Source organism: Carlito syrichta, unplaced genomic scaffold, assembly GCF_000164805.1.
Source record: "Carlito syrichta isolate Samal-C Ts95f unplaced genomic scaffold, Tarsius_syrichta-2.0.1 Scaffold301618, whole genome shotgun sequence".
NCBI lineage: Eukaryota > Metazoa > Chordata > Mammalia > Primates > Tarsiidae > Carlito > Carlito syrichta.
Genome location: NW_007245714.1, coordinates 297,190 through 369,278, shown reverse-complemented (window position 1 = coordinate 369,278; position 72,089 = coordinate 297,190). Strand labels below are relative to the sequence as shown.

The 72,089-nt window shown below is 39.9% G+C and overlaps 1 protein-coding gene across 1 annotated transcript; it reads right to left on the bottom strand.

Annotated features, from left to right (window-relative positions):
• Positions 1-24,188: 24,188 nt before the first annotated feature.
• Positions 24,189-69,573, bottom strand: RALA (RAS like proto-oncogene A). The gene is made up of 5 exons (XM_008054937.2): positions 69,520-69,573; positions 43,860-44,013; positions 41,320-41,528; positions 34,848-35,022; positions 24,189-26,215 (listed from the first exon to the last, which is right to left on the bottom strand). Exons 2-5 carry the CDS (start codon positions 43,971-43,973, stop codon positions 26,093-26,095), a joined length of 621 nt encoding a protein of 206 aa, XP_008053128.1. The 5' UTR covers positions 43,974-44,013; positions 69,520-69,573; the 3' UTR covers positions 24,189-26,092.
• Positions 69,574-72,089: the final 2,516 nt, after the last annotated feature.

The window sequence follows — 72,089 nt, the reverse complement described above, 5'->3', positions numbered from 1 at the left end:
AGATTTGTTATTGGATCCGGTTTCCTAGAATCTTGTTGAGTATTTTTACGTCTATGTTCATCAGGGATATTGACCTGTAGCTCTCTTTTTTTGTTAGATCTTTACCCAATTTGGGTATCGGTGTGATGTTAGCTTCATAAAATGATTTGGGGAGAGTTCCATCTTTCTCAATTGCTTGGAATACTCTCAATAGGATTGGTATCAGCTCTTCCTTGAGCAGTGTTTTGTAGTTCTCATTTAAAAGTCTTTCACTTTTCTGGTTAGGAAGATGCCAAGGTTTCATAAGAAATAAGATAGACAAGTGGGACCTCATCAAACTGACGAGCTTCTGCAAAGCAACAAAAACCATCAAGAGAGCAGGGAGACAGCTCACAGAATGGGAAAAAAAATTTGCCAACAGTCTATCTGACAAAGGCCTAACATCTAGGATCTACAAGGAACTCAAATGTGCTTTGCAGAAGTTTTTCAGTTTAATGAGGTCTCACTTGTTTATCTTATCTCTTATGGTGTGGGCTTTTGGGGTCTTGATCAGAAACAGGTTGCCTACTCTGATTTCTATAAGGGTGTCTCCTGCATTTTCTAAGATTCTTAACATTTGAGGTTTTACGTTTAGGTTTCTGATTCATTTAGAGTTGATTTTTGTGGATGGTGATAGGTAGGGGTCTTGTTTCAATCTTCTGCATGTGGTCAGCCAGTTTTCTCAGCATCATTTTCTGAATAGGTTCTCCTCTCCCCAGTGGTTATTGGAGGAGGTTTTGTTGAAGATGAGTTGACTGAGAAATTAAAGTTTTGCTTCCAGATTTTCTGTCCAGTTTCATTGGTCCATATGTCTGTTCTTATACCAAAACCAGGCTGTTTTGATTATTGTAGCCTTATAGCAAAGCTTAAAGCCTGTCAATGGAAAACACAGCCTTTAAGAACCTTTCTCTCCAAAAGAGTTCTGTGTTCACTTAAGTTTGAGAAACAAGGTTGGGTGTGTTGGCTCATGGCTATAATCCCAGCACTTTGGGAGGCTGAGGTGGGAGGATTGCTTGAGCTCAGAAGTTCAAGGCCAGCCTAGGTAACATAGCGAGACCTTGTCTCTACACAAAATTAAAAAGTTAGCCAGGCATGATGGCACATGCCTATAGTCCTAGCTATTTGGGAAGCTAAGGAGGGAGGGTCACCTGAGCCCAGGAGGTCAAGGCTGTGATGAGTTGTGATCATGCCACTGCATTCCATCCTGGGCGACTGAGTGAGATACCAACACACACACACACAAAGTTTGAGAAACACTAAGAGCTTTTAATATGCTAATCTGCACTGTGAGATAGATACTATATTTCCTAAGTTTATTTTTCTCCCCAGATCTATTTACCAACAGATCAAGGCACACGACGTTCAATGTTCTAAGAAGTATTTCTGTGTAAGTACATATGGTGTATTGCTGCAGACATGGTGTCCAGGAGGGAACAGAAGATTTACAATTTATAGCCTTGGGGAGACAGGGTAGGAAGGATACTTTCTTTTCATTGTGTATCTTTTGGTATTTTGGCTTCTGTTTACTATGTGCATGTATTAAAATAGATAAAATAAATTTGTGGACGCTTCGATGAACCCAAAGCTAGATATCCAGTTGACACCATATTTAACTGAATCCTTATAAATGATAACTACCAGTTTTACTAAGGATCATCTTAAGAAATACCTTTCATTGGCAAGGAAAAAAGGAAACCCTGTACACCGTTGGTGGCATTGTAAATTAGTACAACCATTTGGAAAACCATATGGAGGTTTCTCAAAAAACTAAAAATAGAATTACCATATGATGCAACAGTCCCATTTCTGGGTGTATATCCAAAGGATTGAAATTAGTATGTTGAAGAGATATCTTTACTTCATGTTTACTGCAGCATAATTCACAATAGCCAGGATATAGAAACAACCAAAGTGTCCATCAGTGGATGAATGGATTTTAAAAATGGAGTCTATATATGACACACAATGGAATACTATTCAGCCTTTAGAAAGTAAAACATACTGACTGGGTGCAGTGGCTCATGTCTGTAATCCCAGCACTTTGAGAGGCCAAGGCAGGTGGATTGCTTGAGCTCAGGAGTTCGAGACCAGCCTGGGTAACATAGTGAAACCTTGTCTCTACAAAAAATCCAAAAAATTAACTGGGCATGGTGGTGTATTTGTAGTCCCAGCTACTCGGGATGCTGATATGGAAGGACCACCTAAGCCCAGAAAGTTAAGGCTGCTGTGAGCCATGATTGTTCTTGTCATGTCACAGCACAACAGCCTGGGTAACAGAGTGAGACCCATACTCAAAAAAAAAACAAAAAAAAAGAAAGAAAAAGACAGACATTCTTTTATTTGTGGCAGCATGGATGGATCTAGAGGATATTGTACTAAGGCAGGAAAATAAGCCAAGAAAGAGAGACAATTGCCTGGGCCCGTGGGTTCGAGACCCGCCTGGGCAGCAAGACCTCATCTCTACAATAAATAAAAAAATTAGCCGGGCGTGATAGCACATACCTGTAGTTCCAGCTACTTGGAAGGCTGAGGCGGAAGGATCGCCAGACCACAGCAGGTCGAGGCTGCGGTGGCCGGGAGCGGCCACTGCACTCCAGCCTAGATGACAGAGTGAGACTCCAACTCAAAAAATAAAAAATAAAAATAAATAAATAAATAAAGATGAAATAGAAAAGGAACTGTTTATTATGCACATGTCAGAGGAGATATGAATTAGTCAGGGCTGCTAGGACTAAAACTCAAACTGTTTCTCTTTTCCAACCTATTTAGATGGCAAAATATTCTCCAACTAAAAACAGATCACTTTAGCCGGGTGTGGTAGCACGCACCTGTAATTCCGGCTACTTGGAAGACTGAGTTGGAAGGATCACTGGAGCCCAGCAGGTCGAGGCTGTGGTGGCCGGAAGCCGCCACTGCACTCCAGTCTGGGCGACAGAGTGAGACTCCAACTAAAAAAAAAAAAATGTATATTTCAAAATAACTAAAAGAATGAATTTTAAATCTCCTCACCCCCCCCACACAAAAAATGAGTATTTGAGGTAATAGATGTGCTAATTAGCCTGATTTGATTATTCCACAATATATACATGTATCAAAACATCACATTGTACCCCAAACATATGTACAATTATTATTGTCAATTAAAAATAAAATAAAACTACCAGAGTCACGCAGTGGAAACGTGCTGAACCCATGCAAATAAAATACAACTAAAAAAAACCCAAAAAAAACAAATAAATATTCCTCAGAAACTCTTTATTGAACCTGACATAAGAATGACATTGAGGATGGTGTAAACATAGGATAGCAAGAAAAATAAAAACAAAAAAAAAGATTTAACTGGTCTTATGTAGAACTGTATTATTTGTTTTTTAAAGCAGGATTTATTGAGAAGACAGAAAAGCTCCCAGAGTGGGAGCGGACCCAAGAGGTTGCCCTCTCTTACCTTTTTTTAAGGGTTTCACTCTGTCACTGAGGCTAGAGTGCAGTGGCATGATCATAACTCACTGCAGCTTCAATATTCTGGGCTCAAGGGATCCTCCTTACTCAGCCTCCTGAGTAGCTGGGACTACAGGCACACGCCACAATGTTAGGCTAATTTATTTTTATTTTTGGTAGAAATGGGGTCTTGCTATTTTGCCCAGGCAGATCTGGAACTTCTGGCCTCAAGTGACCCTCCCACCTCTTCCTCCCAAAGTGCTGGGATTATAGGCATAAATCACTGTGCCCAGCCTCTACTGAATTTTTTAAAAAGCCGTAGCCAGGCTCGGTGGTTCAGCCTGTAATCCCGCGCCTTTGGGAGGTTGATGTGAGTGGATTGCCTGAGCCCGCGGGGTTCGAGACCCGCCTGGGCAGGCGAGACCTCATCTCTACAATAAATAAAAAAAATTACCCGGGCGTGGTAGCGTGCGCCTGTAGTTCCAGCTACTTGGATGGCTGAAGCGGAAGGATCGCCGGAGCCCAGCAGGTCGAGGCTGCGGTGGCCGGGAGTGGCCACCGCACTCCAGTCTGGGCGACAGTGAGACTCCAACTCAAAAAATAATAATAATAAAAGCTGTAAGGTCCAGCTGGGGTTGAGAGGTTCTCACTCAATAGTTATTTCCCTTGTATTAGACAAGGCACTAGACACAGGAAATTCTAAAGTGAGTAAGATTCAGTCTCTATCTTCAGAAGGCTCATGGAGCTGGAAGTTTCTCTGTTTCTTATCAAAGATGTGTCAGAAAGAGCCTTTTCCCCACCCATTGAGCCCAGCCTTATTGTGTACGTGCTAGGGCTAGGCTGGGTGATGAAGAGAGGTCAGGGCTGGGCTTGCCCAGAAAGCAGCTGAACAGAGCTTATCAAGACAGCCTTGGAAGATAAAGAGCTTTGAGTCACCTGGAACTGGGAGGGCAGCCTGGCCTTTCCAGGCCCTGCTGAGAGCTCAGCTTTTCAGATGACACTCGCAGGCGGAGGAAGTGCAGGAGGGTCAGCCAGCTTGCATAGCAGTGGGCCTTGGAGTTTGCTCTACAAAAGCTTCTCTACTTGCCAGCCCTCTAACTACATAGTTTTGTTGTTGTTGTTGTTGTTGTTGCTTTTGCAGCCCAGATACAGAATTATGCAGCCTCTATTTTAAACTCCAGCAAATGGAGAAATCACTATACCAGTTTTAGACTACTTTTATTTTATCTCAGATTTTTATTTGAAAATAATTATAGGCTCACAAGAAAATTGCAAACTTACTACAAAGAGTTCCTTCCTCTAATAGTGACATCTTACATGGGTATAGTACAATATCAAAGCCAGAAAACTGTCACTGACACATTACTGTTTTAGACAGCAGGTTTTACTTATTTCACTACTTAAAACCAAAAACAAAAACTCTGTATTCATGTGTGTATATGTATATTCCTCTATGCAGTTTTATTCCATATGGAAATTTGTGTAACCATCACCACAATTAAGATACAGAACTGTTGTGTCACTGCAAAAGAACTCCCTCCTGCTGTCTCTCTCTCTCTCTCTCTTTTTTTAGAGACAGGGTCTTGCTCTGTCACTCAGCCTGGAATGCAGTGGCATGATCATAGCTCACTGCAGCCTCAAACTCCTGGGCTCAAGGGATCCTGCTGCTGCACAGCTGGGACTGCAGGTGTGAATCACGCACCTGTCATCGTATACCTCTTTATATTCACACCCACCCATCCTTTCATTCCTCTCTCCTCCCCTGAAAACGACTTATTTTTTTCTCCATCTCCAGATAGAGAATGCTATTTAAGTGGAATCATACAGTACGCAATCTTTCAATATAACAACTTTATTGATATATACAGAATTGCACAGTAGCATACAAGTCAGCCATTAAACATTATGTAATGGTTTTAATCTATTAAAATAACTGCATCCCTCCTACAAAGGCATGTTTATAGTTCCTTTCCTTTGGACAGGTAAGAATTGGAGGCAGAAAAATGTGGATATGGAGACATCTAGGGCAATCTGTTCCCTACAGGTCCAAAATCAACCATCCCACATGGAAGCATAACAAAATAAATAGAATGGTATTTTGCTGTGGGAATATGTTGTTCTAGTTAAAGGTTTCAAGCACCTAAAAAAATAACTAATAAATAATTGTGCAACTCACACCACAATCAGCTTTAGAACTCTTCCATCACCACCAGAAGAAACCTTATACCCACTGGAAATTCCTCATTTCTTCCAAACCTTTAACCCTAGGCTATCACTAATCTGCTTTCTGCCTCTATAGATTTGCCTGTTCTGGACATTTCATATAAATGGGATCATATTGTACAATATGTGGGTTTTTTTGTGATAGACTTCTTTCACTTAACATGACGTTTTCAAAGCTCCTGTATGTTACAGCATGTACCTTGTTCCTTTTTATGGCTGAATAATATTCCATTGTATGTTTGCATCATATTTTGCTTATCTGTTATTCAGTTGTTGAACATTAGGATTGTTTCTATTTTTTGGTCATTACGGACTATGCCACTATGACCATTTGTATCCATGGTTTTGTGTGGACATATGCTTTCATTTCTCTTAGGTACATACATAGGAGTGGAGTGCTTGATCATATGATAACTCTGTTTAACTTTTTCAGGAGCTTCCAGACATCTCCTTAAGCAGCTGTACTATTTTGCATCCCATCAGCAGAGTATGAGGGTTGCAGTTTTTCTCCATCTTTATAGCCATCTTGGTCAGTGTGAAGCAGGATCTCACTGTGGTTTTGATTTGCAGTTTTTCTAATGACTAATGATGTTGGGCATCTTTTCATGTGTTTATTGGCCATTTGTTTATATTCTTTGGAAAAATGTCTATTCAAATCCTCTGTTAATTTTTTGGGGTTTTTTTTTGAGTTGGAGTCTCACTCTGTTGCCCAGGCTGGAGTGCTGTGGCCGCTCCTGGTCACTGCAGACTCGACCTGCTGGGCTCTGGTGATCCTTCCGCCTCAGCCTTCCGAGTAGCCAGAATTACAGGCACGTGCTACCATGCCCGGCTGATTTTTTTTTTTTATTTATTGTAGAGATGAGGTCTCTCCAAGTTGCCCAGGCGGGTCTCGAACCTGCGGGGTCAGGCAATCCACTCACCTCAGCCTCCCAAAGCACGGGATTACAGGCTGAGTCACCTTGCCCGGCTTCCTCTGTTCATTTTTAAATTGGATTATTTGTCTTTTTGTTATTGAGTTGTAAGAGTTTTAAAAAATGTATTCTAGACACAAGTCCCTTATCAGATATATGACTTGCAAATATTCTCTTTCATTTGTGGGTTTTAAAAATATTAATTTTTTAATTGTATTTTAGAGTTGTGGGTTACAAATGAAGATTTGCTACACAAGTAGGCTGCATGCAGGTGAAGTTTGGGATTCTAGCTGGCCCTCTCTCCCCTGGTAGTGGATCAGGTACTCATTGTGTTGTCACGTGCTTCTCTCCCTCCTCCCTCCCCTAGCAGTGCCCAGCGACTATTGATCTCCCTTGTGCTAATATGGCTAGTGTTCAGGGTCCACTTACAAGTGAGAATATGTAGAATTTAGTTGTTTCTGTGATAGTTAACTTAGTGTGGTGGTCTCCAACTGCATCCAAGTTGCTGTGAAGGCCATGATTTTGTTCTTTATGACTGCATAATATTCCATTGTGTATACTGCATTTTTAAAAATCCAGTCCACTTTCAATGGGCAACATGGTTGGGTCCATGTTTTTGCTATTGTGAATAGTGTGGCAATAAATATGCTCGTGCAGGTGTCTTTTTAATAGAGCGGTTTATGTTCTTCTGGTATATTCCCAGCAGAGGCATTGCTGAATTATATGAAACTGTGGGTTGTCTTTGTGCTTTCATGGTGGTATTCTTTGAAGCACATGTTTTTAATTTTGATGAATTCCAAATTATCTCTACTTTTAAAAAATTTTACTGTTTGTGCTTTTGTTGTTATTTCTTAGACGATTTCAAAAATCCAAGGTTGTGAAGATGTATTATTTTCTTCTTAGAGTTTTATAGTTTTAACTTTTATATTTAGGTCAGTGATTTTCATCTTGAGTTAATTTTTGTGTATAGTTTGAGCAAGGAGTTCAACTTTATTTTTTGCATATAGATCTTCAGTTGTTCCAGCACATTTTGTTGAAAAGACTTTCTTTCCCCAGAGAATTGTTTTGGCACTTCTGTTAAAAACCAACTGACTATAAATGTAAAGGTTTGTTTCTAGACTCTCAACTTTATTCCATTGATGTATTGGTCTGTTCTTTTTTTTCTTTTATTTTTGGAACTTCAGGGTTTATTTAAACAAGGAAGCTATCTATCTGAGCAGAAGGGAAAAAGACAGTTTTTAAAAATAACATCTACAGGGAATCAACCAGAAAGGCATCTAGTGCACACCCGCAGAAGGGCGGTTCAAGAGGCAGCATGGAGATCTTTGCATGCCGGGAGGCTCTGCACCTACTGGAAGTTCCTGAATTCTCAACTTCGTTGTACAAAATGCTATTTCAAACATATACAAACCCCAGCTAGAAGCAGCTTTCCAAATCTGAATGCTCACAGAGGTACATCAGATAGCTTCAAATCATGGAATGTGTGACTTGGGTCCTGTATGTCCTGGTGAGAGTACAGCAGCAGACACCAAGTGGCACCTCCACACTCAGGCCACAGACCACAGGAACCACCCTGCAAAGGCCCAAGAATGACCTGGGAACCAGAGGGGTATTGAGTGACATAAAAAAGGCACACGTCCTGCCAAGTCCATCACTGCTGTGATGGCTTAGTGTTTTTTACCTATGAAACTAAAGACGATCAACTGCACTTGCCTTGTAAGTGATGTTATGGGATGATCGTGAAAAGCACCTATTAGAGAACTGCTGTCTTCATGTTTGGTCATTTAAAAAAGTCACTGGCTTTTATAAAAATTCCTTCCAAAGGTCATTAGCATTTATGAAAGAGGAATCCCACCAGCAAGGCCGCATGGGACCCGGAGGTGCTCCTCATGGAGTCATGGAGAGGAGCAGCTCCCACTGCGGGTGGCCAAGGACATTGTTTCTGGTCATGACATTAGTATCTCATGATAAATGCGTTACTCTGGGTGGAAACGGCATGCTAAAGGCACGTTCACATAGAGTGGTGGTGACCTCAGGGTACACAGGGCTTCCAGCTGAGCGCAACCTAGCGGGCCTCAGGAGTCCTCCTCCTCGTCTTTGATTTCAGAAATTCTGTCTATAGATTTAAGGATTTCGGCAACAAGTTTCAGCATTTCAGCTCAGGAAACCAGGTGCTTGATGGACACCTGCCTGCTGTTCATGACAGCGCAGAGGTTTTGCAAGGCGGTGTTGGTGTGCTGCTTCACCACTGTCATGCTGGCACCCTGTCCCAAGCAGGGTCTCATTCTCCTGCTTGAAGTTGGAGACCTGTGCCTGGAGCAGGTTTTTTTCCCGTTTCAGTGTCATGAGGTGATTTCTGCTTTTATAGACCCTTTTGTCATCAGCTTGAGGTTCTGCTCCACCTGCTGCACCACGAATGCCAGGTCGTGGAATTCACTTTCTTCCTAATCATTTTGGCTTCCAACTTCCTTTTCAGCTCCCTCATCATTTCTGTTTGAGTTTCAGAGAAGCTCTGAACTTCATTCGGCTTTCTTCTTAGCTTAGAATTTTCATTTTTCAGAGCTTCATAACTGCAGCGTCGGAAGGTAGCCTATCTCCCAGGGACTCTCTGCAAGCTGCAAAGTCTGCTGGGCCTCCCCGCGGGAGACACGTGGGAGTCAGTGTTACTCAATGTCCATGGGGACAGAGACTCAGGCCCTGCCTGTTCCCATGGGGTGGAGAAAAGGGAAAAGTACCTGCCGCAGGGTGATGTGCTGTCAGTGACCCTGGCGGAAGTGTGTCTGCTCCATGGGAATGGTAGTTAGGCCCCCGGCCAGCCAGCATCGGGGTCCTAGTCCTCCTTGTCCAGGAGGTCGCCAGCTCCCTTAGGGTCTTCGAAAAACGGTATTCCAGGCCATAGCCCACGACTTGGGAGGTTGGGGGTGGGGGTGCTGTGGTCAAGTCCCAGGGAGTGCTGTGAGGCTGGTCGTGTTCTCGTTGGACAGGCAGAGACTCTTAGTTTCCAGAAACTCTTTAAAGGAGAATGGATTTGCCTCTTTAAGGCTGAGGTGAGTGGATTGCCTGAGCGCAAAGGTTCGAGACCCGCCTGGGCAACTTGGCAAGACCTCATCTCTGCAATAAATAAAAAATGAGCCGGGCGTGGTAGCACGTGCCTGTAGTTCCAGCTACTTGGAAGGCTAAGGCGGAAGGATCGCCGGAGCCCAGCAGGTCGAGGCCGCGGTGGCCAGGAGCGGCCACTGCACTCCAGTCTGGGCGACGGAGTGTGACTCCAACTCAAAAAAAAAAAAAAAAACAACTCCAAGCTTGTCATCTCCAAAGCGTGTCTCCTGGGCTCCTGATGGGCCTTGCTTAGGACATTTCCCCTTTCCATTGCCAAAATCGTTTGGAATGACGAGGCTCTGGGCTCAGGACAGCGGGAGTGGCACCTGGGTGGTGCAGACAGCCCGACATAGCCGCGGGTCTGGCGTGGACGGAGCGGCCCAGCCCGCCGGCTCCATGGCTGGGGTTCTGTCAGGCCGCGGCCCAGCTTGCCAGACGCCCTGCGGTTCTGAGCCAGCTGCTTCCGCTCTGAGCACCGGAAGCGCACATCCCAACGCCGCTGGCGGGGGCGGGGCACCGCTGGCGGAAGCGGAAGTGACTGACTGTTCTTATGCCAGTTCCACACAGTCTTGATTACTCTAGCTTTGCGATACGTTTTGAAGTCATGAAGTGTGAGTTCTCCAACTGTTCTTTTCCAAGATTGTTTTGTCTATTCTGGATCTCTTGAATTTTTTTTCTCTTTTTTTAAATTTTTGAGTCGAGTCTCACGCTGTCGCCCAGGCTGGAGTGCAGTGGCACTCTCATGGCCACTGCAGCCTCGACCTGCTGGGCTCAGGCAATCCTTCCACCTTAGCCTTCCAAGTAGCTGGAACTACAGACTCATGCCACCACACCCGGCTAGTTTTTGTGATTTATTGTAGAGACGAGGTCTCGCCAAGTTGCCCAGACTGGTCTTGAACCCCCTGGTTCAGGCAATCCTCTGGCCTCGGCCTCCCAAAGTGCTGAAATTACAGGAGTGAGCCACCACGCCTGGCTCGGGTCTCTTGAATTTCTACCTGTCAGTTTCTGTCAAAAATAATTAGCAGGGTTTTGGTAAGAATTATGTTAAACATGTAGGTCATTTTGGGGAGTATTGCCATCTTAGGAGTATTGTATTTAATCTTTCAGTCCATGAACACAGCATGTTTCTCCACTTTATTTAAGTCTTCTTTAATTTCTTTAAGTAAATGTTGGTAATTTTCAGACTGTAAGTTTTGCCATTCTTTTGTTAAATTTATTCCTAGGTATTTATTCGTTTGACACAATTGTAAATGGGGAATTATTTTTAAAAATCATTTTGGGGTTGTTCATAGCTAGTGTATAGAAATACTCTTGATTTTTGTATACTGATCTTGTATTCTGCAGTCTTGTTGATTAGTTCTAGTTTTCAGTGGATTCCTTAGGATTTTCCATATACAACATTATGTCACTGCAAGTAGAGATTTTGTTTTGGTTTTGTTTTGTTTTTCTTGAGTTGGAGTCTCACTCTGTCGCCCAGGCTGGAGTGCAGTGGCCACTCCTGGCCACCACAGCCTCGACCTGCTGGGCTCCAGCAATCCTTCTGCCTCAGCCTTCCTAGTAGCTGGAACTACAGGCGCGCTACCACGCCCGGTTAATTTTTTGATTTATTGTAGAGATGAGATCTTGCCAAGTTGGCCAGGCCGGTCCTGAACCCGCGGGCTCAGGAAATCCACTCAGCTCAGCCTCCCAAATTGCAGAATTACAGGCTGAGCCACCGAACCCGACTGGTTTGTTTTTTTTAAAGAGATGGAGTCTTGCTATGTTGCTCAGACTGATCTTGAACTCCCGTGCCACGTGATCCTTCTTCCTCAGCTTGCCAAAGTGCTGGGATTACAGTCATGAAAACCACTGAACTCAGCCATGCAAATAGAGTTTTACTTCTCTCTTTCTAATCTGGATGCCTTGTATTTCATTTTCTTGCCTAATTTCTCAGGCTATACTCTCTAGTACAACATTGAATAGAAGTGGCAAAAGTGGTGTTCCTTTACTGTGGTATGAAACTTTTTTTTTAGTTGGAGCCTCACTCTGTCGCCCAGTCTGGAGTGCAGTGGCACACTCATAGCCACCCTGGCATCCACCTGCTGGGCTCCAGCAATCCTTCCGCCTCAGCCTTCCAAGTAGCTGAAACTACAGGCATGTGCTACCATGCCCAGCTAATTTTTTTTATTTATTGTAGTGATGAGGTCTCACCAAGTTGCCTGGGCTGGTCTCAAACCACAAGCTCAGGCAATCCACTCGCTTCAGCCTCCCAAAGTGCTGGGATTACAGGTTGAGCCATCAAGCACGGCCGAAACTTTCTGAGAGTGACTTGAGGTCTGTGGTAGGCAAAATCGTGCCCCTCTAAAGATGTTTATGTATTAATACCCAAAACCCCTGGAACTATTAGGTTATATGCTCTCTTAGTCCATTTGTGTTGCCTATAAAGGAATACTGGAGACTGGGTAATTTGTAAAGTAAAAAGGTATATTTAGCTCACAATTATTTTAATTAATTAATTAATTTTAGCGACAGGGTTGTCACTCTGTCTCCCAGGCTGGACTGGAGTGCAGTAGTATGATTATGGCTTACTGCAGCCTCAACCTCCTGGGCTCTGGCAATCTTTCCATCTCGGCCTCCCCAGTAGCTAGGACTACAATAGGCACACACCTTCATGCCTGGCTAATTTTTTTATTTTTTATTTTTAGTAGAGATGGGTCTCGCTATGTTACCTTGACTTGTTTTGAGTTTTTGACTCACAATTTTGATGTCTGGAAAAGTTTGATATTACGCATATGCATCTGGTGAGGGCCTCAGGCTGCTTCCATTCATAGTGGAAGGTGAAGGGGAGCCAGCATATGCAGAGTTCTCATGGCAACAGAGAGGAAGCAAGAGAGAGAGAGAGAGAGAGGGGAGAGGTGTCAGATTCCTGTTTAGCAACTAGCCTTATTTATTTATTTATTTTTTTGAGTTGGAGTCTCACTCTGTCGCCCAGACTGGAGTGCAGTGGTTGCTCCTGGCCACCGCAGCCTCGACCTGCTGGGCTCCAGCGATCCTTCCGCCTCAGCCTTCCGAGTAGCCGGAATTACAGGCGCGCGCTACCATGCCTAGCTGATTTTTTGATTTTATTGTAGAGATGAGGTCTCGCTGCCCAGGCGGGTCTCGAACCCGCGGGCTCAGGCAATCCACTCACCTCAGCCTCCCAAAGGCGTGGGATTACAGGCTGAGCCACCGAGCCCGGCTAGCAACTAGCTTTAAAAGTAGAAAGGATAGCCAGGAGCTGTGGCTTACACTTGCAGTCTCAATGCTTTGGGAGGCCAAGGCAGGAAGGTTGCTTGAGACCTGGAGTTCAAGACCAGCCCGGGCAACATTGTGAAATGTCTCTACAAAAAATCAAAAAATTAGCCCAGTATGATGGTGTGTGCCTGTGGTCCCAGCTACTTACAAGGTTGAGGCAGGAGGATTGCTTAAGCCCAGGAGTTCGAGGCTGTGGTAAGCCATGATCATGCCACTGTACTTCAACCTGGGCAACAGAGAAAGACTCTGCTTTAAAAAAAATTAAGTTAAACTAAACTAAGTTAAATTAAATTAAATTAAATTAAATGATAATGGAAAGAGAGAGTCATAGAGAAGGCAGTGTGAGAAAGACTAGGCCCAATGTTGCTGGCTTTGAAGATGGAAGATGGCTGTGAGTTAAGGAATGCAGGCAGCCTCAAGAAACTGGAAAAGGTAAGGAAACTGGTTATCTTCCCTAGAACTTCCAGAGGGAATGCTGACAGACACCTTGATATTAGCTCAGTGAAACCCATTTCAGACTTTTGACCCTCAGAAATGGGAGATGATCAATTTGTGTTGGTTTTGGCTATTGAGTCTGTGGCAATTACAACAGCCACAGAAAATAAATACAAGGTCCATCCAAGGTTGTTCATGTTTAGTGCTGGGTAATATTCCATTTTACGAATGTCCCAGAGTTTGTTGGACCTTTCACTCATTGAATTCAACCTAACATTTGGGTTGCTTCTCATATTTTATTATAGAGAAAGCTTTCTTTAACATGTGTCTGCAAGCCGGGCTCAGTGGCTCAGCTTGTAATCCCGTGCCTTTGGGAGGCTGAGGTGAGTGGATTGCCTGAGCCCGCGGCTTCGAGACCTGCCTGGGCAGCGAGACCTCATCTCTACTATAAATAAAAAAATCAGCCGGGCGTGGTAGTGCATGCCTGTAATTCCGGCTACTTGGAAGGCTGAGGTGGAAGGATCACCGGAGCCCAGCAGGTCGAGGCTGCAGTGGCTGGGAGCGGCCACTGCACTCCAGTCTGGGTGACAGAGTGAGACTCCAACTCAAAAACAAACACAAACAAAAAACATGTGTCTGCAGCATTTCTGTGAATATAATTTTTGTTTCTCTGGAATTAATGTCTAAGAGTGTGATTATTGAGTCATGCACATTTAGTTTTGTGAGAAATTGCCAGAATATCTTCCAGAGTCATTATACCATATTACATTCCCTCCAGCATTGTATGAGAGATTCAGCTTCTCTGCATCATGGTCAGCACTGGGAATTATCATTACTTTTTTTTTTTTTAGCTGTTGTATGTGTAGCAATATCTAGTGGCTTTAATTTACATTTTCCTAATGTTGAATATCTTTCCAGGTGCTTATTTGCCATCCAGTGAAAAAAGATTTTTTATGTCTTTTGCCCATTTTCTTTTTTAAATTGTCATCTTCTTCTCCTTCTTCTTCTTCTTCCTCCTCCTCCTCCTCCTTTTTTTTTCTTTTAAGTAAGGAAAAGGCTGGTCTCAAACCCCTAGCCTAAAGTGATCCTCCCACCTCGGCCTCCTAAAGTACTGGGATTATGTACATGAACCACCGTTCCAGGCCTAGATATAAGACCTTTTTTTTTTTTTTTTGAGTTGGAGTCTCACTCTGTCGCCCAGACTGGAGTGCAGTGGCCGCTCCCGGCCACCGCAGCCTCGACCTGCTGGGCTCTGGCAATCCTTCCGCCTCAGCCTTCTGCGTAGCCGGAATTACAGGTGCGCGCTACCACGCCCGGCTGATTTTTTGATTTATTGAAGAGATGAAGTCTCGCTGCCCAGGCGGGTCTCGAACCCGCGGGCTCAGGCAATCCACTCACCTCAGCCTCCCAAAGGCGCGGGATTACAGGCTGAGCCACCAAGCCCGGCTGATATAAGACCTTTTGTCACATAATGTGGTAACTACATACTTGAAATTTTTAAAACATTATGTAAGTAGTACATGGATTTTTTTTCTTTTAAAAATGGTAATGTAAGATAGGTAAATTTAAACCTTTACAACTTCCCTTTTCCATCATTCTCCCACAGGTAGCCATTGTTATGTGTTTGAGGTATATTCAAAATACCTCAAAAAGTATTTCTAAAAAATACTTTTCCCAAGATATATATGATATCATAGAATATGTTCAGTTTTGTATATGTGTTTTACATAAAAGTTATATTGTTTTGTGTAAGATTGTATAAGATGAATTTTTGTCTCAAGAATATTTTAGAGATATAGTCATGCTCTTAAATAACTCATACTCATTTTTTTTTTTTTGAGTTGGAGTCTTACTCTGTCACCCAGGCTGGAGTGCAGCGGCGGCACGCTCACGGCCACCACAGCCTTGACCTTGCTGGGCTCAGGCGATCCTCCTGCCTCAGCCTTCCAAGGAGCTGGACCTACAGGTATGTGCTACCATGTCCGGCTAACGTTTTAATATTATTATTATTATTTATTGTAGAGATGAGTTCTTGCCAAGTTGTCCAGGCTGGTCTTGAATCCCTGGACTCCGGCAGTTCTCTTACCTCATCTCCCACAGTGCTAAGAATACAGGCATGAACCTTTGTGCCTGGTGTTTTTTGTTTATTTGTTTGTTTTTAATAGAGGCAAGATCTCACTGTGTTGCCCAGGCTGGTCCTGAACTTTTGGTCTCAAGTGATCTTCCCATCTTGGCATCTCAAAGAGCTAGGATTACAGACGTGAGCCACTGCACTGGTCCTGTCCACTGCTGAATGGTATTGTATTGGATGATTATATTATGTTTCATTTAGCCAATGCTTTGTTCCCATATATTTCAGTGGTTTCCAGTGTTTCTCTCTATAAATAATGCTACAGTGAATCATCTTTTACATGACTGTGGGCACACGTACAATTATTTCTCTAAAGGAGATGATGAAAAATGGAATTTTGCAATGAGAAAGTGTGTGCTTTTAATATTTTAACAGATCCTGAAAATTGCTGTCCAAGATGTGTTTCCCCACATCTTGGTCAACAGCCACAAACTTCTGAAGGTAAGACTCACAGTTCTGTCCCCCACCTGCCTACCAACTGCAAAGAGTGTGTAATGGGTTTTGAATAAGAGTGTGATTCGAACATGTGGTTGATGGGGGGAAAACAGGTGGCGGGGTGGGAGTTGAGGAAAGCTCACACTAAGTACCTTCACAGCCAGGCACTATGGCTCATGCCTATAATCTCAGCACTTTGGAAGGTGGAGGTGAGAGGATTGCCTGAGCTTAGGGGTTCAAGACCAGCCTGGGCATCTTGGCAAGACCTCCACTCTACAATAAATTTTTTAAAAAGTTAGCCAGGGATGGTGGCATGCACCTATAGTTCTAGCTACTGGAAGGCTGAAGTGGAAGGATTGCCTGAGCCCAGCAGGTTGAGGCTGCAGTGGTCATGAGCATGCCACTGTGCTCCAGCCTGGACAACGGAGGGAGATTCTGACTCAAAAAAGATAAACAAAAACAAAAAAAACAAGGAAACATGAAGACTAAGTTCAAGGTGGGATTGTGTACTGGACCCTGAAACAGAAAAGTAGAAAAACTGGTGAAATCTAGTAAACTCTGTAGTTTTGCTAATTGTATTTTACCAATGGCAATTTATTAGTTGTGATAAGTGTATACTGGTTGTGTTAACATTAGGGAAACTGGGAGAAGGATATACAGGAATTTTCTGTACAATCTTTGCAACTTTTCTGTCAATCTAAAATTATTCTGAACCAAAATTTGTAGAAGAAAAGATTTGAACATGGAGTTAAATTCACTGTGCAGACCATATTTAGATCTTGATTCAAACCAAACTATAAAAAGCCTTTTTTTCCTTTAAGAAGACAGCAGAAATTTGAAATACACTGGATATTAGTTAACAGTAAGAAATTATTGTTCATTTTGTTAGGTGTGATTATTATGTACAGAAATCATCTTCCCCTCTTGAAGGTGCATGTGGAAGTATTTATAGGCGAGATGTGATTTGTTTTAAGATATTCAGAAAGAAACAAATGACAGAAGTGTTTATGCATAAAATGGTATAATTTATTGGGGTTATTTAAAAATATTCCCCAAAAAGTTATGATTGGGGAAAATGGTGAGAAAAATTGGCAAAATATTGATACTAAAACTGGATGAAAGGTACATGGAGGGTCTATTGTGCTGTTCTCTCTACTCTTATGAATGATTCAAAATTTGCCATAATAAAAAGTTTAATAGTTAGCACTGACCCGTGAAATTAGTGCTTTAGTGACTCCCGGCTTCTTTCTTCTCATAGGACTTGCCCACTCCTTGATGGCACGTCCTGTGTTGTTTAACACTGTTCACAGAATCTATCTTTCCTCTGGCATGACAGCTCCTTGGGGGCAGGAGCTGTGTCCTGTTCACAGTGCTATCTCTGCACCAGCCCCATTTACTCCAACAAATACTCTTTGAGTGTCAGTTTGCACCAGGCCCTATTCTGCTCTGGGGACTTGATGTGAGAAGCAGACATGGTTGCTAACTCATTGAACTTACAGTTCAGGGGAGTTCTCGAACATTAATGAAATAATTGTGCCCATAAATGTACAGTTGCTGCTAAGTGTGTAGGAGGATACAGAGAGTTAATAGACAGGGCCCCGTTGGGGCACTGAAGGATGTCTTTCTGAGAACATAACCATCAGTCTGAAGGGTGACAAGCTTCAGTCTGAAGGATGACAAGGAATTAACCTCACTTATCAGTTAGGAGGCTTTTGGCTTTAAGTAATGAAAACCCCAACTAAGTTGGCTCAAACAATACGGAAAATGGATCATCCTATATAAAATGCCCAGAAATAAGGGAACTTCCACATTGGTCAACTTGGTAGTACAAGGTTATTAAGAACCCAGGTTCCCTTCACCCTCTTCGTGCTACTGTTGCTATTGGTTCACTTCTCCACCTGCTGCCAGGTGATTCTCACAGTTCCAGATGTTTTGTGCAGATACAACCATGGCCAACAGAAGAGGAGCCTGTGAACCTACTTTTATCTGAAAGCCTTTTTCTGAAGTCTTGAAGTTGCAGGTATGTCCTCAAGTCTTGGTGGCTAGAATCACTTGATACCTAATCCAGTTAATGGCAAGCTGAATAGAATCTTTCTGTTTGCTTAGACCAGCCAAGCATAATTCACCCCCAGAGCCAGGACTGAGCCTTGGACCTATCTCCATAGACAAAGAATGAATTCCTGAATGAAATTGGACTCTGCCAGAAACGAAGAGGGATGGCAAAGGAATAAATTGGGATGGGAAACCAATTTGAGACTAGCCAAAGAGGAATGAGGAAGAGCTTACCCGGCAGTGGGAATAGCATGTGCAAGGGCCCTCAATTGGGAAAGGCTACAAGAAACCAGCATGGCTGAAACAAAGAGTGCAAGCGGGAAGGAGAACAGTGTAAGATGGGAAGAGCTTGTGGGGTCAAGTTATCTGGACCTGGTGAGCCTTGTGCATTCGTTTTCTGTTGCTGCCGTAACAAACTGTCACAAATTTAGTGGCTTAGAATGGCACAAGCTTATCTTACGGTTCTGAAGGTCAGAATGATTTTTGGTTTTTGTTTCTTGTTTTTTGAGCCAGTCTCACTTGTCACCCAGGCTGGAGTGCAGTGGCATGATCACGGCTCCCTGCAGCCTCTAGCTCCTGAGCTCAGGTGATCCTTCTGCTTCAGCCTTCCAAGTAGCTGGGACTACAGGCACACACCACCACACCTGGCTAATTAAAAAAACTTTTTTTTTTAATACAGACAAGGTCTCATTATGTTGCCCAGGCTGGTCTTCAACTCCTGGCCTGAAGTGATTCTCCCACCCTGGCCTCCCAAAGTGCTGGGATTACAGTAGTGAGCCACCGTGCCCAGCCCAGAATGGGTTTTATGGGGGCTAAAATCAAGATGTCAGCAGAACTGCACGCTCTCCTTCTGGAGGCTCTGGTGGAGAATCTACTCTTTGCCGTTTCCCACTTCTAGGGGCCTCTGCATTCCCTGGGTTATGGTGTCCACTCACTTGGCCATTGGCTTCCGTTATCCTGACTCCTTCTCTGACTGGAACTCCAACCCTTCTGCCTCCTTATAAGGACCCTTGAGATTACACCGGGCCCACCAGGGTAATCCAGGTAGTCGACTCATCTCAAAAGCCTTAACTTCATCACACCTGCAAAGTCTCTTGCCATATAAGGTTTTTACATGCTCACAGGTTTTACACGCTCACAGGTTCTGGAGATTAGGACATGGACATCTTTGGGGGGCCGTTTTGCAGCCTACCACACCTTTTAAAAAGAGTCCTGTGTATATTCTAACAAGAATGGCTAGTTATTAAAATGGTTTAAGCAAAGGGAGGACATACTCAGACCTGCATTTTGCTCTGGCTGCTGGACCCAGGACGTGGGGTGAGGGGCATGATGTGACAAGCCAGGAGGCTATGGCAGTAATTCGGGCAGGATCATTCAGCTTGGATTACAGTGGAAGCAGTCAATATGGAGAAGGTTTGTGCTTCACTGGTCTTCCAAAAATTAAGATTGATGAATGAGTGAATACATGAAAGAGTGAATGAATGAACAACCGGCCACGGAACAGAAGGAGCTCTCTCCAAGAGTAGGGGTTTTCACTCTGGAAGCATTTCATGCTGCTACTGGCTGGCCTTCCAAGGTGCATTTGCTGTGATGACTTTTCAGAAGGTTTGTGCCTTCTCTCCTGAAAGTGATTCTTCTCCTGGAAAAGAGGCTGCTGCTGGTCATAGTTTTGTTGTTTTTCTAACTTAAAAAAAACAACAGCAAAACTGTGTTGGTACAAGTTCTTGAATGTTACTCCGTGTCAGAGTAAATACCATTGTGACAAAGGTTTCACAATTGATTTTGCTGATTTCATCATTACTTTAGGGAAACTTTCCCCAAACTGAGTTTCCCCTCTGCTCTCATACCACAACAATCATCAACACAGAAAAAGGTGGGATCCTCCCCACCACCAGGCAGCAGACACCAGCTGGGCATCCTCCAATTCAATTCCAACACTGTCTACCTGGAGATAGTTTCACATCCCACAGGCTAAGGGCACAGTGCCCTGGACTGCCCCTGCTCCCAGATACTAGTTGCAAGTCTGGGCCTCTGGAACTTGTGACAGATTGGCTTTAAGTTAGGGTTCCCACGACCCCCTCTTTTGGTTCTATTAACTTGTGGGAGTGACTGACAGAACTCAGGGAAACACTTACTTATGTTTACTGGTTTATTAAGGAGGATATCGCAAAAGATTCAGATGAAGGGAGGCCTAGGGGGAGGCATGGCGGAAGGGGTGCAGAGCTTCCCTGTCCTCCCTGGGAGCCCCACTCCAGGAACCTCTATGTGTTCAGCTATCTGGAAGCTTTCCCAACTCAGTCAGTCCTCTTGGGTTTTTGTTTGTTTGTTTTTTGAGTTGGAGTCTCACTCGGTCGCCCAGACTGGAGTGCAGTGGCCGCTCCCGGCCACCGCAGCTTCGACCTGCTGGGCTCCGGCGATCCTTCTGCCTCAGCCTTCCGAGTAGCCGGAACTACAGGCGTGCGCTACCACGCCTGGCTGATTTTTTGATTTGTTGTAGAGATGAGGTCTCCCTGCCCAGGCAGGTCTTGAACCCACGGGCTCAGGCAATCCGCTCACTTCAGCCTTCCTCTTGGGTTTTTAACGGAGGCTTCATGATGTCAGCGTTCCTTGCTGCAGTGTATAGGGTGGGACCCTCTCTGGGGAGGGTCTTAAGACCCACAATCAAAAAGACCCACAGAAAGATTAGAGTCTGTCTTGGGGCAGGCGAAAGGAGGGCAGGAGAAGGTGGGAGAGATTCTGTTTCTGAGACCTGCCCCTGAGGCCTGACACACCCAACATTGTAACAAAAGACTGTAGCAAGGACCCTGAGGGTTATAAGCCAGGAATTGTGGGTGAACCATTATCTATAGCATTACACTGCAACCATGTATTATTATTTTCATTTACTATCAGTTTTCCTGAGATGGCATTTTCCTCGTGGAATTTCAAAAGTATGTTATGCTGGGGACAGGATGAGGGACAGGCAAGATACGGTGTGACACGTAGGCATTGGTGCCCATTCTACCTCCATGCTTCACTCATGCTATTGACCCACTCAAGATGCCTTTTGTGATTCAAGCTGACCCCCTCAAAATGGAGAATCAGGTGAAGGCAGGCCGCTCTGGTTTGGTGGTGTGAGGCAGTGGACCACCTCGTCATTCCTAAAATGCACCCTCACACACATCCTGTGATGGGCCCTGCTCGTCAAACCCCACAAACTCTTGGAGCTGGTACCTGAGGTTGCTCTAAAAAATTCGAGAATGAAATTCTTCAGCAGTGCTTCACCTCGTGCTTCCTGCAAACCAAGCATCAAAATGTAGAATGATTGGATCGCCTCAGTCTCTCAGTCAACGAGGGAAAACTTATTGAAGGCCTCTTGTGGGTCAGAGTTTTCCTTTCAAGCCAGAGAGAATGTTCATCCCCACCTGAATGGTCTCTCAAGTTTGCCTCCCCGCAGTGCTCCAGGCTGAAGGACGGACTCCATCTGTAACAAGGAGCGGTGTCTCTGCCCTGGTCTTCTTTCCAGGACCTCATGCCTGTTATCTCCATCTCCCTGGCAGGAATTCCTGATTCTGATGAGAGATACTAGAGTGGGGTAGAAAGAACACAAAGGGCTCAGCCACCAGTGCAGGATCAAGTCCTGATCCCGTCTTTCCACTTGTGACTTGCACAGGTCAGTGGTCTCCAAGACTTCACTCCCCTGTGTTCACGATTTGTTATCTGAGTGTCCTTGCAGTGCTAAGATCCAGAGAATACAGAGGTGGGGCAGCCTGAATCTTTGGTTCTTTTAACTAGAGTCTTAGAGTTCCTTTTTTCCTGACATGCTAATATAAAATATATGGACTCTGGAGATATTTTCATGGTTTGAAATAATGATTTAAAAATCAGTGCCAAATAGAATGTCACATAGAAACTGTTTTAAGGAGGCCAAGCACAGGTGAAAACCTTTCTCTGCATTTAAAAAATATATGCCCTGTAATAAATATAGTTTCTTTGTACAATTCTCACAATAACCCTAGGAGTTAGGCGGTGAATGCGTTTTACATTCAATCTGCAGGTTTGAGGAAGTTCCTCCAGGCCAATGAGATGGGATGGAGGCCAAATTTGAATTTTGGTTCATCGTGCTCTGGGAACCCTCTGACTACTGTGCTTTCTCCATTTAAAGCACCCCCAGCCCCTACCCGGGACTTGCAAAGGCAAATGGGAAGATCTGGAGTAAGAAGACAGACCTGCATTCTAATTCTGGTTCTTACATTACTCGTGTGATCCTGTGCAAGTTCTCTCTTCTGACCCGCATCCTGAGGGAATGGCTTCCAAGGTGCCTTCTAGGTCAATTTCTAGGCTTCTAGGAAAACCATCTAAATATCTTTCCACTAAATCTGGCATTCTTGACAAGGATCAGTCCACAACAAATGAGTTGGCATGTGACGCTGTGACTCTCAGGGCTACCCCTTGGACTTCACTGCACATCCTACAGAGATCACTGCCCTGACCTGTCAGCAAAGGCCCAGAAGTTAGCTCTTTTGCCTGCTCCCTTCCCTTCCAGTTCAATGCTGTCTTTAGGAATAATTTCTAACTGTGAGATGCTTGCAAGAAGCTGAATGCTTTCGCTGTTTGTTTTCCTTGGGACTGCCGATAAAAACAATCTTGTCCCATCTGTTTAGCCTTTCAGTTTACCATGGTCTCACAGCCTCTCTTAAACAGAAGTTAATTGCTCCTTCACCCCCTCTTCCCTAGCAATGGTGTCTGGGTACTGAGAGTACAGATGATCGAACCTCCCTCCCTATCCATTTGCTGTGCAGAGCTGCTGGAGCAGAGGACTGAGAAGCTATTTTGCAGTTAAAAAAAATTATGTATATATAATTATACACACACACACACACACACACACACACACACACACACACACACACACACACGATAGCTCTGCGCTGCCAAAGGAATGCTACCTCTTTACTGACGTTATGGAAAAAGCAGTCAGACCTGACTCCTCAGCTGAGCTCTGAGCAAGGTTTTTCCCTGTCGGATCTTGAGCCTCTTAGCAACCAGGCTGCAAGCACAAGACGCTTTTCTGTTCACAGCAACATCTGCAAGCTTTCCGAAGACAATCCTTGAGTGAGTGGCTGCAGCCTTGGGGAAACCTTGGATGTTTCCCAACTTAATACAGGCTAATAACTAACTATAGTCTGAGCTCCTCCACTCTGCAGTGATTAAGAGCATGGACTCAGCCAGATAACTTTGCTTCCAACCCGTTAATAATGACCGGTTCTATGACCTACCTCACTGGGTTAAGAATTAAATTTAAATATATACAAAATATCTTGCATGTGGGATGTACTCTGTGTTTGCTATTATGTGACTGGACAACTGGGAGAAATAGAGGGCCTAGCCCAGGGTAATGAGAACTAGACAACTTTTCATCTTTTTTTAACTTCCTCTCTTACACATGGGCATGTAGGTACTTCCTTCAGTATGAATCTCTGCAATTGCCCCAAGTCCTGTTTGTCCTTCACTTGCATATTCCCAGCAGTACCCAGAGAAGGCAGCCCAGCAAAATATAGTGAACACTAAGGCATGCCGACCTCTATAATCTGCCACTCTTGACTGCAAAAGTAATTCACTAAAGATTTCTAACACTGGATTAAATTTAAAAAAAAATTACTGAAGCCTCTACAGGAATTTTATAAATGCCACTGCTTTTGAGTTAAGAAATTAAAATGAACTGAATTTTGAAAGGCTGTGCTGAATATTGGGCTAGGTTGTTTCCATCTCACAGGCTGGTAGTTAATAGGCCAGAATTTCCCACTAGACATCAAATGTGAAGGAAAATGGCCTGGAGCTTGGTGAAATGGTAACAGGGTGTCACTTTTCCACAATTTGGAAATTAAATAGCCTCTGGGGGTCATTCTAATTAGAAAATTGAATATAAAGCTGTCCCATATTCATTCTGGAGTTATCTTAAAAGTTTGTGATACCCCAAAGAGTATTTTCCGTGTAACTGTGTACATAAGTCCTTCTGAACATGAACAATGATGATACTGTTATTTAGGAAATCTGGCATTATACAAAAATGAAGTTCAAATGAAGTTCCCAAACTGAGAGTTCAAAACATTTCGTTGTTTTTTGAGTGAAGATGGCCTGGTTGATAAATCTGAATTTTACATGTTATATTATAAACATCAAGTAACACCACAAACATTTTACAAAAGGAAGTTTATTGGTCTTTTAATGGCTCAAATTGCAAATAAACAAATTGGGTAGTGGCATCAGCCTAAGACATGTGATGCATCTTTGTCAGTTGGCTTCATAGCACCTCAGTACCCAGGAGAGGAAAGGTCTCAAAGCAAAGTCACAATGTTAGTGGTTAGGACCCCTGGTTAAATAAGACTGCAATGAATACACATGGAGACCGCTGGGCCCACTGGCCAGTATTACATTGGAAACTTGAAGTCTGCACATGGCATAGCCTATGAAAAATACGAAAATGAAAGATGTACTTCTCAAACTCTTTAAGGACAAATATTTAACATGAGAACTGGATGTGAGATCTAAAGAGTTTTGAGTTCCTAAAAAGCCTATGTTTGTTAACTTCACATACACACCTGTTACCTGGAATGCCTGAACAACATCTTTGACCTGCAGAAATTAGGATTGAGCAAAAGAAAAATAAAACTTTGTTGAATCAACTGTCTCAGTTCCACTCGAAAGAGGAAAAGAAAAAATGGACAGTGGTATATTCCCCACTGAAATTATGTTCCCAAATAGCATGCTAGAATTCTTCCAGTGGAGACACCACACAACAGTGATACAGTCTAATGTTTGGTCTGTGTGTGCCAAACATGTTTTCTTCACTATACTCGGGTTTGACTGCCTGATAGTAGCTTTAAAAAAAAGTAGCCACAGTGTTCTTCATTATGAACATAAACAGACAAGAAATACTCCTAATAACTCCTGTAAAACCAAATTGTAACCTCATGAGTACAGATTTAGAAATGAACAGGTGGCAAGCATGAATATTTTCCCAAAGAGTTCTAGTGCAAAATGCATTAGCACTATCAACATCTTTTCCTGTGCCCTGCTCCCAGGAGATTAAAAACTTAACACTTACATGCTCACCACTGGCAGAAAGTGATTCCTAGAGACCAGCATTTTAGAGAGAAAGAGGGTTCACTCCAACACAACCAATGCTGAGTGCTTGCAGTCTAAAATCATCTTACAAGTTCACTGGCCCTTCGTTTTAACTGACCTTAGAGTTCATTAAAAGCAATCAAGGAGCTCTGGAACCTCATTTGCAAGAACCAGAGTATGGCACACGTTTTAAATTTGGACAGACTCCTAGCAGACAGTTATTTCTCAAGTATCTTCTATACAAAAGCTGTACGACATGCTGGGCATATATTCCCTTACCAGGACACATGAGGCAGTGGACCCCTGGTGCCAGTAAGAACACACCCAGATGATGTAACCGGATATTATTCAGTTTCTAAATTAAGGCATATTCAAAAATTTCCATGTACAAGTTTACACCACTTTTCTAAGTTAATCACCAGGTAATTAATGCAGATTCACAGATGAATTACTCTCAGTTTAACTATATGCAACAACCATGCCATTAACTTTTTTCTTCTATATTTTGCATAACAATGGTTAAAAAAAGTGGTACAGTTTAACTATCATGTTCACAATTGTCATTTTTCAAGGCAGTAGAAGACCAAGACATTTTAAAATGATATAAAATTTAAGCTTTATAATAAACACCAGAGGAAGCAGTCTTTCCTCCTGTTCCCTACCCCCATGTCACTCTTTATTTAGTATTTCAAGAGAGACTGCCCGAGAAACACAAGCTCACACGCTACATTCAGGACTGTGATAAATGTAGGCAATTATGAAATAAGTTGAACTTTGCTTCTTGGTGAAGCCACATTAATATCTTTTTAAAGAAAATTTAACTTCCAGTGCAGTTCCAATTCATGCTTTTAGTGATACATAACAATTTCCAAAATGTTAGAGTAATTTCAGTCAATTGAGCCTTCAATGGCAATGCTTATAAATTATATTTATTAGTATGGTCAAGATAAGAAAGGAATTGGGGCTTTGATTATAAAATGCAGCATCTTTCTCTGATTCTCTTGGCTAAACTTTTCCTCTTCTTTTTTCCATTTTTTTCTTTGCTGTCTTCCATCTTTCTGGCTCGAATTTCCCTCATTAAATCAAAAAATACCTAGAAAGAAAAAAATAGGATAAATAAAGCAAAGGGACAATACGAACTTAGTACTTCTCCACATCATAGCAGTAAACCTTGGGAACAAGAGGAATAAATAGTCCAGAGCTCTTGTTTGAGGAGCATAGAGAGAAAAAAGCTTGCCAGTATCCTGAGAAAATGGGAAATGTGAGAAATTTTCTCAATTACACTTTATGGTAAAAATGTTAATAAAACTTGATCTTTCTATTCCATTTTTCAAGATAAACATTTTAAAAGTGCTACAAAGTGATGATAGCCCCAAAGATAAACAAATGTTTCATTAGCTTATATTTAGAAATTAATTTATGTATAACAAAATGTACATTTAATAATTGATTATATTTCATAACTTGTTTTCCTCAGCTCCATTTGCAGAAATAAAGTTGAAGAAAATGGGTGCTTCCTTTATCATCTTAATACCAGACACTAAAAAACAACTTAGTTTGCTGCCCTATATTTAGGAATTTATTTTTTGTCTGATGTCTAGGAATTGGTAAATAATGAGATATTAACATAATAACTAAACAATTATTGGTATAACAATTCAAAAGTTAAATTTCTTTTTTTGAGTGAAGGTCTTATTCTGTCATACAGGCTGGACTGCAGTGGCACAATCATGGTTCACTGTAGCCTCAATCTCCTGGACTCAGGCGATCCTTCTATCTCAGCCTCCCGAGTAGCTGGGACTATAGGCATTTTTTTTTTTTTTTTAAATTTTTTGTAAAGTGTAAGTCCCACTATGTTGTTCAGGTTGGTCTTGAACTCCTGAACTCAAGCAATCCTCCTGCCTTGGCCTCTCAAAGTGCAGAGATTACAGGTATGAGCCACTGCACCAGGCCTTCAATTTTATATTCAAGAGGAAGGGAAGAAGGTGGAAGGAATAGTGAGGCAATTTCTGAACACACCTTATTATATAATTTTTACTTTGGAGACATAAATATTTTATATATTCAAAAATAAAATTAAGGTCAGGTGCAGTGGCTCACACCTGTAATCCCAGCACTTTGGGAGGCTGAGGCAAGAGGACTGCCTGGGCCCAAGGGTTTGAGACCAGCCTGGGCAACTTGGTGAGACCTCATTTCTATAATTTAAAAAACAACAACAAAAAACATTAGCTGGCATGGTGGCATGTGCCTGTGGTTCCAGCAACTTGTAAGGCTAAGGTGGAAGGATCACCTGAGCCCAGCAGGTTGAGGCTGCAGTGGCTATGAGTGTGCCACTGCACTGCAGCCTGAGCAACAGAGTGAGACTCCAACTCAAAAAAAATCCAAAAAACTAAAAAAAACAACAACAAAAAACCCAAAAAAGCAAACCTTAAATTTAAAAATCAAATTAAAACAAATAAGACTGACTGTATTCCAAGTTAGTGACACAGTTATACAGAGGAATTATTTTAAGGGTCTTTAAAATACAACATGTGAAATATTTATCTTAGAATAGATGCTAAGGATAAAAATAGGAACAAAACCTCAACAAATAAAATAAAATAAAACAAGACAAATCTTAAAGTTCACTTTGTAGTTTGTTAGTGATAGTGACATTGTTCTTTTGAAACTATTTCATATATACTGAAGGGTAATACCGAGAAACAATTATGTTAATGTAGTTTAGAAACCAAGATTTTCAGTGTAAGATATAAGTACAAAATCAAAGAGGCAAAACCTTGTAATGTTAAACTTGAACTGAAAATAACAATATGATCACATGATTATTTTTCCTTTTAATAATACCTATTTCCTAGCTATTCACTGGAAGGACACAAAGTAATGACAATCCAATAGCAACAAGCACATTAGTACCTAGGTTGCACTGCTAAATGCCATTCCTACTTAACAGAACCAGGGTTCCTTAGATAAATGGCTGATTGGAGCAAGAAATAGAAAGTTTAAGTCAGAAAGCAAGGAAGCTATCAAAGACAAAAGAGCTGAGTCAAATAGAAATAGGACCAACACAAAGAGGCATGAATGGTTAAATAAGGGGAAAACTGAGCATAAAAAAAATTACACAAAGAATGCCACAGACTAAAACACAATGATGACATAAAATCCATGAGTTCTTGCCCTCACTTGTTGAGATTCTATTTCCCCAGAGGCTAGGGATTTCAGAAGACCTCTGTTTCAAGTCCACAACTAACTAACTAGCTGGGACTGGAAGCCTCCATTCTAACTTAAGGTAATTACTGGAGTACTCCCAGTACTGCTTTCCAAAGCAGACAAGTCACTATGAAAAGGATATTATATGAAGGCTTACTTTCTAACTTTATTTTTAAATTTTTTTAATTGACAAATAATTGTACATATTCATGGGGGTACTTAGTGATGCTTCAATTCAAATAAGGTACAGTGATCAGATTAGGGTAATTAGCATATCCATCATCTCAACCATTTATCATTTCTCTGTGTTGGAAACATTCAATATCCTCCCCTTCCAGCTATTTGAAACTACATATTAACTATAGTCATCTACAGTGGTATAGCACAGTATAATTTATTCTCCCATCTAACTGTAATTTTGTATCCTTAAAGGATCTCTCCTTGTCCCTCCCTTCTCAGCCTCTATTCTGTTTTTTCATTTCTATGAGATAAATTTTTTTAAAGCTTCTACAGATGAGTGAAAACATATGATATTTAACTTTCTGTTCCTGGCTTATTTCACCTAACATAATATCCTCCAGCTTCATCCATGTTGCCATGAATTATAGAATTTCACTCTTAAGCTGAATACTATTCCATTGTGTGTGTGTGTGTGTATAACATTTTTTTAATCCATTCATGTTTATTGGATACTTGGGTTGATTCCATATCTTAGGTATTATGAATAGGGCTGAAATGAATATGAGGGTGCTCTTTGATATAAGGATTTCCTTTCCTTTGGATAAATGCCCAGTGGGACTGCTGGATTATATGGTAATTCTATTTGTAGTTTTTTGAGGAACCTCCATAGTAGCTGTACTAGTTTACATTCCCACAATGAATAAGAGTTTAATTTCTAATTTTAGATGAAACTCTGCAGTAAACTTCCAGTGAGTCCCAACTAGAAACCAGCAAGGTCATTTTAACTAGCAAATACAGTGGGAAATTTTTAAAGACCGCAGCAACTCATTTAATAATTAAAGCTAAAGGAAGCCCTGTTTCAACTGGAAAGAAATGGGTAACTAGGGATAGAAATCAAGAACTGATTTTGATGACCTCATACAAATTACAATCCCCTAAGCACAGGGTTTCTTCTAATTTCTTTTAGTATAGACATTGTCAATTTTGCTTCTCCCCCCCCCCCTTTGTTCCCACCTTCTTCTTCTCTTCCTGTCTTCTTCTCCTTCCCTCTTCCTCTTTTCCCATTTTAGACAACCCAGTACCTACAAAATTTGGCTTTTCTTATTTCAGACTGGAAACCATAGAGAATCCCCACTCTTGTCACATAAATCAAAATAAAGCTAGACAAAACATATGGGCTCATAATGCTTAGCTTAGAATACTTACAGTTGAAAAAATATATGATATTACATCTCTCTAAAAAGCATCATGGCTATTAGCTTAAATCTAAACTTTTGCCTTCACAAGTTTCTTCATTTTAAGTTCATAGCACTCTCTAGTTCACATCACAAACAATATTAAATTTTCAGATGGATTAAGAGTTTACCGTAGACGCCAATACAAAAAAAGTAAGAAATGACCGACTTTGTTGCTGTTAGGATGGGAGGAAGCTTTTCTAAGCAAGTCACAAAACCCAGAAATCACAAAGGAATACTCTGACAATTTTTTTTTTTTCGAGTTGGGGTCTTACTTTTTTGCCCAGACTGGAATGCAGTGGCATGATCATGGCTCACTGTAGCCTTAAACTCCTAGACTCAAGCCATCCTTCCACCTCTGCCTCCCGAGAAGCTGAGACTACAGGTGCATGTCATCAGGCCTAGCTAATTTTTAATTTTTATTTTTGTAGAAATGGGGTCTTGCTATATTGACCAGGCTGATTTTGATCTTCTGGGCTCAAGTGATCATTCTGCACCTGGCCCAAAATTCTTTCCTCAACATAAATTGGCTCTCTTGACATAATAAATCATACTTCCCCTTTGGATATTTACTTGCTCAATTTCTTTCCAGTTCACTAAGATGCTACTTAAAATAGAGAGCAATCTTGGAGTTATGAATTAAGAACTAAATTATCAAGCTAGAAGGGTACTAACAAGATCACTGGATGAACCCAATGAGTCCACAAGATGGTACTCTAACTTCTGGGTGATCCATCTGTGACTGGTATGGCCTCCTAAGACATGCTATTCCCCAACTCAAGAGTTCTGATGGTTATGACACTTTTTCACGGAGTAAATTTAAAATCTGTCTCTTTGAAGACAGATTTTGGAACCCAAATGAGGATAAGGCATGAGCCCAACAATCTTGTGGGGGGAGGGGCTAGTATTTGTTTTCTGACAATGCATGATATTTTGCAATTCAATAGAAGGAAGCAATATTAACACCTGCCACCCCTGAAAATTTGTGATTTCTAGTAGTGGATGACACACCAAACTGGAGATATACTGGCTATCCCAACCGTCGCTTTGAGTAACCTAGTGAGGAAATAATGTGAGCACCAGAACTGGCCAGACCCAGAGCTACCATCAACCCTGTGACCTTGAGCCAATATGTTTTCGCCTCAAATCTCATTTAAAAAGTGAGCACGAGAAGAGTATCTGCCTCAAACAGTTAAGGACTAAATGGTAAGTGCTTGCTACAGAGCCTGGTCTTATAAGTACTAACATGTTAGCTCTTCTGACTATTAGATTATTTTCCTCAGCCAAAACAAAAAAACCAAAAAGATAAAACCTAAATCTAGTAACCCGGATAGTTGTAAATTACTTCTATGCAGACACTGAAGTACTTTCATCTGGTAGCCACTCTGCAGGATATAGCAGCACATGAGATTACAGCTTTCAGTATGAGTTTGTACCTCAGTTTACAAGAAGCCTTGTTTAATGTAATTGTTTTGAAGAGGTGACCACCAATTGCAAATTAAATTTTTTGAAATGGGCCATGGCAATATTTCCTATGGACTTTTCCAAAACCTTGCCACTTTGTATTAAGAGGCAACGCCTATTCCCTTCTTCTTGTACCTAGGTGGGACTTTGTGATTACCTCAACCAACAGAATGAGGTTGAAATAATGCTGCATAACTTCAGAGACTAGGTCACAAAAGGCAGGAGGGTATCTTACTGAGTAGTAAGGCCTGGTTCTTACTTTCTTGCAACACTTGCCCTTGGAATTCTGCCCACTGTGGCATGAGGAAGTCTAAAACCAGCACACATGGAAAAGGTCACATAGAGGAGGCCACATTGGAGAGAAATTGAGGCTCCCTGGCTGAGCCAGACATGTGTGAACAAGCCTTTAGAACCTAAGTTTAGAAACTCTCAGTACCTAGAAATGGGAACTTTTCAGTGGAGGTATCAGACACTGTGGAGCAGAGACAAGCCATCTCCCCTGTGTCCTGTCCAAATTCTTGGCCACAGAATCTATGAGCAGAATAAATGATTGTTTTACTCAGAAAGCCTCTAAGGTATATTTTAGTAAAACAGCCCTATACTTTTACCCTTTCTCTTTGGAAAAGGAATACCGACATCCCTTGGTATCTCCGGGGGACTGGTTCTAGGACACCTTGGATACAAAACTGCATACTCAAGCCCTGCAATCTGCCCTGTGGAACTCTTGGATACAAAAAGTTGGTGCTTCATATATGTGGATTTCATATCCCACCATTATACGCAATCAGCATTTGGTTGTGGATGTGGAACCTAGCGATATGAGAGCTGACTCTATCTATTGAAAAGAAAATCCATGCATAAGTGGGCCTGTGCAGTTCAAACTCACATTGTTCAATGGCCAACTGTACATGCATATGTACAGTTCAAAAGGGTATTTTCAGTGAAAAGAACATATATCTGTGACTTAGTTCTCCGGAGGCAACCACAGATAACCAGCTTATCAGATATACTTAAGATATACACATGCATATGTGTGTGAGTGTATATTTAAAACAGATGGCAGCAAACTACAGACACCACTCTGTACTTTGATTTTCACTTAAATTGAAGATCATTCCATATCAGCACTTTTAGTTCTGTCCCCATTTCTTTTTAATGGTTGGGTAGTATTTCATTAAATGGGCACATCATAATTTAAACCAGTCCATTACTGGACACTTGGATATTTACAGTCTTTTGCTTCAACAACTACCACTGAACATTCATTTATGCATGGGCATATGATATTTTTTCTGTATAATGCATTTTTAGAACTTAAATTGACTGGTCATAATTTTGATTGATAATCGTCAAACTGTCTTTCCACCAACATATGAAAAGTTCCTTCCTGTTTTTCTATGCTTTTGCCAAGAGTATATTATATTCTCAACCTCTCTGCTTTTTTCTCTGATGTGACAAGTAAAAAAAAGATCTGCAATTGTATTTTTAAATTGTAGTCCCTGTTTTGTAAGTGACACTGAGCCTCTTTTCTAGTTTAAAAGCCATTTGCATTTCCTTCCTACGACATGCCTCTTCCTGTTTTTTCATCATTTTTCTACTGGGTTGCTGGTCTTTTTCTTACTGTCCTATAACAGCTGTGATAATTCACACATCATACTTCCCAGAGCCTCTGATGCCAGCAGATGACCACCACAGGACTGTTACAAAACAGCCTGTGGACCTACAAAACAGTTTTACATATCATGGACTGTTTGCCTCTCTTTCCCATTCTCCTTAGCTCAAGTAGTTTCTTTTCTTTCTGTTTTTGTTTGAGTTAGGGTCTCACTCTGTCGCCCAGGCTGGAGCACAGTAACACAATCAAGGCTCACCACAGCCTGAATCTCTCAGGCTCAGGTGACTGTTCCACCTCAGTCTCCTAAGTAGCGGGGACTATGTGCCACCATGCCCAGCTAATTTTTTTTTTTTTTAAGAGATGAGGTCTCACTATGTTGCCTAGGTTGGTCTTGGATGCCTGGATTCAAGCAATCCTTATGACTTGGCTTCCCAAAGCACTGGGGTTACAGATGTGAGCCACTGTGCCTGGCTCTCCAGTAGTTTTTACATGTGTTCTACAATTTGCTTAAGACATCAATTAGGATGAAGCAAAGTATATGTATGCTATAACATTCAATGTTGCATTTCAAAATCCCAAACACACTGAATCCTAAGATATATTTTCATTAGTACTTTAAAAATACTTGCCTTCTTTTCTTTAGAGAAAACGAGTATATGGAATAAAAATCCTGTTGCAGCCGGGCTCGATGGCTCAGCCTGTAATCCTGTGCCTTTGGGAGGTTGAGGTGAGTTGATTGCCTGAGCCCGCGGGTTTGAGACCCGCCTGGGCAGCGAGACCTCACCTCTACAATAAATCAAAAAATCAGCTGGGCATGGTAGCACATGCCTGTAATTCCGGCTACTTGGAAGGCTGAGGCGGAAGGATAGCTGGAGCCCGGCAGGTCGAGGCTGCAGTGGCCGGGAGCGGCCACTGCACTCCAGTCTGGACGACAGAGTGAGACTCCAACTCAAAAAAAAACCAAAAAACAAACAAAAAAATCCTGTAGCACTTATTTTGTACATAAATCTTGGACCTACAGGAATCTATGTGCTAAAAACATTAATAAGCTTATTAAGATAGTGATGACAGTGTCTTAAGACCTATAGCAAATAAATAGAATCTAATTTTTTTTAACCTAATGCTATCTGAAACAGGATTATGAATCTACAAGCATAAGCAGAGCTTGCTAGAAATGCAAATTCTGGGGCCCCATTCCAGACTTAATAAATAAAATCTCTGGGGGTAAGACCCAAGAATGTGTGTTTATCAAGCACTTGTTTTGCCCATTAGAGTCTGAAAGGGAGTGCTGTAAAACCGAGATACTAGGAGGCTGAAAAAAGGCCCCACTTGGAGGACTTGAAGAGTCTGTGCTGCCCCAGCCCAATGAGTCATCTTCCTAAATACAGGAAATAGTCACCAGCAGTGGGATGAAATGCACTTGGGGGTTCCTGGAAACCAGGTAGGGTGTTTCACATCTGGTCTCCAGGAAGGACCACTCTGAACAAAGTGAGAAGACAAGGGAGGAGGGCAAAGGATTTCGCTTTCCACTCAGGGAAAAGAAAGATTGAGGGTGGGGAGTGTTGTAGTAAGAGAGATTTTAAAATCCTTTTATCTAGGGGCTCCTTCATCTTGGGAGGTATCTTCACTTTTGAGAACTTAAATAGGGCTGGGCAATGTCAGGTCAGAGGTGAGGATATTCATTGTTGGCATCTTGGGACACATACAATTCCTTTTAAATTATCCACCCCATCAGGATAAGAAAAAAAGGCAAAGATTCAGGTCAGGAATGTCGTCAGTGCTATAAAAAAAAAAAAAAAGTACATTTAGCTGCAGTGTCTCATGTTTTAAAGTCTCTCGGGAAGCTAAGAATAAGATGAAGTAAGAAATTCCTAACATATCGTATCCAAGCATTTAGGGATGATAAAAATCAACATCTATTACATCTCTATTTGAAAGTATCACAGATTCTAGACAAAATGGAGCTGAGTTAAAGCAAATCAACCTATTTTTAACATGATGTCGTAGTAAGGAGAGTCACATTTTACCTTGTCAACATTAGCTCGCGTTTTAGCAGATGTTTCCACATAGTTAACATTCCACTGGTCAGCTCTGTTTTTTGCTTCTTCTACAGAAACCTGTCTTTTATCTTCTAAATCTGATTTGTTACCAACCAGTAGAAATGGAACATTCTCATCTTCCTTTACTCTTAAAATCTGCTCCCTGGATACGAAAAAATGAGAAAAAAGTATTAATATTACTTCTGCGTGTTAAAATAAGAACTAGCCATCTGAAATCAGCATTTACTTGCAATTATATATGGTTCTATACCAGAACAACAAGCTCATTTATTACATGGTAGAAAATAATCAGTATGTTTTCCTTTTTCTACCACCAGTCATTTGAGTTACACATGAATATCAGCGCCTCCTTTTGGCCTTCCTGGTCATCTCTGTCATTAGAGCAGAATCCCTTGCCTACCCCACTGTACACGCGACATACTTGCTACAGCTCCAGTATCACACTTGTCACATTCTTATACCAAGCTTGATTTATCTGTGTTTCTCCTGATAAGGCAAAAACTCTTGAGAGCCGGACCTGTTTCTTGCCCATCTCAGTGTCCCTAGTACCTACATATGGCACAGTATAACACACAGTAAGTACATGTTTAGTAAGCATTTGCTTTGATTCAAAACCTCTTACCTTTTTGGTTCTTACTTATATCAAAAATAAAGAAGCTGGACCAGATTGGAAAGGTACTTTCTTATTTTAAAATTTTCGAATGGCCTCTAAAACTGTATTTATTGGGAGCATAACATAGCATTATTGTTCTATGACATGTAGGAAAGTAGCTAATAAAACCAACCTATGAATGAAGGAAAAATACACCAAAGGAGAGTATAATCATGGAGGCAGAGATGCAAAATGAGAGTCACATGTGACTTCCCCCAAATGCTTTTTTTTAAAAAAAAAAACCTAAAAATTTTTAAATGATTTTGGTTTTACAGAAAAATTGTGAGAATAGTACAGAGTTCCCATTTACCCCATACCCAGTTTTCCTTATTGTTAAATCTCGTATTAATGTGATGCATATATCACAATTAATGAACCAATATTGACACAGTATTAGTAACTAAAGTCTGAACTTTATTCAGATGTTCTTAGTTTTTGCCTAACATTCCCTTTCTGTTCCAGAATCCTGTCTAAGATACCACATGACACCTAGTTTGGTCATGCCTCTTTAGACTGCTGTTGGCCGTGAGTGATGGATGGTTCTGACTTTTGTTGTTTTTGATGACCTTGATAATTGTGAGGAATGCTGGCCAGGTAGTTTGTAGAATGTCTTTCAATTGGGATTTGTCTGATGTTTGTCTCATGATTAAACCGGGATTATGGGTTTTGGGGAGGGAGATTACAGAGGTAAATTGCTATTCTTATTGCATCACATCAAGGGTCCTAGTAATTGGTTTTAAAGCCCCACACATGCCAGAAATTACTGGAAGTCAGCTCTTAAGCATAGATTTTGCATTTGGAGAAAAGTTATCCACTATGAAAGTGTTATCAATTTTAAAAGTACCATGGCTCTATTTTTCCCGAGTCATGTGACTCAGAGTACTTCTTTGCATTAGTTTCCTCACCTATAAAATGGGGCTAACAGTACTTCCCTTATATAGTTGCTATGAGGATTAAATTTAGAGTGCTTATAAATGTGCATGGCACATGGTAAATATTCAACAAAAGTTAGCTGTTATTATTAATAATCTACTGGAAGAAGATATTTTCTTGTAAAATAGACAAAAGAAAATCTGCAAGACAGGTTTACTATCTTGCTATCCTACAGGTGCCTTTTGTTTGAAAACAACTAAGAACTGTTGAAACCACAGGAAAATATGTACAGTCAGCCCTTCAAATCTGCAGATTCAACTAATTGTGGATAAAAAAAATTTTTAAACCAATAAAAAATATTTAAATATAGTATAATAATTATTTACATTATATTAGGTATTATAAGTAATCTAGAGATGACTTAAAGTATACAGGAGGATGTGTGTAGGTTACATGCAAATATGATCTTATTTTATAGAAGGGACTTGAACATCCATGGATACTAGTGTCTATGAGAGATCCTGTAACCAGTCCCCCACAGATACTGATGGATGATTATACTTTAGAATAAGAGAAAATGAGGAAATTAAAGGAGTTGTTAAAATGGAAGATCAGCAAAGTGCACTTGATTTTGCAGGCATTTTATTGTGATGCTTGAGAGACTGGGAAAAACCTCCCTCCTAGCTTATTTTCAGATTCATTCATTTTGTTCTTCATAGGTAATGTTTCCTGAATACCATCACCCCACTAATATTTTACTGAGTGTTTACAATGTGTCAAGGACTATTTTCAGAACTTTACATACATTATCTCATTTAAGCTTTACTTCAAACCTATGAAGTTAGGACATTATTTATATCCTACAGATAAGAAAACTAAGGCACAGAGAAATTATGTTAACTTGCTCACACTTAAGTAGAACCAGGATTTGAACCTGAGAACTCTAACTCAGAGCACACACTACTTGTACAGTATATACCACCATGGAAGCTCCCCATAATATGATACCTATTGAAAAGGAACAAAATTAAGGGAATTATTAAGGGAATAATATCTGTTCAAGAAGGTTTAGTTCCAAGTGGCTCTTCATCACGAGCAACCCCTACCTCTGACTAGGAACACCAAGGTGTCAGGTATTTATTGTGAGCTTCTCCGTGTTATATGGTATTTCCCCTGTATTGTAAAGTTACAGACTGGTAGAGGGAAAACTTCCTTTATTATATGTAGTAACCAGATCAAACCTGTGGGACAACATGAGATAAGAGAAAGGTGGAAGCAAAGTGTTGAACATATAAAGACAATTCTACCTTACAGAAAAAATGTTTTCAATTGAGGGTTAGAATCGATACTAACAAAATAACGAATGATACTATAATACAGTGTCATACACAAATCATATGACTTGAAAACAATGCCCTATTTAAAAAATAAACAGTAGGGAAGAGCTATATTTTAAATAGGAAATATAACATATTCCATTTTAAAAACATGAAATATGGTGGCCATGTGGTTTTATAAATGAATCATCAGTTTAACAAGAGCCAGTATGACCTCACCACTAAATGCAAGAAGACGGAGGCAGACCTCTTAGGTATTAAATCTGTTATTCCTGATGCAAGACTTGGGGCAAGTTACTGAACCTCTTTGTGTTTCAGTTTATTAATTTATAAATTTGGACAATACTTTTTCAAAAGAATCAAATTTTAAGCATTATTTTATAGATTGCCAAGAAAAATTGCTGGCAATTTTAACTGTATGATGCCATACTATAAGACACAGCCCCGATTTCAAAGTATATTAAAATGTACCCTTTAGAATCTATGAAATGCAGTAGTATCTATTGCATAGGGTTGTTTCATAAATGAATGTATGTTTGCTAATGCCTAGAACAGAGTCTGGCACGTGGCAAGTGCTGCATGAGGTAGTGCTCTTACTGTTAGTACTTCATTCACCTGATCACTAATGGTACAGCAAACATTCTAACAGATACAACACTTGCAGAAAGTTCTTTGGACCTGAATTCTCAGTTCTTCTAACATGAATAGACTGTGGACCAACAGAAAGCCATCTCCATCCTTCACTGATTTACACTTACCTTAAACATCCTTTTAGAAAATGAAAATGTTCAACAAGCACTATATCTGGGTGATATATGTTAAGCTACACAGCACTACATAATGTTACATTTCCTACCCCTCACACGATTTCTTGCAAAAAGCATGGCCGCTCTCACCATTATTAGTATTACATTTATGATGTACTTGTGAAGATAATTTTGGCCAATCACAATCTTTTTCCAGGGCTTGTAATAACAAATATGCTGAGGCTTTCTTAACCAGTTTCCATTGCAATTGGCAGTCTGAATTAAGTGGTTAATGACAACTGACGTGCCACTCAGTTGCACCAATTACCTGAAGATGACAGTGACTCAGGGGTTTGTGACTCTAGCACCTCTGGTCATATCTGTATATACTGTCATTCATTTATTTCTTAATAAATAATCTACTAAGCTACTGTGAGTCAGATACTACAGGGAGATCAATACTGAAACTACAGTGTGAGTGATGCTATCAGAAACATGGCCATGGACAACCTGGACCTTCTGGATTCAAAGGTGAGGAGACAATATTCTTTAGTGTTAATACATTGGTTTTATTAGCTACTCTCAGAGAAAGATATCAGAGAAAGATAATGCTATGTTTACAACCTTCCTACACATTTTGCTTAATGTTATGCTTCCATTAAATACAGTTTTAGAGGCCATCAGGAAATTTTGGAATAGGAAAGTACCTTCCAATCTGGTCCAACTTCTTTATTTTTGACATAAGTAAGAAGCAAAAAGGTACGAGGTTTTGATTCAAAGCAAATGTTTACTAAACATGTACTTACTGTGTGTTATACTGTGCCATATGTGGGTACTAGGGATACTGAGAAGGGCAAGAAACAGGACCTGCTCTCAAGAGTTTTTGCTTTATCAGGAGAAACACAGATAAAGCAAGCTTAGATAAGAGTGTGGTAAGTGTGATACTGGAGTTGTAGCAAGTATATCATGTGTGCAGCGGGGGACAAGGAATTCTGCTCTGATGACAGAGATGACCAGGAAGGCCAAAAGGAGGAGCTGATATTCATGCTATCCTTGCAGTTTAGACAATGTGGAATGCATACTGTAAACATTCAGACTTTCTTAAAAATGCCTTTTCTAGTGCTGGTGAGTCACTAAGGCCATTCTTATTTATGGGAAGGGCAACACACTGGTGATACACCAGAAGAGTAGTGTGTCATCTTTATTTTCTGTAACAGTAATAAATAGTCCAAGATTCTCTCTTGGCATGAAAATATCTATTCCACTGAGATATCACTTTGGCTTTAGTGAATATGGTGATAACATTTATTCCATTACCTAGAACAGGACCTGCTACACTATAAGCACTCAAATATCTGTTTATAAATAAGCACTAGCATTTATACAGCTTTCAACGTATCTCTCGGGGTTATAAGTTAACAGGTCTGCCACTCTCTGCCCTTTATCATATATGGATTTCCTTCCTTATAGAAACCAACAGACTTAATTTTACAAATAAATCTATATTGTAAAGTTTCTCAATGACATGCTTTTTGTAAAGAATGTTCTCTTAGAATACTTTAAGTTCTTGAAGCTTTCAAGTGTATACGAAAAGGAATGCTCTGTGTTAAGTCTTGACATAGTTTTTTGCTCGACTACCTGCAATATACTCTTTGCTTATCTGTGAATATCTCTGTTTTCTTCAGACTCATCTAGGCATACTTCATGAAGACTTCCCAACTTCTTTTGCCTCCTGGATCCTCTTTAATGAGGAATGCCCATGTTTCCTACTCTGTCACTAACTTGCTCTTGATTACATGCCTTATATATTCAACTAGGATGTGTGACTTTCAAAAACAGAGGAGACATTTCTTTTGTGTCCCCCATAACCAAAGCGGACACTCAACATTGAAATAAAAATATGTATTTTATAATTAAAGAACACCTTTGATTTATGCATGTAGTATCTGCAAGACTACTTAAGAGCTTTATGCTAAATTTCTCTTAGATATAAAGAAGACACCTTTCTTCCCTTCACCAAACAACCTCCCCCAAAACCTGGATGTCAGGTGTTTTTTGTTTTTTTTTGAGTTGGAGTCTCACTCTGTCGCCCAGACTGGAGTGCAGTGGCACGCTCCTGGTCACCGCAACCTTGACCTGCTGGGCTCTGGCGATCCTTCCGCCTCAGCCTTCCAAGTAGCTGGAACTATAGGCGTGCGCTACCACGCCCGGCTAATTTTTTTGATTTATTCTAGAGATGAGGTCTCACCAAGTTGCCCAGGCGGGTCTCGAACCCATGGGCTCAGGCAATTCACTCAGCCTCCCAAAGCGTGGGATTACAGGCTGAGCCACCGAGCCCAGCCCGGATGTCAGGTTTTGATTTATCAAACAAAAAATGCTATAAAATAACACTGCAAAATACAACCTAGCAGTGATATTATTTCTTCAAAAAATTCAGTCTGTGCTATCAGGGTATCTGTATTCTGAGGAAGATGACAGTGTGACTGCTGAGTACTATATAGGTGCTGAGAAAATAGTGACCAACACAGAAAGATTTAAAATCTGGGAGACCTCCATTACATGCTCCAAGGATGAACTACTATGGCAGTAGTAGCTTATGCTAAAAAGAAATACTTTGGTGCTTGAAGCTGTCAAACTCAAGCTCTGTCACTGGAATAGCTGTAAGATTATAGAAACTATTCTGAATATCTATAAATACATATGCAAGGAATAAAGTCATATACTCGTATCAGAAAGGGAATAAACACCATTAGAGACAGAGGAAAAGACAAGCAGGAACCTCTTGTTTCTGGGGAACAAATTTATACAGTATGTCACAAGCAACAGCATACCTGAAGTCAGCTGTGGCTGCAAAAGATTCCATTTCTGTAATAGAGAAGACACAGAGGAACCCCTCACCACTTCGGAAGTAGTTGTCTCTAATGGCAGCATAGTCCTCCTGCCCAGCTGTATCCAAGATATCGATCTGTACTTCCTCCCCATCTAGCACGACCTTCTTCCGATAGCTGTCTGCTTTGGTAGGCTCATAGTCCTCCACAAACTAGAAAAGATAAAAATACATCCATGTTTTAATTATTATTCTTATTTTTCTAAACTTACTTTGACATAATTATAGATTCATATGAAGCTGACAAAATAAAAAAGAAAGGTTCTGTGTACCCTCTACCCAGTTTCCTCCAATGGCAAAAAACTACATTAATTTTGACAACTTGTTAGTTTCTTCATTTGTAAAAAGAGTGGCTGAATTATAACCTCAAGGCTGTTCACAGCTTGAAAACTGTTTTTCTTCCTTAAAACACTATACCTGCAAAAACGATTACACAAGTATTTTATCAAACTTACAAGAACCTCTTTTTTCTACATGACTCTAAATTTTCATGCTAGAATTGTGACAACAACTTAGAAGTCAATATTTAAGTAAGCAATGAAAGTACTACCAAATCTCTTTTTTTGCCAAAATGAACCAAGTCAATAAAGTAATTTATACTAACTACTCCATAGAAAGTCAAATCTTGAACTTTGAGATTTCTCCCCAAACTTTTGAATTTTTAAATAGTACAATTAAAACATTTTATCTTCCCACTTCTATCATCAACCTCATAAATGCCACTTTGATTTACCTAGTAAATCTTTTTCTATCATTGTGAGCATGTGTTTATGTATACACACATTTTGTGGTTTAAAAAATTACTCCTATATTTTTGTCATCTGATATTTTCTTATTTATTTACTTAATGACTATATTCTGATACTAGAATTTAACCCCTGAGAGTAGAGACCTTGAATATGCAATTCATCGTTGTATCTCTAAAATCTAAAATAGTGTCTGGTACACAGTAAACAACAAATAATTATTTTATTTTATTTTATTTTTGAGTTGGAGTCTCACTCTGTCACCCAGACTGGAGTGCAGTGGCCGCTTCTGGCCACTGCAGCCTCGACCTGCTGGGCTCCGGCGATCCTTCTACCTCAGCCTTCCAAGTAGCTGGAACTACAGGCGCGCACTACCACGCCCAGCTAATTTTTGATTTATTGTAGAGATGAGGTCTCACCAAGTTGCCCAGGCGGGTCTCGAACCCGTGGACTCAGGCAATCCACTCACCTCAGCCTCCCAAAGTGCTGGGATTACAGGCTAAGTCACCGAGCCCGGCTTAAATAATTATTTTAAAAATGGACAAAGTGTTTTTGTCACTATAAAAGTTATACAACATCCAAACATATTTACATGCTATCAATGTGCTTAACCATTCATCAAAAGTTAGGCAAGTGGTTATTTTTACTTTTGGCTTCCTTATTGTCAACAGGGGGACTGATTTAAGGATTCATTTGAGAGATTAGCTAGTAAATGAATAGTATTGGAAAATGGAATTGAAAAATAATTAGTAATTTCATTTAAAGTACCACTTCAAGCCCCTCCCTCCCTAAACTTTTTCATTACAGTCACTAACAGGCAAGACAACTGAAGGATTTAAGGGTTTTATGTGTGTGTAAAATAAATGCTGATACACAGGTGATAGAAAAAGATGGGGTGGTAAAAATCAGTGGGAATTTTTTTGGTCAAAAGACCAGATTTGATACATGACTCATCAGAGATCACTTTTCGTGGGTAAATTAGATAACTTGTCTGCTACTCCATTTTCTCACCTGTAAAATGGGGATACATGCAGGATTACTATAAGTATTAAGAAAGAGTACTCTGTAACCATAAAACTTGGCTTCTGTTGAGAGGAGGAATTGAGGATAAATGCTTAAGTTGGATTACCAACTCTTAATTCATTAAGATTTGGTAACAGTCCTCTAGGGAAAGACTATATATTGCCATATATAGGCTAAGACTCTAACTCAGGGATGAAAAAGTCTGATATAAATACATGTACACAATCTGTAACCTGTCTAGTAATTATATATTTAAGTGACACAGCCTTTACCTGGCAATGGTGTGTAGTGCCATGTCAAAGACATAATAAACAACTGACTTTTTCATCCATTATTAAAAGACACTTTATATATGTTTACCTCAAGTCTCAATAAGGTACTGTATCTACCAGTTCTATTAATTAAAGGTGGGAATCTCCATTAAAAACTAAAAAAAGCTAAAGTCTGATTACTCAAAAAACAGGTCCTGTTTTCAGTTTTGTTTTGTTTTTAAAGCATGAGGTCTTGAAGTACCCTGCATTTTTGACTTGTAAAAGCAAGTTATGTTCTGGTGTTGGCTCTGAACTTAAAATGAAAAAAACATTATTAGTAGCTTTCAGGAATTCAAAGAATCAGGAATGCAAAATAGCACCAAAACTAAGCCAGAGAAAGCCCCCAAACTAAGCTACTCTCTGAAAGCCCAAACTCTGATATCCATTATGAAATTAGCACTTACCTCATCATACATGAACTGCAGAGTCAGAGCAGACTTGCCCACACCACCACTGCCCACCATGATGACTTTGTGTAAGGCCAAAGAGTTCTGACCCTTGGGCTTATTTGCTGCCATCTTGTGTCACAGGGTTTTTAACCAAAGGAATAAGAAGAATCTAAGAAGAATGAAAGAGTAATTAATGCTTAGTATATTCTTCAGAATTCCAGTGTAGGACAGATATGTCTTTAGAGTTCAAGAAATCAGTTTCATTCTGTGATGATTTTAAACAGATGGCAAATGAATTATGCTCATTTAAGGGAAGACGCATTTATCAGATTATAGCATGGCAATAAAACAAGTCCATGACTCAAAGGCATTTCTCTTATATTAGCTGGTTTTCAGAAATGAGCTATGACCAAAAATGAAAATTTCCCAGTGCAACTACGTGCTAGCTATGATGAACTACATGCTGACAGCTACACTGAAATATATCCACACAAATTATGAAAATAGGCTAAAGGATTCCTTTGTTTTCATATTAATCTATTTTGGCAATAATTAAAGAGATGTTCATTCTAATTTCAGAAAAAAACAAGTGACCAAAAAAAAAAAAAAAAAAAAAAGAGACTGCTAATGTGTTTACATTATGCCTTACATTAAATATCTCACTGAAAGGCTCACTTACTGCTATTTTGTAAAACAAGAAATCTCACCCCAAAAACTTGGTAGAATTATAAAAGGAATCCAAGACAATATGACCCAGGTACCACATTACCAGAAAATCTGTTTCTTGGGATGGATGGATCCTAAATATCTGGATCTAGCATGCCTTAATTTTCCTCAAAATATGTATGTAATACATTTTTTTGCACTCATTGTGGAGGAGGCCAGGCTCCTACAGAAGCTGTAGTGGTGATGCACACTGATGACACCCAGTTACCTCTGGCCATGGCACTAGGTCTTAGAAAAAAATGCTGTGAGGTCACAACACACACTCTGAATGTGTGTGGAGACTCAAGCAAAGACACTTTTTGTTATTAGGGGACTGAGAGGATTGCACTCTTCCTCCTCAACATCTCTTTGACTTGTTTTAAACACAGATACAGCTTTCCTGTGTTAGAGCTCACAGAACTGCACTCTACCCTGCTTACTTCCCTATCTTGTGCCGATATCTCCCACTCGGCTGCATCATATCAGTACTGGTCTTCTGTTCTTCAAATGCTGGTCTCTGCCTCTTAGCCTTTTTGCCATGCAGTTTTCTCTGTTTAGCATATTCTTTCTTTTTTTGTAGAAACAAAGTTTTGCTATGTTGCCTAAGCTGGTCTCGAATTTGAGATTGCTTGAGTGTAGTTGCTTAATATGGGTCTTCTTCTCCTGTACACCAGAAGCAACTCGAGTGCAGGGGTCATGTCTATTTGGTTTACTTTCCACTTAATGTAACTTACATGGCTGGCAAAACTAGCCATTTAGTATACATGTGTTGAATGAATGAATAAACAAATGTTTGCAGTCTGACATAATCTTGGGGGAATGCTTTAGACTATACTGGTATAAAGTAGCTATTGCTACCAAAGACTAAATCACAAGCAGGGTCCAGGACAATCTGCCATGGGTCTGTGCCTCACATACTGGCTTCATAGGGCATTCAAAAGCTGGTACTGCTTCAGGCCCCACCCAGAAAGCATGCCCGTATGCCTATTTGACCAATACAGAAAGATGGGGGGAAAAAAATCCTCCTTCATCCTACTCTCTATCTAACAACACAAACAAGTTAACATGCTTCCTTTGAGGCTGCTTTCAATCTATATTCAGCATAACTGAGATTATGTATACATATATGCAATTTTTGATCATGTTCTTATATGTCAAACATTTTGCAGAAACAGTTTGAACTGTGAAGGGTCTGGCAAAAAACTGACACTTATAGGTCAAGAGTTCGATTTAACTAAACAAACAAGACTGAGCTCCTCTTTCACCTGGGTATGGAGAACATGGCTATTAGATCCTGAGTGTGCATCACTGCTCAGAAACAGTGAAAATTATAGTATACTTCAGGTGATATGCTAAAAGTCCAAAAGATACCAAGTCTAAGCCAAGTTATGAAGCACGTTGTTTGGCGCTCCTAAATAAATCAGGAGATGACTTCCTTTTCACTATTATAACCCTTACTTGCTGGCAGCTATAATCATTTCATGGCTAAATAACTACTGTTTTATAGTTAAAATATTAAGTGTCACATGAGCTCAGGGTGTTACCATATCAATTAATAATCTAAGAGTTGTGTATTTTTTAAAGCAAAACATTTTAGCAGTTACTCCAACTGGGTTAAAACACTTTTCTTTCCAGCACAATTTAAAATATAGTCTGTGACTCAGAAACAGAAGAGGCAGAGATTCTCAAAGACATTTTTTCAAAGTGCAAACATTCCCTAATAACTATGACCTTTACATTTCAGACTATTAAGAGGTCATCTAGGAAAAGAAGCTCTCATCAGGAAAATAATACTCAAGTCCCATTTAAAAAACTTGGCACTCCAGTTTCGTTCCCAAACCCTGGTCCAGATGTTGTTTCAAATGGTACACAAGTCACAGCCCTGCCTACCTGGAACTTAAGACAAACACATATTGGAATGGGACCCAAAAAACCCACAAAATTATTTTTTGGCGGATGGGTCCCTTGTAATACAGTTAAGTGTAAGTGTTCTAGGAACCCATTGGCATCAGTGTACAGCTAGCATTGTTGTAAGAGCCTGCGTTCGGCTTCAGTGAATTTTTTTGGAGATTCTTTCAACATGTTTGCCCATTTCACAATAGTGATTTACCAGCACACCTGCCTACATTGCACTGAACGTTCAGTAGTTTTTGACCAATAACAGCATGACCCCTGTGCCCTACCCTCCCTATTCACTGGATCTCACCCAAAATGACTTTTGTTTTCCTGGATTAAAAAAGTCCTCAGAGGGAAACAGTTTGCTGATGTGGAAGAAGTGAAACAAAAAAGGCATCTAAACTGGTGAGTTCAAAACTGTTTTGAGCAATGGAAAAGCATCTTTATAGGTGTACAGCATCAAACGGAGAATATTTGAAGGTGACTGAAGTTTAGACATTTAAGAATAAATACACAATTTTTAAATAAATAAATTCTGGGGGTTTTTCTGGCCCCCCCAACACATAAATAAGAAAATCCCACTAGTGCTAAGTGCAATGAAGATAATAAGAGGGCAATGTACCAAAGAATAGAGGGTTGGGCTACTTTAACCAGATGGTCAAGGATGACTCCTCTGAAGAGGTGGCCTGAAACCTGAGTGTTATGAAGGAACCGCACAGCTTTGAGGGGAGAGCATTCCAGATACAGGAAATACTAAATGCAAAGACCCTAAGATGGGAGACGGTTGGCATGTTCTAGGGATCAGAAGAAGGTCAGAGTAGATGAAACCTAGTGTCTTAGTCCTCTTTCTGTTGCTATAACAGAATATCTGAGACTGGGTAATTTATTTAAAAAAAATTGGCTGGGCGTGTCAGCTCATAATCCCACCACTTTGGGACACTGAGGTGGGAGGGCTGTTTGAGCCCAGGAGTTCAAGACCAGCCTGAGCAATATAGTGAGACCATATCTCTACAAAAATATGAAAATTAGCCAGGCACAGTGGCATGCACCTGTAGTTCCAGCTACTTGGGAGGCTGAGATGGGAGAATCACTTGAGTCCAGGAGGTTGAGGCTGTGATGAGTTGTGATCGTGGCACTGCACTCCAGCCTGGGCAACAAAGTGAGACCCTGTCTCTAAAAAGAAGGAGAGAGGGAGGGAGGGAAGAAGGAAGGAGAGAAAGGAAGGGAAGAAGTGGGTAGAAGAAATTTATTTCTTACAGTTCTGGAGACTGATAAGTCCAAGAGTATGGTGCTGGCACCTACGTGCCTTCTGGAGGCAATCCCAGTAGTCCATGCAAGACAGGACAGAGGTTTGGGCAACAGCAGCAGAAATTGTATTCATACTTATAGCATAACTACTAATACCCTCTATACTGGGGAAATTTACTTACCACTTACTAAGTGTGAGGCATTGTTCTGAGCACTCCGTATATAGTTGAGTACTACATTTTATATATTTACAATCCTCTGAGGTATGTACTATTTTAACTTCATTTAACAGATGAGGAATCTGGGTCACAGATGTCGACTTGCTCAAGGCTGAGCCAGAATTTAAATGGAGGCAGCTGGCTCTCCTACCCACTATGCTACTTGGGATATATTTTGGAGAAACAGTTGACAGAACTTGCTGATTGACTGAATGGGAGAAAACAAGAGTAACTTTTAAGGTTTTGGTTCAAATATCTGAATGTGTGCTGGTACTACCACTTACAATGGAGAAAGACTAGAAAGGAACGGGCCTAGGAAAGAAATTTCAGGCTCTGCTAGGAGGATCCAACTGAGTTGTTGAATAGGAAATTCGATATTCTAGCCTGGAGTTCAGGGGTGAGGGCTGAGATAGAGACTAAAATTAGAATGTCAGTTTACAGATGGTATTTAAAGTCACAAAATGGAATGAGCTCTCTTGGCGAGAAAATGGAGCTGGATAGCAGAGGAAAGATCTGAGACAACTCCATGGGCTGGTTTAGTAGGAGGAAATCCAGTGACTGTACAGTCATCGAAGCTGGCTAACTCAAATCCTGCTGAAAGACTGTGATGACATTTGATAGGAGACCAAAAAAAAAAGAACTCATTACTAGACTTGGAGGTTGCTGGAGACCATAGTAAGAGGCATTTAACCAACAGAGGCAAGAATGGGGTGGGCTGAGGAGAAACAGGAGTACATAAATAAATATTTACTCTAAAGATGAAAGGAGAAATGGAATCATAACTGGGAGGTGTTGTTAGGAACAAGATTTTTTGTCTGGTTGCTATTTAAATATTCTTAAGAGATGTTTGGGCCAGGCGTGGTGGCTCATGCCTGTATTCTCAGCACTTTGGGAGGCAGAGGCAAAGAGGATTGCCTGAGCCCAGGGGTTCGAGACCAGCCTGGGCAACTTGGCAAGACCTTGTCTCTGCAAAATATCAAGAAAAATTAGCTGGTGGCATGTGCCTGTGGTTTCACATACTTGGAAGGCTGAGGTATAAGGATCACCTGAGATCAGCAGGTCGAGGCTGCGGTGGCCATGAATGTGCCACTGCATTCCAGCCAACATTTTTGTTAGACTAAGCCTAAAACAAATTATATATCCCTTATTTGAGATGCTTGGGACTAGAACTGTTTTGGATTTCAGATTTTCTCAGATTTTCAAATACTTGCATTATGCTTACCAGTTCAACATCCCTAATCTGAAAATTGGAAATGCTTCAATGAGCGTTTCCTTTGAGTATCATGTCCTCACTCAGTTTCAGATTTTGGAACATTTCAGATTTTGGATTTTCAGATTAGAGACGCTTATCCTGTAATGAATTTATTTACTGCAAAAGTCTAGAGAAGATAATAATGAACTCTGGAAATATAGAAATCATTGGGGTTTTTGTTTTGGTAGATAGAGGATGTTTGATATCTTACTTGGTAGAGTATTCCTTAGTAAACGCTGGAAAACTGGATTGATCATTTGCTAGGAAATTTCTTAAAGTTTGAAATCGATTGTTTTCCTCTGCTTCAGCCAGAAACTAGACACCTATGCTATAACCATAAATTTCATTTTACTATTATTATTATTTTTTGGAGTCATGGACGCATTCTGTCGCCCAGACTGGAGTGCAGTGGCATGATCATAGCTCACCTCGGCCTTGACCTGGCTCAGGCAATCCTCCGGCCTCAGCCTCCCAAGTAGCTGGGACCTTAAGCATACGCCATCACAACTGGCTAATTTTTAAATTTTTTGTAGAGACGAGATCTCACTATGTTGTCAAGGCTGGTCTAGAACTCCTGGGCTCAAGCAATCCTCTGTCTCAGTCTCCCCAAGTGCTGGGATTATAGGTGTGAGCCACTGCACCTGGGCAAACTTCATTTTAATTATGAGCTACTTGAGTTATTTCCCTTCTTCTTCCTCCTTTTTCCCTTCCCTCCAAAAATACACTGAGTGCCTACCTTATTATGGAACGTACTCTTCTAGGTGCTGGGGATATGGAGTTGAATTCGACAGATCTAAGTCCCTGTTTAGTTAACAGGTACCACACTATATTCGTTTCCTGTTGGCACTATAACAAATTACCAAAAACTTAGGGGCTTAAAACAACACAGATTCATTATCTTACAGTTCTGGATGCCAGATGTCTGAAATGAGTCTTTAAAAGCTCAAATCAAGGTGTCTACCAGGTGCAGTGGCTCATGCCTGTAATCTCAGCACTTTGGGAGGTAGAGGCGAGAAGACTGCCTGAGCCTAGGGGTTTGACACCAGCCCGGGCAACTTGGCGTCGAGTCCTCATCTCTACAATAAATCAGAAAATTAGCCAGGCATGATGGTACACACCTGTATTTCCAGCTACTTGAAAGACTGAGGCAGAAAGATCACCTGAGCCCAGAAGGTCGAGGCTGCAGTAGCCCTGAGTGTGCCATTCCACTCTAACCTGGGCAACAGAGTGAGACTCTAACTCAAAAAAGGTGTTAGCAGAGCTGGTTCCTTTTGGAGGCACCAGGAGAAAAATCTGGTTTTTGCCTCTTTTGCTTCTAGAGACAACAGCATTTCTTGGCTCTCGGACACATCACCAGAACCTCTTCCGTGGCCATATTGCCTTCTCCTCTACTACAGAAAAATGACTCTACCTCACTCTCATAGGACACTTAGGGCTCACCCAGATAATCCAGAATAATCTTCCCAAGTCAAAATAATTTAATCACATCTGCAAGGTTCCTTTTTGCCACACCGGGCAACATTCACAGGTTTGGGGAATTAGGACATGAATATTTTGTGGGGCCATTATTCAGCCTATTACATACAGGAAACTGGGTCAAGGAGCTTTGGAGCACAAATCTCCAATCCAAACTCTAAACTCTCTATTTTAAACTTTAAGAAATTCCCTAACAAATGATCAATCCAATTTTCCAACATTTACTAAGAAATACTCTACAAAGTAAGGTATCAAACATCCCCTGTCCACCAAAACAAAAACTCCAATGATCTCTATATTTCCAGAGTTCATTATTATCTTCTCTAGACTTTTGAAATAAATAAATTCATTACAGGATATGCATCTCTAATCTGAAAATCCAAAATCTGAAACTGAGCGATGACATGATGCTCAAAGGAAACGCTCATTGAAGCATTTCCAATTTTCAGATTAGGGATGCTGAACTGGTAAGTATAAAGCAAGTATTTGAAAATCTGAGAAAATCTGAAATCCAAAACCTCATCCCAAGCATTTCAAATAAGGGCTATACAACTTGTTTTAGGCTTAGTCTAACAAAAATATTGGCTGATAAAAATTATGAGATTCTTTGCTAATAAAAAGACTAAAGGAGGCATTTCCATCTTCTCCAATTTAGACAGTACATTAAAGACTTATGATCACTAAAGTTCAGTTCTTATTAAATCATTACAAATCACTACAAGTCACAAGCAGGACAAATTAGTGAATCTCTCTCAAAACAGAAAGTATTTCATATGAACAATTCACATAACACTCTCTATCTGCATTAAGAATATCTGCCCAGTTGGGCGCGGTGGCGCACATCTAGAATCCCAGCACTTTGGGAGGCTAAGGTAAAAGGATTGCTGGAGCCCACGGGTTCTAGACCAGCCCGGGCAACTTGGCGAGACCTCATCTCTACAATAAATCAAAAAATTAGCTGGGCGTGGTGGCATGTGTCTGTAGTTCCAGCTACTTGGAAGGCTGAGGCAGAAGGACTGCCTGAGCCCAGCAGGTTGAAGCTGCGGTGGTTGTGAGCATGACCCTAGACTACAGCCAGGGCAACAGAATGAGACGCCAACTCAAAAAAAGAAAAGAAAAGAATATCTGCCCAACAAAAAAATATAAGAACTTTGTATAAAATGAATAATTTTAGAAGAGTCAGAATATACTCAACCAAAAAAAGGAGACACGTAATTCTATTTTGAAAGGGGTTTTGAAATATGCAGGTTTATTACCAGGTCCAGAGAATTATCATGGGTGCGGCTCTCCAACCATTTAATCATCTATACAGGTTGAGGCATCCCTAACCTGAAAATCTGAAATCCTAAATGCTCCAAAATTCAACTCTTTTTGACCTCTGACATGACACCAAAGTGGAAAATTCCATACTCATCCTCATCTGATGGATCGCAGTCAAAACATAGGTGCACAATATAGTTTATACAACATCCCCGAGGGGAAAATAAGACTCTCCCAGTCCCTTTTAGCTGCAGTGTATCTTTTCAGCACATGCCCAGATTCCTCCACACAAGAATGCCCACAAAGGATAATAAAATGATTCCATGTACACAAACTCTATTTCATGTGCATAATTATTTAAAATATTACATAAAATTATTTCAGGCTGCTATGTATATAAAGCATATATGAAACATAAATGAATTTTGTTTTAGATTTGGGTCCCCTCCCCAAGATATCTCGTTATGTATATATGCAAATATTGCAAAATCTGAAAAAAATCTGAACTCTGAAACACTTTTGGTCCCAAGCATTTTGGATAAGGGATATTCAAACTGTACTATTTAATGTTCCAGAGTATAGAGAAAATTTCCAAATTCTTTTTGGAGAGCTAGTCTAATACTGAAGCAAAGTCCTGACAAAAACAGAATAAAGGAAAAGTAGACTGATGGGCTTATCACATGAATACAGGGCAAAAATCCTAAATAAAAAATGACGAAAGAATCAAGCACATTAAAATAATAAACTGACCGGGCGCAGTGGCTCAGCCTGTAATCCCAGCACTTTGGTAGGCTGACAGGATTGCCTGAGCCTGGGGGTTCAAGACCAGCCTGGGCAACTTGGTGAGACCTCATCTCTACAATAAATCACAAAAAAACTTAGCTAGGCGTGGTGGTGTGCATCTGTAGTTCCAGTTACTTGGAAGGTTGAGGCAGAAGGATCACCTAAGCCCATCAGGTCGAGGCTGCAGTGGCTGTGAGTGTGCTGCGGTACTCCAGCCTGGGCAACAAGAGTCAAATAATAATGATAATAGTAATGATAATAATAATAATAATAATAATAAACCAAAGTGACCAGGTGGGATTCAGTCAGACATGCAAGAATGGCTTGATGTTTTAGGTAGTCTATAAAATTTCTCATAGATGAAAAATAATCATAATTACTCTACAAGTTCTGGAATAATATTTGATAAAATTCAAGGTCTACTGCTCATAAAAGAAAGTAGAAATAGACTGGTGCTCACTTAATACACACAGAAACTGACTATTTTAAAACTAAAACCATCCAGGTGTGGTGGCTCACACTTGTAATTACATCACTTTGAGAGGCTGAGGCAGGAGGACTGGTTGAGCTCAGGAGTTCGAGACCAGCCTGGGCAACATAGTGAGACCTTGCATAAAAACAAACAAACAAACCATTTGTGATGGTACATGTCTGTAAGTCCCACCTGCTCAGAAGGCTGAGGTAGGAGGACTGCCTGAGTTCAGGTGGTTGAGAGTGATGTGAGCTGTGATTGTGCCACTGCACTCCGACCTGAGTAGCAGAGTGAGAGCCTGACTCAAAATAATAAATATACCAACCACAAAACCATGAAAATATCATGTTTAATGACAAAATAAAAGCATTTCCAGTAACATCAGGAATGAGATACGAGTACCCACTGCCATCACTCTTACTTAGCACTGTTCTGGAAATCGTTTCTGATGACATTGGAAAGTGAAATATGAGGCAAATGATCATTATTGACCAATAATATGATTTCATACCTAGAAAGGCAAAGAGAGTCAACTGAAAAATTGCTACAAATAAGAATTTTCAGAAGGTAAATGGTTTATAATCAACATATTATATAAAATTAAATTTCCTTTTAAATAACCATTTAGACTATATAATGAAAAAGATCCAATTTATAAACTCACTCTCAAAAAGTATATAAATATAATAAAATTAGCACAATTTATGTAAGATATACATGCATACAATTTAATAATGATAAAGACTATTGATTATGAACATTAAAAATTCATTCATTACAAAAACTCCATTAAGTCAAAAGACAATGGACCTGACTTAGGAGTTAGCTGATGTCTCCTGAAGTTTTCTTTGTCCTAAAATTTGTGAAGATAATTTCTGATGCCAACCAGGCATGGCAGCTCGTGCCTGTAATCTCAACGCTCTGGGAGGCAGAGGCGGGAGGATTGTTTGAGGTCAGGAATTTGAGACCAGCCTGGGCAACACAGCAAGACCTTGTCTCTATTAAAATGATACTTTTAAAAATATTTCTGATGTTGAAAACTGGCTAGAACTTTCACTTTAAGGGCAGACTGAGTTACATACAGTAAAATTCACTCTTTTACATGTACAATTTAATGAGGTTTAAAAAATTTTTTTTGCTGCTTTGGTATAATAATAGTATTAACAATAACGATATTTATTGATTGACTACTATGTGACAGACACAATTGATGGTCCTTTGGATATGTTAACTAATTTAATTCTCTTACCAGTCCAATGATGCAGTATTATCATCATCCCTATTTTACAGATGAGAAAACTGAGTCTGGGATAGGCTAATCATTGTGCACAAGGTCACACATCAGTCAGATAGGGAGTTGGGCTTCAAATCCAGGTATTCTCCACACCCAGTCCCCTAAACACTATACCATGATACTGTCTCCATAAAGGTAAACTTTATTTTTAATTTTTCTTAGGGTTTAGCAGTTTTTGATTTTTAAAAATATTTTAGATTCGGGGTATAGATGTGTATTCATTACATAGACATATTGTGTAAGTGGTAGGGACTGGGTTTCAGGTGGCCCATTCCCCAGATAGTGAACACTGCCCTGTAGGGAGTTTCTGAACCCTAACCTCCCTCCCTGTTATTGGTGTCCCCAGTGTCTATTATTCCATCTTTGTGACCATTTAGCTTCCACGTATGAGTGAGAACATGTAGTGTTTGGTTTTCTGTTTCTGAGTTAGTTTACTTAGGATGAAGATCTCCACCTCCATCCATGCTGCTGTAAAGAATATGATTTCATTCTTTTTTACAGCTGCATAGTATTCCATGGTGTATATATACCATGCTTTCATTATCCAGTGATTGGATGATGTGCATTTAGGTTAATTCCACATCTTTGTAATTGCGATTTGTGCTGCAGTGAACATGCGGGTACAGGTGTCTTTTTTATATAGCGACCTCTGTTCCTTAGTGTAGACACATAGTAGTGAGATTGCTGGATCAAATGGTTGATCTACCTTTAGTTCTTTGAGTAACCTCCACACCACTTTCCATAGAGGTTGTACTAATTTACACTCCCACCAACAATATTCAAGTATTCCCTTTTCTCCACATCTGTGCCAGCATCTATTATAAGTTTTTTTATTTTTTAATAATGGCCATTCTGACTGGCATGAGGTGGCAACTCATTGTGGTTTTAATTTGCATTTTCCTGATTATGAGTGATGTGGAGCATTTTTTCATGTTTGTTGGCCATTTGTATATCTTCTTTTAAGGGATGTTTTGCCCACTTTTTAATGGGGTCATTTGCTTTTTTCTTCATTTTTTTGAGTTCTTGTGATTCTTAGTCCTTTGACAGTTTGCAAATATCTTTTCCCATTCTGTAGGCTGCCTGTTTGTTCTGTTGATTATTTCTTCTGCTGTGCAGAAGTTTTTTAGTTTAATTAAGTCCCACTTATTTATTTTTATTTTAGTCGCATTTGCCTTTGGGGTTTTAGACATGAACTCTGCCTAGGTCAATGTTTATAAGAGTTTTTCTTTGGTTTTCTTCTAGGAATTTTTGGTTTCAGGTCTGAAATTTAAGTCTTTAATCCATCTTGAATTAAGTTTTGTATATGAAGAGCAACAGGAATCAAGTTTCATTTTTCTGCATGTAGTTATCCGATATTTCCATCATCATTTGTTGAGTATCCTCTCCCAAGTGTATGTTTTTGTCTGCTTTGTCAAAGATTTGGGTTTATTTTTGGATTCTCTATTCTGTTCCATGGTCCATGTGTCTGCTCTTGTACCAGTACCATGATGTTTTGGTTACTATAGTCTTGTAGTATAAACTTAAGTCAGGTAATGTGATGCCTCCAGCTTTGTTCTTTTTTCTTAAGGTTACTATGGCTATTGTGGTTCTTTTTCAGTTCCATATAAATTTTAGAAACATTTTTTTCTAATTATGTGAAAAACAACGTTGGTAGTTTGATAGGGATTGCATTGAATCTGTAGATTGCTATAGGCAATATGGTCATTTAAAAAATGTTGATTGTTTTAGTTCATGAGCCTGGGATGTTTCTCCATTTGTTTGTGTCCTCAGCAATTTCTTTCATCAGAGTTTTGTAGTTCTCCTTGTAGAGATCCTTTACCTCCTTGATTAAATATATTTCTAGATATTTTAGCCTATTGTAAATGAAACTGAATTCTTTTTTTTGAGTTGGAGTCTCACTCTGTCGTCCAGACTGGAGTGCAGTGGCCGCTCCCGGCCACCGCAGCCTTGACCTGCTGGCTCCAGCAATCCTTCCGCCTCAGCCTTCCAAGTAGCCGGAATTACAGGCATGCACTACCATGCCTGGCTGATTTTTTGATTTATTGTAGAGATGAGGTCTCGCTGCCCAGGCGGGTCTCGGACCTGCGGGCTCAGGCAATCCACTCACCTCAGCCTCCCAAAGGCACGGGATTACAGGCTGAGCCACCAAGCCCGGCTGAAACTGAATTCTTAATTTGATTCTCAGCTTGGTTCACATTGGTGTTTTGCAGTTCTACTGACTTGTGTGTATTGATTTTATATCCTAAAAGTTTACTGAATTCATTCATCAAGTCCAGGAGTCTTTTGGAGGAGTCTTTAGGGTTATCTAGGTATAAGATCATATCATTAGCATACAGAGATAGCTTGATTTCTTCTTTTCTAACTTGAATACCCTTTATTTCTTTGTGTTGAACAGTAATGGTGAAAGTGGGCATCCTTGCCTTATCCTAGTTGAGGGGGAATGTGTTCAACATTTTTCCATTCAGGATGATATTGGCTGTGGGTTTGTTGTATATAGCTTTTATTATTTTGAGGAATGTCCCAACATACCTATTTTTGCTGAGGGTTTTTATCATGAAAGGATGCTGGATTTTATCAAATGCTTTTTTTCTGTGCCTATTTAACTGATCATATGATTTTTGTTTTTAATTCTGTTTATGTAGTGGATCACATTTATTGAGTTATGTACGTTGAACCACCCTTGCATCCCTTGGATGAAACCCACTTGGTTGTAGTGTATTATTATTATTATTATTTTAATGTGCTGTTGAATTTGGTTTGCTGAAGAGTTTCGCATCTATTTTCGTAAGAGATATTGGTTTGTAGTTTTCTTTCTTTGTTGTGTCTTTTCCTGGCTTTGGTTATCAGAGTAATACTAGCCTCATATAAAGAGGCAGGATTCTCTCCTCGTCAATCTTGTGGAATAACTTCAGTAAAATTGAAAGTCTGGTGGCATTCAGCTATGAGTCCATCAGGCCCTTGATTTTTTTTTGTTGGGAGACTTCTAATTAGTTTCAATCTTGCCCTAGTTATTGGTCCGTTCAGGATTTCTATTTCTTCCTGATTCAAGTTTGGGGGGTTATATTATGTATGAATGCAAAGAGGTATTCATAATAATCTTGGATGATCTTTGGAGTTTCTATCATATTGTAATGTCTTCTTTTCCATTTCTAATTGAGCTAATTTGAGTCTTCTCTCTTTGTTTCTTAATTAATCTAGCTAGTGGTCTATCAATCTTATTTATCTTTTCAAAGAACAAACTATTTTATTGATCTTTTGTTTTTTTTTTTTTTTGAGTTGGAGTCTTACTCTGTCGCCCAGACTGGAGTGCAGTGGCCGCTCCTGGCCACTGCAGCCTCAACCTGCTGGGCTCCGGCAATCCTTCCGCTTCAGCCTTCCAAGTAGCTGGAATTATAGGCATGTGCTACCACGCCCAGCTGATTTTTTGATTTACTGTAGAGATGAGGTCTCGCTGTCCAGGCAGGTCTCGAACCCGCAGGCTCAGGCAATCCACTCACCTCAGCCTCCCAAAGGCGCGGGATTACAGGCTGAGCCACCAATTTTTAAAGAATTTCTATTTCATTTAGTTCTGCTCTGATCTTCATCATTTCATTTCTTCTGCTAGCTTTGGGTTGATTTGTTCATGTTTTTCTAGTTACTTGAGATGTGATATTAGTGCTCAGTCTTTCAGTCTTATTAATGCAGGCATTAAGCACTATAGATTTTCCTCTGAGCACAGATTTGGCTGTGTCCCAGAGATTTTGATAACTTATTTCATCATTGTCATTTGTTTCAAGGAATTTTTAAATTTCCACCTTGATTTCATTGTTGACCCAAGGATCATTCAAGAGCAAAGTGTTTAACTTCCATATCTTTGTTTGGTTTCACGAGTTCTTCTTGGAGTTAATTTCTAGTTTTATTCCACTGTGTTCTGAGATGGTGCTTGATATGATTTCAACTTTTAAAAATTTATTGAGACTTTCTGTGTGGCCTACCATATAATCTATCTTGGAGAATGTTCCATGTGCTGATGAGAAAAACATGTATTCTGTAGCTCTGGGATGGAATGTTCTGTAGATGTCTGCTAGTTCCATTTCTTCTAGAGCTCTGTTTAACTCCAATGTTTCTTTGTTAACTTTCTGCCTTGCTGATCTATTACTGTCAGTAGATGTTGAAGTCTCCCACTATTATTGTATTGCTATCTATCTCTTTTTTTTCAGTCCAGTAGAATTTGTTTTATAAAGTTGGCCAAAAAAATACACATTTTAACAAAGGAAAAACTAGCCAGGCTCAGTGGCTCAACCTGTAATCCTGCGCCTTTGGGAGGCTGAGGTGAGTGGATTGCCTGAGCCCACGGGTTCGAGACCCGCTAGGGCAACTTGGCGAGACCTCATCTCTACAATAAATAAAAAATGAGCCGGGTGTGGTAGCGCGCGCCTGTAGTTCCAGCTACTTGGAAGGCTGAGGCGGAAGGATCGCCGGAGCCCAGCAGGTCGAGGCTGCAGTGGCTGGGAGCGGCCACTGCACTCCAGTCTGGGCAACAGAGTGAGACTCCAACTCAAAAAAAAAGAAAGGAAAAACTGTATTAAAATTGTAGTACTCAATATATACCAATAACAAAAGATGAATACAAGTCACACTTGACAAGAGGTGCTCAAAGTGGTTACCATCAGCATCCAGACACTTCTGATTATGACAAACTAAAAGCAATACATAGAAAACATCTCTTAAAATGTGTACAATTTTTTGGCACCCCCCAGTATGTTTTCATTGGATTGATCCCTTTATCATTATATAATAGTCATCTTTGTCTATTTTTGAACTTTTGTTAATTGAAAGTCTGTTTTATTTGATATGAGAATGGCTATTCCTGCTCATTACTGGTTTCCATTTGCATGGAATATTTTTCTCCACCCCTTTACTTTGAGTCTGTAGGAGTCTTTGAGTTAGGTTGGTTTCTTGAAGGCAGCAGATATTTGGTGGTGTGTGTGTGTGTGTGTATTTTAAATACATTCTGCCATCTATATCTTGTTAGTGGAGCATTGAGACCATTTATGTTCAGAGTTAATAATGATAGGTAAGTTACTATTCTAATCACCATATTGGTTGTTACCTGGTTGCTTTATTTTCTCTATTGTGTTAGTGGTCCATAAAGACTGTGAACTTTATGATTCCCAGCATTTTTATACTGGTGTATTTTGATCTCCTGTTTCAGTATTTAGGACTTTGAATATTTCTTGTAGAGCTAGTCTAGTGGTAACAAATTCCCTCAATGTTTGCTTGTCTGTGAAGGGCTTCACTTCTCCTTACTTATGAAACTTAGTTTTGCGACATACAAAATCCTTGGTTGACAGTTATTCTGTTTGAGGAGATTGAGAGTGGGGCCCCACTCCCTCCTGGTTTGTAGGGTTTATTCTGAGAAGTCTGCTGTAGGTCTGATAGGTTTACTTTTGTAAGTTATTTAATGCCTTTGTCTTACTGCTCTTAAAATTCTTTCCTTCACAGTAACTTTGCACAGCCAGATGATTATATGCCTTGGGGATGACCTTTTGCAATGAATCTTCTGGGGGTTATTTGGGCTTCTTGTATCTGGATGTTTAGACCTCTGACAAGTTTTCTTCCATTATTCCCTCAAATAGGTTTGCCAAAACTGTTGCTTTCTCCTCTTCCTCAGGAACACCTATGATTCTTTGGTTTGGATGTTTTACATAATCTCACATTTCTTGGAGAGTTTGTTCCATTCTCTTGATTTGTTTTTTTCATATTGTTGCTGATTGGGTTAACTCAAAAGCTCTGTCTTCAAGTTCTGAGATCTTATCTTCTGCTTGTTCTAGTCCACTGTTAAAACTTTCCACTACATCTTGTTCTTCCCTAAATGCTCCTTTCATTTCCAGAATTCAGCTTTTTTTTTTTTTAAGGTGTCTATATGTCTTGAATAGTTTTAAAAATTTCTTTATGTTGGCTTTCAACTTTCCCCTTAAGTTTATTGACCAATTCTTATCAAACTTTTGAACTCTATGTCTGGAATTTCAACCATTTTGTTTTGGTTAGGGTTCATTGCTCAAGAGTTTGTGGTCTTTTGGAGGTGTTAGAGAAATCTGCTTTTCCATATTGTCAGAACTATTTTTCTGGTTCCTTCTCATTTGGGTAGACAATTTCTTCTTATTTGAGGTTAGCCAGTGGCTGATGTAGGCACTGTAGGGAATTTCTCAATTACCAGATGTGGCAGCCCTGTGCTGTGTACCTGCACTGGCTCACTGTGTCCTGAGTAGCCAGAGCGGCTTGGAAAGTATTTTTAGCAGGCGCTTGGGATTTGGCCTTCCTCAAAGCAGAAGCATTGTATCTGATGTGGTTGGCTGTACTGTTGATCTCCGGCCAGGAGGTAGCACTTGTAGGAGAAAGTCGGCTATGATGGTGGTTTTAGGGTTTTCCAGTTTAATGAGTTTTGATAAAAGTATACAGTCATGTAAATACCACCACAATCAAGATATAGGACAGTTGCATCACCCCCAAAAATGTCCTCCTGCCCCTTTGCAGACAATCTCCTCTGTCACCTTGGCAGTCACTGATCTGACTTGAGGTCCTATTGTTTTGCTATTTCCAGAATATTACATTAATGGCTTATATTGTGCCTGGCTTCTCTCCCTTAGCTAAGGGTTAACATGCCCATAATATAGCATACATTCGCACATGTATCTTATTTTTACTGCTGAATGGTATTCCATTGTCTGAAAGTAGCATAATTTATTTAGGTTGCTTCTATTTTTAGAGTTGTATGTGTAAAGCAGCTATATATATTCATGTAAATCTATGTATACACATTTTTATTTTTCCTGGGTAAATACTTAGGAGTAGGACTAGTTGTGTGTGTTTAAACATATTTTTCTTTCTTTCTCTTTTTTTTTTTTTTTGAGTTGGAGTCTCACTCTGCCGCCCAGGCTGGAGTACAGTGGCACACTCACGGTCACCCCAGTGTCGACTTGCCTGGGCTCCAGTGGTCCTTCTGCCTCAGCCTTCCAAGTAGCCGGAACTATAGGCATATGCTACTGTGCCTGGTGAATTTATTTATTTATTGTAGAGATGAGGTCTCACCAAGTTGCCCAGGCTGGTTTCGAACCCACGGGCTCAGGCAATTCACTCGCCTCGGCCTCCCAAAGTGCTGGGATTACAGGCTGAGTCACCGAGCCCGGCCTAAATGTTTTTTCAAAGTGACTGTACCTTTTTATATTTCCGCTAACAATGTATGAGATTTCCAGCTGCTTCATACCCTGCTACTGTCCCAGTCTTTTCATTTTAAGGAGTGTAGTGAATGTGCAGTGGTTTTTCATTATAGTTTTCATTTCCATTTTCCTAATTTTCCATTCATATGACCAATCAAATTTTTTGCCCATTAAAAACATTTTTTTGGGGGGAAGGTCTTTATAGTCAGTTGTAAGAGTTCTTTATATATTCTGAATCAAATCCTTTATCACCAATATATTTTGAAAATATTTTCTTCTACTCTGTGGCTTATTTTTTCATTACATGTTTTTTTTTTGTGTGCCAGGACCAAGAGATTTATTAAAGTGGCTGTTACAGAGGGGATCTGTAATGGGAAAAAAGAAAAAGAGAGAGTAAGAGAGAGAGAGGAAGTGGGAGAGAGGCGGGGAGAGAGTTGCAGAGAGGGAGAGAGGAAGAGAGCGACAGAGAGAGAGAAAGAGAGACCGAGAGCTCATTACATGTTTTTTAAGGAGTAGAAGCTTTTAATTTTTTTTTTTTTTTTTGAGTTGTAGTTTCATTCTGTTGCCCAGGCTGGAGGGCAGTGGCACACTCACAGCTACTGCACCTCCATATGCTGGGCTCAGGCAATCTTTCTGCCCTCGCCTTCCAAGTAGCTGGAACTACAGGCACACACCACCATGCTTGGCTAATTTTTTGATTTATTATAGAGATGAGGTTCATCAAGTTGTCCAGGCTGGTCCTGAGCCCCTGGGTTCAGTCAGTCCTCTTGCCTCCACTTCTCAAAGTGCTGGGATTATAGGCAAGAGCTTTGCACCCAGCAGAAGCTGTTAATTTTGATATTCAGTTTATCAATTTTTTTCCCTCATGTTTCACTTTTGGTATCCTAAAATCTTTGACAACTTTTAAGTGACAAAGAAACTACTATGTTTTGAATATTTATAAAGCCTCATTATTTAGTCAATAATTACTATGAAGAGACAGAAGGAAGTTCAGCCAAAATATAACATTAGGCCGGGCACAGTGGCTCACATTCGTAATCCCAGTGCTTTGGGAGGCGGAGGCGAGAGGATTGGTTGAGACCAGGAGTTCAAGACCAGTTTGGGCAACATAGTGAGATCCCACCAATACCAAAAAAAAACATCAGTAGTAACAGACACTATATAAGCTCTTATAAGTTCTTCCTCTATGTTAAAAGTATGTAGTCAAGCTCTATAGGAACATTCAACCCAAGAAAATTCCGTCCTACTTTTGAAATGTAGGCACTGTCCTACTTTTGAAATGTAGCAGGGTGATATTGTAATATTTTCAAATTACCCAAACTGCACTGAATAATATGAACACAAAATTATAACAAACACTGAACAAAGGTAATATTCAGTTTTAAGAATACATTAGCTGAAAATTGCTTAAAGATGGTTTGATATTTTGCCTTGTCTGCAAAATAAAATATATTTATATAACTTGCCAGACATGTTGTTAACAACCAATCACAGAATATTTAAATCATGAAGGCTCAAATTACTTTATTTTCCTATGTCTCAGCTTGATTGTAACACTAAGGTTAAGATTAACAAAATAGAGTCAGGTGAGATGGCTCATGCCTGTAATCCCAGCACTTTGGAAGGCTGAGGCAGGAGGATAGTTTGAGTTCGAGATTTTGAGACCAGTCTGTGCAACATAGCAAGACCCTAATCTCTTAAATAAATAAACAAACAAATAAATAAATCTGGGCATGATAGGACATGACTGCAGTCCTAGCTACTCAGGAGATTGAAGCAAGAGGATCACTTGAGCCTAGGAAGTTGAGGCTGCAAAGAGCTGTGATCAATGCTGCTGTCTTCCAACCTGGGCGACAGCAAGAGCCTGTCTAGATTAAAAAAAAAAAAACAAAAGCTGGGTGTGGTGGTGCACACCTGTAGTCCTAGCTGGGAGGTTGAAATGGGAGAATCTCTTAAACTCAGGAGTTTGAGGCTATAGTGAACTATGATTGTACCATTGTACTCTAGCCTGGATGACACAGCAAAATCCTGTCTCTTAAAACAAAAATTAATAAAATAGCATATGTAAGATGTCTAACACAAATAAGTATTCAATAAGACATAACTTAAACATTCTGGCATCTTTTTAGTAGAGCCTACCTTTATATGCAACATATATTCACTTCCTAGTCAGTGCAAAACTATTACCAGTAGTACAAAAGTAAGGCCCCCTCCACAGTTAAAACTAAAACAAAATTTCTAGAGCACATGAAAAAGTGATGGCTAAGCTGAACTGAAAGACAAAGCATTAGAGTAAGCCAGGTGAACCTTTAACCTTGAGGTGACTCTGTAAGAAGTAAAAAGGCCAGAAACAGAACTTTATCAACCAGGCCCTTAGATTTTTATTCTTGGAGCAGTGGAGAACCACCAGGAGTTTTTAAGTGAGCGGTCAGGACTCAGAAGGCAGGAAGAACAGGCAGAAGGTTCCAGGGCGATGATATCTTTGGTCTGGACCAGGAAGGAGAAGTGGATGAATTCAAGGGAGATTAAGGAAAAAGGAGTCAACTGAAGCCTATCTAGGGGACAGACTACGTGCGAAGGGTAAAGGAAAGCAAGAAGTTAAGCCAAAATGACCAACCTTCTGGCTTGAGTGAAAATGGGTAAGGAAAAGAAGAGGAACAAGCAGCTCCTGTGGGCCTGGGTAGAGGTGGAAGTGGAGAAAAGAGTCAGTGCAAGGAAATGACAGAAAGCAACATCAGTCTTTTAAAAGGTTGAAATATTTTAAAAGAAGAATCTGAAGCTTAGTACAAGCATTTTCTTTCCCCAATCTCAGTGGTTTTGCCACCATATTATGACCTGAATATTTTCAGCAATGTTGAGAGATAACAGGGTGGAAACTGAAAGGTGGAAAAGTAAATAAAAGACTCATAAACTGTCATTTACAGCTATTTTAAATTTGTTTTTAAACCCCTGTGTTTTTGAAGTAATAAGATTAAGTAGTTTAGGAAAGCATTAATTATTAATTATATGCAGAGAATATATGTTTTGCTTCCATATTCCTACATTAACTCTGAAAGGATACATAACCTTTTGAATTTTGAATCATCTGAATGTATTACATATTTGAAAATTAAATACATAAAATGTGTTGTTTATTAAACTTAACAGCTAAAAAACAGAGTAAAGAAATAATTAATATCCAAAGCCTGGATATCTAATAGATCTAATATGTAAAAGTACGATTCACGTAATTTATAACTGCTTTAGTTTCTATGTATGAGCTATAAATTAAATGTTTAGTCTGTTAGTTTGAGTTTCTCTTACTGATATATTTATGAACTTGATATCGCCTATGAAAACTTTTCTAATTTAAAAAAATGCAACCAGAAAAACTAAATCAACCATGCTTGAATGATCCAGCTGAAAAATGAATAGGACACTTGTTTAACTGAATAAGACTTACATCAAACCACGTATTAGAAGAAATATTAACAATAAAAAATTACTAGCAAATGAAATATTTTAACATAAGAATGTAAGTACAGACTCTGGCTTACATGGAGACATCTATTAAATTCCATTTTTTAATGCACATTTCATTAGTGAGTTTCTTCTTTGTGTACTCACTTCTCTGACCTTTTTTTGGCTTCCTTTTTCTTCCTCCTATGCCCATATTGTGCAAGTACCATATTTACTGAGAGTCAGGTAATATGCTAGGCACTGGGAGCGGGTGGGGGTAGTTACACAGATGAGCAAGTCAGGATCCCAGGCTTCAAGGATTTCAAAATCATATACAGAGATGGAGGGACAGGGGGTATTAAATTCCAATAAACCAACTTTCCTTTTGCATTCCTTCCCATTTAAGTCATAGTTGATTTTCTATGTTTTGTTGACTTCAAAATTGTAATTTTAGGTGGTTACATATCACCCTGTAGATGTGTAGCAGTCTAGTTACCAAATCCCATAACTTAAGACATTACAGCTGCTTTAAATTCTTTAAGATTATAATAGCTGATCATTATTTCTACATTTAAAGTGTTTTCCATGACACAGATTCTAAAAAACTGAAAGTGAATAAATGCACTGTTTAAGGTTTATTAGGCATATTGTCCAACTGCTTTTCAAAAGTGCTGAACTTTAGCATGTACAATTGTTCACAATATTCCCACTAGCAATGCTTGTTCTTTTAAAAAAGATCTCATTGATTACAGCTTTTATTACTTAAAAAGGATGCACATTTTTTCTATGTAGTTTTTTTTATATTTTGTAAATCGCCAGTTCATATCCTTTACTCATCTGGCAATACTATCTTGTATCACATTTTGCGTAATTTCATGTCATCATTGGATAGGCTTTCTTTTCTCTTGCTTTCCCAGTCCACTGTAGCAGGTTTCCTCTGTTGCTGGGAAGCTGATTTGCTTCCCACAACAGATCAGAAAGAGACTCTAGATTCACGTATCATTTTAATGGACATGTTCCGCTTTGGGGTTTGTGAGCAAGGAACAGGTTGACAGATGAATACTTCTCCAAATATCAAAACAAGGAGAGTTTTGATACCATGGACCACTAATACTTTTGATTAGAACTCCTACTTTTCCCAGGCTAAGAATTCTAAAAAAAATTTTTTGGAAATAAATTTCCAAAATTAGCATGGAAACCAACATTGTTGCAATCTTTGTATGGGTTGGGTGTGTGGGTAGGATACCTGGTTAGCTTTTCATATTTACTCCTTTAATGGTGTCATCTCTTCTGCTCTGTTCCTACTGACTTGTTGCTTAAAGTCTCTTCAGGACTCTATAGGGAAGATCAGATTCTACTTGTAGCCCTCCCTAATAGGAATATGATGGGCTGGGGCTTCCTCTATATTGCTTTATCCATCAGCACTATCTGTTTTCTGTCTTCTAGAACCTGGAAAGTTTCTGCATTGCTGATGGTCACTCCATCTGTTCCCATTCCCAAGTGCCATTATCGATTTAGAGATTTCTGTCTGTAAATTCTTTTTCCTGTCTTTTCCCAGGGAACTGAGTATATGAGGAGAAAGACATACATATTTAGTCTATTGGTTGGCACTAAAAACTTGAGTTAACCTGATTTGGAACCCCCAAATATTTCAAATTTAGAAACTATAAAAAATTGAAGATCATTCAATTAAAAATGGCCTGGGTTTTCAAGAATACTATTATTTAGTACCAACTTTCAGAATGATGTTTCCTGATATGGATGACCAAAAAAATCATAAAGACAAAAGCTTAAGGTTAGGCAGTATTTAGCATAAAAAAGATTGGCAGTGAGGCACAAATGGAAGGACAGAGAAATGAGCTGGTTCCAGTGGTCTTTACTGCTAGAGGGAATGGCTGAAATGACAAAAATGTTTTTCTTCACAGCACTGGGACAAGTTGGCCAAAACTCAAAATCTGTAAGACGACATCTTGATCAGTCAAGACCTTGAAAGTTAAGTTCTAATATTATTTTTACAAACAGGAATGTAAAGCTAAAGACAGACTCAACAGCAACAAAGATTTCCCTTTGTGCCAATTAATACTATGACTCTTTTGCAGACCACCTGCTGAATTCCTACTATGTGGAATTGTGGGTATTGAATAGTCATCTCTTTTTTTTTCTGAGTTGGTGTCTCACTTTGTTGCACAGGTTGGAGTGCAGTGGCACAATCACAGCTCACTGCAGCCTTGACCTCCTGGGCTCAGGTGATCCTTCTACCTCAGCCTCCTGAACTGTAAGGGCTATACACACGTACCACCACACAGGTGCACACCACCACGCTGGCTAATTTTTGATTTCTTGTAGAGACGCAGTCTCACTATGTTGCATAGGCTGGTCTCAAACTCCTGGGCTCAAGCAATCTTAACACTTTGGCCTCCCAAAGTGCTGGGATTACAGGCATGAGCCACCATGCTCGGCAATAGCTAATTATTTTAAAGAAATAGCATGGAATATTGTACAAACTAGTAACCTTTGAAATTCTGACATGCTATAGAAAGTACCACACATCTATCCAGTCAGGTTAACCTTCTGATATATACTGTAAGATGCTTACTGCATAAGTAAGTCATTGCAAATATCACTTTTAAAATCTGAATATAACAAACATATTACCCAAAATTATATTTAATGGCAACTGAGTATTATCAGTTAAACTCTCCATCACAGGCTGGGCAGGGTGGCTCACTATAAGTGCTGTAATCCCAGCACTTTAGCAGGCCAAAGCGAGTAGACTGCTTAAGTCCAGGAGTTCGAAAACAGCCTAGGCAATACAGCAAGCCCTCGTCTCTAAAAAGAAAGAGAAAGAAATTAGTCAGGCATGGTGGTTGATGTCTGTACTCCCAGTTACTTGGGAGGCTGAGGCAGAAGGATAGGAGGTTGAGATGGCAGTGAGGTGTGAGTGTGGTCCACTCTGGGCAAAAGAGTGAGACCCCAACTCAAAAAAATTTTTAATAGAAAAAGAGAAAAGAAATTCTCCGTCACATATTTGCTTACCACAAGCTCATTTTGAAGGGCAATCTTCAATGCTGTTGAGTAGCTTAATGTATCATTACTGTTTATCATCTCCCCATAGGCACAGGAACAGGTGGGACCCGAGTCTCAAAAACTTTTCAAGACTATAAAAGTAACATGAGTACATCACAAATAACTTGGAGGGTAAAGAGAAGAGGGAAAATGTCACCTCTGTGGCCCTATCACCCAGTGTTAGTGTTTCTGAATTTTTACTTTCTTCTAGGACTACCTTATTTAAGTCATTCAGCCAATCATAGTTTAAGAAGTTGGGAGGAAATTTTGATGAAAAGCAGGAAAAAGAAAGAAAAAAAGTAATAAAAAATCCAAATACTTGGATAGTCCAATAACCCTGGGGAAAAATAGAAGAAGTCCTCTATGTCAAGTTGCAAACTTTCAAAGATGTAAATGTGTGTTTGCATGTCCAATCACAGTTAGTTCATGTGTCTGGTATACTTTTCAAGGAACTGTACTATAAGATTAAAAATGAATGTTTTATTTTTGGTTTTAAAAATGTATTATTTGTGTGAAAAGTATTATAAACCCATTACAGTACTATAGAGCTGATTGTGTTAGTTGGGTACCTAGACTTGTTGGACTTACGAACAAACTGGACTTACCAATGCGTTCTTGGAACGGAACTCATTTGTATGTAGGGGACTTACTGTAAATAATCTTTCAATTTATTCAGTGTTTATCCAGACACTTTTTCAATTACATAATTATCTCACAAAACCCGCAAAACAACTTTGTATCTATTAGCCATGTTTTCTAGGTGAGAAAATTGAACCATACAGGTGCTTTAAAAATGTGCCCAAGATCACACTATCGATGTGAAGCCAGGATTTTAAACAATCCAGATTCTAAATGTTTACCATCTAAACTTTACTACCACTATGAAAAACAGGTAAGAATGACCTACACAAAGCTTGGAGCCCAGACAGACAATTTCTTTTGAATATAAAAAGATAAGTTTCATGGGTGGTACAGAAAAGCTACCGAAATCATTTTATAAAGTCAGTGGTACCAAAATAGTAATAATCACAAAAAAAAACTATATTACAACTTCATTTATGAACATAGCCATTTCATAAAATTCCAACACCTGAAGTTTACCTCTCAGGAAATGACTAATCCATTACAGTTTAGTGTGCTATACAGCTGACCCTTGATCAACACTGGGCTTAGGGGTGCCAACTCCCCCACATATAACTTTTGACTCTTCAAAAGCTTAACTGCTAATAGCCTACTGTTGACCTGAAAACTTACCAATAACAGTTGATTAACATATAATTTATATGCTGTATGTATTATACATTGTATTCTTAACAATAGAGCTAAAGAAAAAAATTATGTAAAAAATCTTAAGGAAAACATATTTACTTTTCACTAAGTGGAAGTGGATCATCATAAAGTTCTTCATCCTCATCATTTTCACATTTAATAGACTAAGGAAGAAGAGAGGTTGGTCCAGCTCTTAAGGTGGCAGGGATGGGCACACTTGATGTAACTTTGCAAAAATGCATTGTAATTTGTCTGACACTTTTTGTCTTTTTTCATTTCTCTAAAAATGTTTCTTTACAGTACCAATCCTTCTTCCACCATTTATTTTAGTTCCAGTGCTCATATCATAGAATGGCCCATGTTGTAAAAGAAGTCAAAAGCAGTGGTGAGTCTAATGTCAGTTTTGTTTTCTGGCACTGTTTTCTCATCATCTTCCTCATTGTCTGGCACCAGTTTGGAACAACTCTATTCCATCAAGTTGTCTTCTGTTAATTCCCCTGAAGTTGTGTCTATTCTTGAATTTCTCTAAGAGTCATAGCTTGAAACCCTTCACTCCCTCAACTTTTTTGCCATATCCAAAATCTCTTTCATAATTTCTTTGATTTGGCTCTGCTGTAAATCCTGTGAAGTCATGCACAACAACTGGACACAGTTTTCTCCAGCAGGAATTTATTGTTTCAAGCTTGATGTGAAGCTTTCGGTTTTATTCTATAACAATAGCATCTTCAGTGATGTAATCCTTCTGGACTCTCATGATTTTTTTTTTTGGAGTCAGGGTCTCACTCTGTCAACTAGGCTGGAGTGCATGATCATGGTTCACTGCGTCTCCAACTCTTGGGCTCAAGCGACCCTCCTGCCTCAGCCTCCCAGAGTAGCTGGGACTACAGGCATGTGCCACTATGCCTGGCTAATTTTTTGATTTTTTTTGTAGAGATGAGGTTTTGCTACGTTGCCTAGGCTGGTCTCAAACTGCTGGGTTCAAGTAATCCTCACCCCTTGGCTTCCCAAAGTACTGGGGTTATAGGTGTGAGTCACCATGCTAAACTTTGTGATGCTCTTTCTATCAAGCTCTTCCACAGCTCCGACAATCCTTTCCATACAGTATCATGTAATGAGCCTTAAAGGTGCTTATGAGCCCCATTCTGGAGGCCGAATTACAAATGCTGTATTGTGGGGCAAGTAGACCACTTCAGTGCTTTCAGTGTTGAACTCATGGGGTTCTGGGTAACCAGAGGCTTTATCCAATATCAAAATAATTTTAAAAGCCAGTTACTAACAAAGTACTTCCTGAGTTCAAGGACAAAGCACTGATGGAACCAATCCAGAAAAAGTATTCTCACTGTCCAGGCCTTCTTGTACAACCAAAAGAATGACAGCTGGTTGTAGCAGCTTTGTAGATAAGGGCAGTCCTGATTATAAACCTGACCATATTTGCACAGAACGGTAGAGTTAGCTTATTCCTTCCTTCTTTAAATCCTGGTGCTTGCTTCTCTTCCTTACTAATAAATGTCCTTTGTGGCATTTTTTCCCAGAATACAGAAATTTCATTTGCATTAAAAACCTGTTCAGGCAGATTTCTTTTCTCCTCAGTGATGTTCTTAATGGCATCTGGGAATTCATCTGCTGCCTCTTGGTTGGCAAAAGCTGTTTCTCCTGTTATCTTGACATTTTGAAAGCCAAATCCCTTTCCAAAATTATCAAGCCATCCTTTGCTAGCACTAAATTCTCCATCTTTAGCTCCTTCATCTTCCTTTTGCTTTATTTATTTTACTTTATTTTATTTTTGAGTTGGAGTCTCACTCTGTAACCCAGACTCTATAACCCAGCCTCGACCTGCTGGGCTGCGGCAATCCTTCCGCCTCAGCCTTCCAAGTAGCTAGAACTACAGGTGTGTGCTACCACGCCCAGCTAATTTTTTTGATTTATTGTAGAGATGAGGTCTTGCCTGCCCAGGCGGGTCTCGAACTCACGGGCTCAGGCAATCCACTCACCTCAGCCTCCCAAGGCGTGGGATTACAGGCTGAGCCACCGAGCCCGGCTTCCTTTTGCTTTAAGTTGACAAATAATGACTCAGCTTTTTCCCTTAGTCATATTAGAGTCTGTAGGTATGCCTTTCCCCCAACCAGGTACAGAGACAGACTGGAAAGGTATGCCTTTCTTACAGCAATCATGCATGCACGTTAAAGGTTCATTTTCCATATGACACAAAAAAGTATTTCACAAAAAGTGCAAGGTTTTCATGCCTGCTGGTGTAGCTGCAATGACTGCGCCACAAATTTCCTTTTCATTTTTTACAATGGTGCTTATGCTGTATTCATTTATCTCAAAACAGCATAAATACAGCTATAGACTTCAATCTGAGGTAGATACCAAGCAACTCAACTTTTTCTTATAATGTCATGACTTTTCTCTGCTTCTTGGGAACACTTCCAGCATCACTAGTGGCACTTTGAATGGGCCTCATGGTGTTACTCAAGGCTTACAACAGTATTGCACTAAACACTAAATATACTGGAATAAAAGGTGGCTGTGAAATGATTACACTAGTACAGTATGCACTACAATAAATTTTATGCAGTTATGATTTAACATTGCATCTTTATGTTTGTCTATATTTCTCTTGACTGCAAATGGTGCCATGTACAGTCTCTAAGTGTTTGTATGCAATT

Excerpts from the sequence above, each read along its gene's own strand:
- RALA (XM_008054937.2), bottom strand. The coding sequence starts at position 43,973 with ATGGCAGCAAATAAGCCCAAGGGTCAGAACTCTTTGGCCTTACACAAA. Across the intron at positions 41,529-43,859 it reads TGCAGTTCATGTATGATGAG|TTTGTGGAGGACTATGAGCC; the intron begins GTAAGTGCTAAT and ends TATCTTTTCTAG. Across the intron at positions 26,216-34,847 it reads CGCGAGCTAATGTTGACAAG|GTATTTTTTGATTTAATGAG; the intron begins GTAAAATGTGAC and ends TTTTCTTTCTAG.